This window comes from Topomyia yanbarensis, chromosome 2 (assembly GCF_030247195.1).
Source record: "Topomyia yanbarensis strain Yona2022 chromosome 2, ASM3024719v1, whole genome shotgun sequence".
Classification (NCBI taxonomy): domain Eukaryota; kingdom Metazoa; phylum Arthropoda; class Insecta; order Diptera; family Culicidae; genus Topomyia; species Topomyia yanbarensis.
Window position 1 is genome coordinate 291,738,326 of NC_080671.1, and position 72,089 is coordinate 291,810,414.

Sequence of the window (72,089 nt, forward strand, 5' to 3'; positions counted from 1 at the left end):
AATGTAGGCAAACGAATATCTGGAAGCTTCACTCTGGAAAACCCAACAGCCGTATCTTGCGAGGTCGAACAGTGACCAGCTGTTGGACTACCGAACATATCCGCCTTCCAATGTACGAGTTCACTCTTCAAATGACAATACTGATCCTCAATATCCAACATTATACGCACATTCTCATCTTCTCTAGCTTCTGCCAACGTTTCTAGTCGCTCTGTACGCTCTTCATCCGACTCCTTCGTATCTGCTTCAGACAAGTATGAAACATTATCCGTTAGCAGCTCGATTTTCCTACGGACCACGTGGAACTCACTAAACGTCATATCTAGTCTCTGAAGACGAATATCAAGTTGACTGGCGTGTCTTTCTGCGTCGAAGGTATCCAGAAAGTGTTGAATAGCATCGAATGTCTTTCGAAGGTTCCGCTCCTGCTTCTTCAGATCTCGTAGTTCAGCCATTACAACTTAGAGTTTGGATGCACTGTAGCACAGACAAATTCTAAACAGACACTTTATTTGATTCTTAAATCTGAATAAAATTGCACTAGTTTTTTATACTGCAAAAAACTTTCACTCGACTCGACGTTCCGCACGCGACTTGACTGAGCAGACGACCGATTGTGACAGCAGCGAGAGGAGCCAACCAAGCAGACAACCATCAATGGAAATTATCCGAAATATAATAAACCTTCCAATATTGAAAGACACAGCGACTCAATATGATAAACCACAGTCCCCTGAAGGAAAAATCGCATGCAGAGAAAAACTCGAATTTCTATAATCCACTTTATTGCCACACCGAATACATTTGTGGTCTCATGCAACACCACCCCAAGCATGCAAAATACTTCTCTGCTGATGGCGGCTGGAGCCGCTTGAAAAGTTTATTCCAAACGCCAACTACTTCGTCCCGCTCAGCAAATGCCGCAGATTGAATCCTCTTAGCCGCACACGATTGTTGTCCGCACTGGTAAAGTCTATCCGACGGCGCGAGCTCCAGAGATAGCTTCAGCTGCAACCACACTGTTTGTGCGTCGGGGTCGATGTCCGATAGCCAGAGGTCAGAGAACCTTTCGCTTCTTTCTGCTAATCTGCTCACACAATTTTAGCGAACTTTGCGCACACTTTCACTGGTTCACTTTCTAAGTAAAAGTTCCTCGAAATCCGGTTCGAAGGACCAAAATGTTATACCGAATTTCGGACCACACACGACACTGCGCAAATTTTCACTACTAATTTATTTAATTGCTATTCACAGAAGGAAGGACGCACATTAACACTGATCACGTAGACTGCTTATTTATAACTGGTGCCGATGATAAAGTCGTTGATCATGCAGTGCGATGAGAGCGAGAACAAGTTGAGCGGCGGGTAAAAGGCTGTGCTCACTGTGATCGACGGGTGGGTGATCTCCACTGAGATAAGGGAGTAATTGTACTGTGGGATCGTGCTGTGGGGTAAACGTACCGGTTTCCAACATATTTATTTATTTATTTATTTACTTATTTATTTATTTATTTATTTATTTATTTATTTATTTATTTATTTATTTATTTATTTATTCATTCATTCATATATTTATTTGCTTGTTTATTTATTATTCATTTTGTTATTATATTGTTTGTTTTTTTTATTCATTTCGTTTATTTGATAGGCACAAATGCATTAGCTTGGCGGTGCCAAATTCTTTTGTTTTTACATTTTGGATATTTTAAAACTAGGAGGTTACAATGGTGAAATATTTTTTTTTTTACATTTTGGATATTTTAAAACTAGGAGGTTACAATGGTGAAATATATTTTTTTTTTTAAAAGAAAAATTTTACAGCTATCTTAAGACTAGAAATAAGATTCTATATACAAGAGAGGGAGCAAAAGATTTTTTTTTATGAAAATTTTTAAAAGGAGTTCAACTATTACTTTTTAGGAAATATTTACAGTTATCTTAAAACTAACAATATAGTTTGGTACACAAAAGGGGGAACAAATGTTTATGAGAAAATTCACCGGTGTTTTAAAACTAGGGATACAATTCTATTTACAAGATGGGGGACAACAGTTTTAACAAAGAGGTAAAATTACAACTATCTTAAAACTAGGAATACAGAATACAAATTTGAACTTTTTTAGCGGAGACTTATGCTTGGTCAAGATATTCAGAGGGGGCTGTAGAAGCAGTTGTATCAAGGACAGGGGAGACAAAGCGTAGATGGTGACCGGGAGAGAAGAGCAAAACTTGCAACTTTCGGGCAAACGGGAGATCAGCGAGACAAATTAGCGCCTCAGTCTAGTAGGTCGGATTGGCGGATGGTATTCTTCGGACCCGCGGGGAATCCTTCAAAAGTCATCGGACCTCGAGTCGCTCTCGCTTCAGTTTCCGTAGTGGTAAGTGCGACGGCGGTTACATAGTTGCAGTCTGGAGCTGATCGGTCCCAAAAGGCAGGAGAAAACTTCTAAAACGAGAAATAAAAAGAGAGGGGCTAAATTGGGATATTTATAGTTTTTATGAAAGTATAAATAAGGGACATATAGGGGAAATCACGATTTGCCAGCATATCTCGGACTGGGACATTGGGTAGTCTACCTCGGGCCCGAAGGGAATCCTTTAACTGAGACCTGGCGTCCAAATACCCGGCGCATACCCAGACAACGTGCTCGATGTCGTGATAGCCCTCGTCACAAGCGCACAGACTACTCTCCGCAAGCCCAATACGCCGCAAATGCGCATCCAAGGTGTAGTGGTTGGACATAAGTCGGGACATTACACGAATAAAATCCCGACCCACATCCATCCCCCTGAACCAAGGCTTCGTTGATACCTTTGGGATAATGGAATGTAGCCATCGTCCAAGTTCACCATTGCTCCACGAGGTTTGCCAACTGCTGAGTGTCCTCTGACGACAAATACTAAAAAATTCGTTGAAGCAGATTGGTCTTTCATATATGTCACCATTTAATGCGCCCACCTTTGCTAATGAGTCGGCCTTTTCATTGCCCGGAATAGAGCAATGAGAGGGGACCCAAACAAAGGTAATTTGATAAGATTTTTCAGATAACGTACACAAGGACTCCCGTATCTTCCCCAGGAAATATGGGAATTGCTTTTTGGGCTTCATCGCACGAAGAGCCTCGATGGAGCTGAGGCTGTCCGAAATGATGAAGTAGTGATCTGTGGGCAGAGTGTCGATGATCCCAAGGGTGTACTGAATTGCAGCTAACTCTGCGACGTAAACTGAAGCGGGATCATTGAGCTTGAATGAAGCGGTGATAGTATTGTTGAAGATACCGAAGCCAGTGGACCCATCGAGATTTGATCCGTCAGTGTAGAACATTTTGTCACAGTCGACTTCTCGGAATTTATTATAAAATATATTGGGGATCACTTGCGGGCGTATATGGTCCGGGATTCCACGAATCTCTTCCTTCATGGATGTGTCGAAGAACACAGTAGAATCAGAAGTATCTAGGAAACGAACACGGTTGGGAGTATATGAAGAAGGGTTAATGCTCTGTGCCATGTAGTCGAAGTACAAGGCCATAAATCGGGTTTGAGAATTAAGCTCGACGAGCCTCTCGAAGTTTTCAATCACCAACGGGTTCAGAATGTCGCATCGGATGAGCAATCGATATGAGAGTTCCCAAAATCGATTTTTTAGCGGAAGAACGCCCGCCAGCACTTCGAGACTCATCGTATGGGTCGAGTGCATGCAACCCAAGGCAATGCGCAAGCAACGATACTGGATTCTCTCCAGTTTGATGAAGTGTATGTTCGCAGCGGAGCGGAAACTGAAACACCCGTACTCCATCACCGACAATATCGTTGTTTGGTATAACCTGATCAGGTCTCCTGGGTGGGCACCCCACCATGTTCCAGTTATTGTTCGGAGAAAATTGATCCTTTGTTGGCATTTCTGTTTCAGATACCTAATGTGACATCCCCAGGTACCTTTAGAGTCGAACCATACCCCGAGATATTTAAATGTGAAAACCTGATTGATCGTTACACCCATTAATAGAAGCTGGAGTTGCGCCGGCTCACGCTTCCTAGAAAAAACAACCAACTCAGTTTTCTCCGTGGAGAACTCAATACCCAGCTGAAGAGCCCAAGCAGACAAATGGTCCAAGGTATTTTGTAATGGTCCTTGCAAGTCGGCAACTTTGGGCCCTGTGACAGAGACCACGCCGTCGTCTGCAAATTGCCTTAGCGTGCATGAATTGGCAAGACAATCGTCAATGTCATTCACGTAGAAATTGTAGAGCAGGGGACTTAGACATGAGCCCTGGGGAAGACCCATGTAGCTAAATCGCAATGTTGTTAAATCGCCATGCGAAAAGTGCATGTGCTTTTCAGACAACAGGTTTAGCAAAAAGTTATTTAAAATTGGCGAAAGACCATGCTGGTGCAGCTTCTCTGACAGAATGTTGATAGAAACTGAGTCAAAAGCCCCCTTAATATCCAAGAAGACTGATGCCATCTGCTCTTTGTTAGCATAGGCCATTTGGATTTCTGTAGAAAGCAACGCAAGGCAATCGTTCGTCCCTTTGCCTTTGCGGAAGCCAAATTGTGTATCTGACAGTAAGCCATTTGCTTCAACCCAATTGTCGAGGCGATACAAGATCATTTTCTCGAACAACTTCCGAATACAGGACAGCATTGCAATCGGCCGATACGAGTTGTGGTCGGAGGCTGGTTTTCCTGGTTTTTGGATGGCGATGACCTTCACTTGCCTCCAGTCATGAGGGACAATGTTACCCTCAAGAAACTTGTTAAATAAATTCAACAAGCGTCTTTTTGCAGTGTCAGGCAGATTCTTCAGCAAGTTGAATTTGATTCTGTCTAATGCGTTATTGTTGCATGATAAGAGAGCAAGTGAGAACTCCACCATCGAAAACGGTGTTTCGTTCGCGGTATCGTGAGGAGACGCGGCGCGGCACGTTTTCTGTACCGGGACAGAGTCCGGACAGATCTTCTTGGCGAAAGCGAATATCCAACGGTTTGAATATTCCACATTCTCGTTGGTACTATTACGGTTACGCATACGTCGAGCCGTACCCCAAAGAGTGCTCATCGCTGTTTCTCTCGTTAACCCGTCGACGAACCGGCGCCAATAACTGCGTTTTTTGGCTTTCATTAGACTCTTCATTCGCCTTTCTAACGACGCGTACTGTAGATAGCTAGCGGGTAACCCGTCTTCCCGGAAGGCCTTATATGCAGTGGACTTTTCCGCGTACAGCTCTGAGCACTCTTTATCCCACCACAGGGTGGGAGACCGTCCATGGGTATTCGCGCTGAGTACTGGTTTAGTCTGAGCTTGATTCGCACTGTCGAGAATCAAGCCAGCCAAAAACCTGTACTCTTCCTCCGGAGGAAGTTCTTGAGTGGATTCGATTTTAACGGATATCGCGGTCGCGTAACTCTTCCAATCAATGTTCCGTGTGAGGTCATACGAGACATTGATTGTCTTCGATGGTTTTGAACCGTTAGCAATTGAAATCACGATAGGCAAATGATCGCTACCGTGGGGATCAGGGATCACCTTCCACCTGCAATCTAACTGTAGCGATGTCGAGCATAGCGATAAATCCAACGCGCTTGCGCATGCTGGTGGTGTAGGAATCCGCGTCATTTCTCCCGTGTTTAAGATGGTCATGTTGAAATTGTCGCAAAGATCTTGGATTAATGTTGATCTATTATCATCATGAAGACAGCCCCATACCGTACCGTGCGAGTTAAAGTCTCCCAGAACTAGCCGCGGTGCCGGTAAGGATTCCGTGATATTACAAAGCGTTCGGTGCCCTACCGAGGCTCTAGGAGGAATGTAGATGGAAGCAATGCAAAGGTCTTTACCTTTGATTAGAACTTGACAAGCGACAATTTCAATGCCTGGTGTCGAAGGGAGGTTAATTCGGTTGAAAGAATAGCACTTTTTGATCCCCAAAAGTACTCCTCCATAAGGGTTTTCTCGATCCAGACGGATTATATTAAAGTCGTGGAAGTTGAGATTTATATCGGAAGTTAACCAAGTTTCACATAATGCGAAAACATCACATTTTAAACTGTTTAGTAAGAATTTGAAGGAATCGATTTTCGGGAGGATACTTCTGCAATTCCACTGTAGGACAGTGATCGAATCAGTGACCTCGTTTGATGACTTAGCCATCGAAGGATACGATCGCTGCAAGGAGGGGCCATTTAGCAGTCAACTGTTTCAAAAATGTTTGCGCCATAGGGAGAAAATGTATCAGAATGCTTTTAAGAGGATCAGTAACATTGAAAGCTGTGAAAATTAAGTCCACTATGTCAGAAAATTTCATTAGTCCGCTACTGGACTGAGTATTTGTTTGAAAAAAGGGAACACTTGGGGTTTTTGGTGTCCCTGGAAGTGGTGGATACTCCTTGTTAGAATTAAAATTTCCAAGTCCTGGAGCAAATTGCTTCGGCTTTAGTGCATCACTTCCGTTGGATTTATTGATTGTAGTTGGCGCACTCTGAGTGGACGACACCTTGGCACCCTTACGAGGCAATCTAGGGGAAGCTTGATTTTTCCTCTTCCTGGACTCCCCTGGGTTAACCAAAGATGTTCCCTCTTGTGGGTCGTCAGATTCTTGCTCAACGCCAGCCAAAAGAGCAAAGGAATTTTCGGAAGGGACAGATGGCGAAGCATTTTTAAGAATTTCTGCATAAGAGCGCTTCGAGCGTTCCTTAAGGGAGCGCTTAATTTTATCCCCGCGCTGTTTGTACGCGGGGCATGATTTAAGATCATGCGGAAGGCCCCCGCAGTAAATACACTTCTCAGTTTCTCCACTGCAAGCGTCATCCTCATGTTCTCCCTCGCATTTGCCGCACCTTTTCTTATTGCCACAATAGGTGGCTGTGTGGCCCAGCTGCTTGCAATTGCTGCAGTTCATTACCCGCGGTACAAACAGGCGAACCGGTAGACGAACCTTATCCAGGAGGACATAGTTGGGGAGGGAAGACCCGGAGAAAGTCACCCGAATCGAGTCTGACAATGAATAAGTTGTCTTATTATTCTCAGTTTTTGCTGAATACAATTGCTTGCATTCCAGAATCTTCACATGTTCAAGTGAGGGGTCCTTAAAGCAACCAACTTAATACTTCAACACGTCTTCGCACTTCAAACCCGGTTCGGCAACGACCCCGTCGATCTCCACTGCCAAACAAGGTATATACACCTTAAATTGCTTTGTAAAGCGCTCGCTGCGAGCAATCTGGTTTGCCTGGTCGAGGTCATTCACTAATATGCGTATCTTATTAGCTCTAACACGTGTTATCTGAGCTACGGCCGGGTAGTTAGCAGTCAGCTCCCGTGAGATCTCTAAAATATTAAGCGATTTCGTAATGGGCCGGAAATAGACCACCCAGGGCCCAGTTGAACTGGGTGGGTATGTTTTAATACGAGGAGGACTGGGGGAATCAGGGGAGGGAGTAATTTCGGGTTTATCCGGTATATCCATGGGAATATCATTCCCATCCAATGTTACTTCGCCCTCGGCCATTTAGGCACGAGGATAGCACGTGGTGTAAACGAGAGATGAAACTTATATTCAGGGGAAAGGGATCTAAGAAGTAGCGACAGATCGGGGGAAAGGGAAATGAGACAAAAAAAAGATACTTAGCTTATATAGCGGCTTGTCCGGTTATTGAACTATTCACTTCACCAACCTAGGAACCGGCGAACAAAGCCTGCCGCAAACAATGACTGATATATTGTTTGTTATAATTATTCATTATATTGAATAAAATCAAGGAAACAAGTACCGCACATTAAATATTTTTGATAGCATTCATAGTACTAAAAATATTTCGTGACACCAACCAAAACGATAAAATGTTTGTAAACGTCAACCGTCACCATCCTGTCATCGCATCATCAAATGCGGGGTGGGATGCGAGGAGGCGCGGTGGGTATATTTTGGAAAATGGACAGGGCAAGGATAAAGTCTACCGCGAAAAGGTAATACGGTCTCTAATACTTCATCAGCCCGAAGGAGTGAAGACCAGCAGCAGGGATTGTCACCGACATTAAGGGACCGCGCGTTTCCAAAGTAAGAAAAGTGTTGTGCTATAAGCTGATCCGTAGGATCTTGTTTTTGCCGTTCAGAACCACCACACGAACGTTAAGGTTCTGTCCGGTCAGTCGAGTGGGATCAATGTGGTTACCAGTTTTTTCTGTATAGTGACGACGTCCGACGCGAGTGCACAAGAACGGTCAGTGTTTGGCAAGTAGTGACGCCATTGCAGAAGCCCGTACCCAAGTACCGGAGGGTAATCTCTACTAGACCGAAAAAGTTGAATATCCCACTCGACTTAGTGTTAGACACTCGTATTGAAGAACAAGTGCACGTAGTACCACTCCCCGGGCCCAAAAGTGAAACGCAGGCCTCCGATACAAATGGGCCGAGTTGCTGCAGCATCCGGATTCCCTCGTCACCATCGCTCGACGCAAACTGCGTTTTTGTGTCTACATAACCATCGGAGCCCGCCCCACATCCAGTCTGCTGCATGTCGACCATCGTCATCACGGCCGCAACGTTGTACCAAGAAGAAAGTTTCGGAGAAAATAAGGCGTATGTACAAAAAAGTGTTAAGTGAATATTTTTCATCCAATTAGTAGTAATAAAAATAGTGTATGGTCTGTATATACAAGTTGTGTCGTCCATTTTGTTTATATTGTAATCCTTTCTGGTACTTGTTTCCGCTGAAGATCAATTACGATTTGCTCAGTGACCATAGTATAGGAAGAATAGTCCGCCCAGTGTGAATTTCTCCAGGAGACCACAAGTATAGCGTTACAAAGCATACGTAACAATTGGCGCCCAACATGGGGCTAAAAGAAAAAGTGATTTGTTTCCAAGACCAGAAGCAAATCCCTTTTTCGTTGTGACTCCCGGAGAAATTCAATTCACATTGTTCACTTCATTAATCGCGAAGTCATTGGGTCGATATCCAATCTTGAAGTTAGTCCTGAAATTTAATTGTGATTAGTGCAATTGCGAATTGTTGCGAGTGATGAAAAATTGTATATCTGGCACGCCGTCGTTTGCTAATGCTTGAGTAGAAAAATTGATCGTTTGTTTTGTACATATTTCATACACCGGTAGCATTGATCGGATTGAATTTGACATTTACTAATACCATTACATTTGTTTCTTATCGGGTGTTTGTTTACTTTTGTGGCGGTTGTTAAAATTTTTGTCTGTTAGCGATAATTTTGTTTATTTTTGCCTGTTTTTGTACAGTGATAATGGCACATCTCACGATCAGTACAGCTCCACACAATCCGTATCCTGCATCGTTTCAGAACCGCCATGGCAACAAACTTGAGAGCAAATGGATCATTGCGAAATATAGTGATGATCAACGGCTAAAACGTAATTCATTCTTGGAATTGTGTAGGCTATATAAAAAGCTTAGAAAGTGTCAGGTGGAGCCTTTCGAGTCGGCTGTACATTTATTTGGTGGTTCAGCAATCGATACCACTCAGGCAACCAGTAATAGATTGTTAAACTGACGGTATTTGGTATGCGATTTAAAATGCATCATATGACCCCAGGCTAATCAAAATTAAAAATTTACCTGCCTCATCAGGAAAAATGCGAATATTTTCACTAGTTTTACTTCCAAATCGAGCTTTTTAGAACCCCGACGCTTCAGTTTGTGAAAAGTCACGGTTTCAACAACAGAATATTCGTGTAGACTACAAACGACAAATTATGTTTATTCAGATAGTCACTAAAACACATTTTGCCACTGGGGTGCTATTCAAACACATCCACTAATCCGTCTCCCCAACCAATTAATTTATTCTCTGAGTTGGAGTATCCAAACGAATCAAAATGTGTGTCAATGTTCCGCAAGACCAGATTGGGACACGGGGTACAATTCTCGTTCCCAATTCACATCAAACATTGATAATCACCACCGGCTAACACCTGCCACTATTTCGGGAGGATTGACTATCACGCGATATGCAGATACCCTGTTTTGCAAAACGTACAGTTTTCGCAGTCTTCCGACGAAATACTGTCCGCATTACTCAATAAACAGCCCAAACGCAAACACAAGTCGCCGTTTGCAGGCATAGCAGCATGCGTAATTCCAGTCTATTTTCTTTAATATGGGGAGGCCTACACTACTTACTGCAGAAAAACAACATAAATTTTCAAACACTTAAACATTTAATGGTACCAACATAAGATAATCTGCAAAAACTATATGCACCATCCGCCAGATAAATTCTTTCGCGATTATGCTCCATCCTCTGACGATTTTACAAAATGACGAGCATCGGTAGAAAAATCTGCAAATAAAAACAACAATACATAGTTATGTATACAATAACAATGTAACAATACATACCATGAATTCCAAAATAATTCAAAACTTTTCACAACATCACCACATAAATTGTCTGTAGTCAGCTGAGTATGAGTAGCTGTGCTGTGACAGATCGGATAATAGACAACCTAGACAACCTGACGACAGGTTTGTGCTGGGTTACGACGGGGTTACGTTTGCCCGCCGCCAGTTTTATGTCGACTTTACGTGAATGGGTTAATCCTGTGTAACATTATCTAGTTTTCTCTCGCATGTCGAGAGAGTAAAAGAAGTTCGCATCGAGTTAATCATTTCACAAAAGTAATAGTTTTTCCAACTCTTGAAAAAGAGTCCGGTAAAGCACAAATTTAAATTTAGGGGCCCCTAGCATAATTAAAAGTTAGTGGTTAGTGTTATGAATGGCGTGAATGTGAGTGTAAATGAAGAGTAATGAAAGGCTAGCAAATTGAAAGCTGAGTGAGTGTGTGCAGTATGTAAGCGGTAGTGTTAGATGTTTCGTCCAAGGATAGCTTTTCTGACGGTAACGGTAGCAGAAAGAAATGTCAAATTCCGTCTGATTTCTTTCTGATAATTTTCTGCAATTTGAAGCGTATCCGATCAATAATTCTACTCAGCAAATGAAGCAACAGCTTTTATTCTGACGCATTGTAGGCAATTTCGACAGTGAAACTTTCACAGTTTTGTCGTGACTAACGACTTACCTTTCAATATAGGGGCCCCTTTTCAAAATTTCGGCAGAAAAATGATGTAAGATTTTGAACGCTTATATCTTTTGTTGTACTGAATGGATTTAATCAATTTCTTCGGCATTTTGTCGAAAATATTTGTACCAATGTTGTATTAAATTTTGGAATATGTAGGACATTCATTATCAACGGAAAAATAGTGTTTTGAAAAATCTTTCGAAAACGACTCGGAAAAGTGAAAATTTTCAGCCCATCCCGCACAGAGCCGTCAAAATGGTGCAGCAAATGAACAATAAAATAATGAAAAGTTTATATATAGGTTCACTACATGTTTGTTCCTTTGATTATTCGTATTGGGTTGCTTGACGAGAGCAGTTGGTGGGGGAAAGCCGGCATATTAGTTTTGGTTATGCCGTTAGAAGCCGGACGGAAAGGAAAGGCTCATGCACGCCACGAGAACGAGCGAGAAAGCGATAGTAGTGCATATTAGCGAAAGCGTTACGTACATTTTGAACCTTAATAACTTTTCTTCTACTAAACGAATTGCCAATCTCGTTTCATAAATCGGAAGGAAATCGTTCAACGCTTGCTACCGATACGTTGTTTGCTATATAAAATTTGTTTAAATAGTTCAAAAACTACTTTAAATGAGAATCAACATTAATGATAAAACCTATAAATAGGGGTGTCGCAGCTTTTCTCAAAACCAGACGTGTGTAAGACGCAGTGCATAACAGACGTGCGTGGTCGTGAGAAGCTGCATCGGACGACCAATCAAATCAGCTACCATCGGAGAGAAGCAGAAAAACGTTGGTGGAGGTGGTGGCGGTGAGAAGGCCAAAAAGCCAAAGGCTAAGAAACGCAGTCACTGAAAAAGCGGTAGTAACTGCCACTAAAAATGCCACCAAAACATCGAAGACTGCAAAGCGTACTCATTCGGTGTGAGCTGCGAAAGGGGAAAGATCGTATGGATGTACGCAAAAAAAACAATCGTCGGCAAGGTTTGAATTGTTTTAAAAGATTCCCGTCTTGTATCAACATAGTTATCCACAAACCGTCCTTATTAGGACGAATGCAAAATGGAAAAAGAATTTAATTAGAAAGTTTCTTTTATTAACTAGTATTAAGTTTGCGCTTGGTAATTCTGTACTTTTACCAGTGAATCATAAGAAAATGTTTTTCTAATCTACAAACCCGAAGGTTTTTGCAAATCCTTCCAAGAAAATCAGTGAATGTGGCAACTCTGCCACTAAGCGAAAGCTACACCAAAACGAATGATGAAAATATTTTCATTTATCGAACAAAAGGACGGCCTTCCATCTGCATTGTAAAGTCTATAAATAGGAACACCATGATGAAAACTGTGCTCATTCGGTGTGAGCTGCGAAAGGGGAAAGATGTATGTACGCAGTAAAAACAATCGTCGGCAAGGTTTGAATTGTTTTAAAAGATTCCCGTCTTGTATCAACATAGACAAACCGTCCTTATCAGGACGAAGGCAAAATGGAAAAAGAATTTAATTAGAAAGTTTCTTTTATTAACTAGTATTAAGTTTGCGCTTGGTAATTCTGTACTTTTACCAGTGAATCATGAGAAAATGTTTTTCTAATCTACAAACTCGAAGGTTTTTGCAAATCCTTCCAAGAAAATCAGTGAATGTGGCAACTCTGCTACTAAGCGAAAGCTACACCAAAACGAATGATGAAAATATTTTCATTTATCGAACAAAAGGACGGCCTTCCATCTGCATTGTAAAGTCTATAAATAGGAACACCATGATGAAAACTGTGCTCATTCGGTGTGAGCTGCGAAAGGGGAAAGATGTATGTACGCAGTAAAAACAATCGTCGGCAAGGTTTGAATTGTTTTAAAAGATTCCCGTCTTGTATCAACATAGACAAACCGTCCTTATCAGGACGAAGGCAAAATGGAAAAAGAATTTAATTAGAAAGTTTCTTTTATTAACTAGTATTAAGTTTGCGCTTGGTAATTCTGTACTTTTACCAGTGAATCATAAGAAAATGTTTTTCTAATCTACAAACTCGAAGGTTTTTGCAAATCCTTCCAAGAAAATCAGTGAATGTGGCAACTCTGCTACTAAGCGAAAGCTACACCAAAACGAATGATGAAAATATTTTCATTTATCGAACAAAAGGACGGCCTTCCATCTGCATTGTAAAGTCTATAAATAGGAACACCATGATGAAAACTGTGCTCATTCGGTGTGAGCTGCGAAAGGGGAAAGATGTATGTACGCAGTAAAAACAATCGTCGGCAAGGTTTGAATTGTTTTAAAAGATTCCCGTCTTGTATCAACATAGACAAACCGTCCTTATCAGGACGAAGGCAAAATGGAAAAAGAATTTAATTAGAAAGTTTCTTTTATTAACTAGTATTAAGTTTGCGCTTGGTAATTCTGTACTTTTACCAGTGAATCATGAGAAAATGTTTTTCTAATCTACAAACTCGAAGGTTTTTGCAAATCCTTCCAAGAAAATCAGTGAATGTGGCAACTCTGCTACTAAGCGAAAGCTACACCAAAACGAATGATGAAAATATTTTCATTTATCGAACAAAAGGACGGCCTTCCATCTGCATTGTAAAGTCTATAAATAGGAACACCATGATGAAAACCGTGCTCATTCGATGTGAGCTGCGAAAGGGGAAAGATGGTATGGATGTACGCAGTAAAAACAATCGTCGGCAAGGTTTGAATTGTTTTAAAAGATTCCGTCTTGTATCAACATAGTTATCCACAAACCGTCCTTATCAGGGCGAAGGCAAAATGGAAAAAGAATTTAATTAGAAAGTTTATTTTATTAACTAGTATTAAGTTTGCGCTTGGTAATTCTGTACTTTTACCAGTGAATCATGAGAAAATGTTTTTCTAATCTACAAACTCGAAGGTTTTTGCAAATCCTTCCAAGAAAATCAGTGAATGTGGCAACTCTGCTACTAAGCGAAAGCTACACCAAAACGAATGATGAAAATATTTTCATTTATCGAACAAAAGGACGGCCTTCCATCTGCATTGTAAAGTCTATAAATAGGAACACCATGATGAAAACCGTGCTCATTCGATGTGAGCTGCGAAAGGGGAAAGATGGTATGGATGTACGCAGTAAAAACAATCGTCGGCAAGGTTTGAATTGTTTTAAAAGATTCCGTCTTGTATCAACATAGTTATCCACAAACCGTCCTTATCAGGGCGAAGGCAAAATGGAAAAAGAATTTAATTAGAAAGTTTATTTTATTAACTAGTACTAAGTTTGCACTTGTTAATTCTGTACTTTTCATTTATCTTTTCGTAACTTCAGTAATCACAATCCTATGTTGAAATTCTTTTGACATTAAGACAGTGTTAAATGATAATAACTACCGCCAAACTAAACGGAATAATGGAGTTTTTGCACTATATGATAGACAATTTTAACTAATTATCGCAATTACATTTAAAGTATGCATAATTAGCTAAGATGATGGGAGTAATTGCATTTCATTAAAGCTTTAGAAATCGATGATCTGATTGGTTATTCGCAGCGCGCCAAAATACTCAGTTTGCAACGTAAACCACGCCTTTATTCGGTTGGTTGTAACAGCTTTTCCTATATAATAACGAGCACCAGTCTTATAACTATCCGTTTTTGGAATTGTCTGGCAAAAGTGTTAGAAATGGCACGATCTCGGCATTTGCAGACAAAGTATACCGCGAACCACCGCAAGCGGAAGCGTCAGGAGACTTCTTCAGTGCGTGAAGGAGAACCGAGTCGTCTTTTGAGGCGAAATGGTGATGCAGGCGAATCGAGTGGCCTTTCGAGGCGAGTGTTGGAAGAAGCAGCAGAGAGAGTGACAGAAGAAACAGGAGGAGGATGTCACTTAGCAACAGTTGTAGAGGTGTCAAGCGGCCCCTCGGATCTAGGTGCGATTGACGAACGGGGCTCGGTTGGATGCAATACTGGTATGTTTTATTTAATTTATTAGTAGTTCTATCGTAAATTGACCAAAGCACTCATTTTACTTTAGATTTTTTTTAAATTACAAGGATTTTCAACCACTTGTAAAACAAATTTCATATATTTTGTATTTAAGTAGAAGTGCGTACGGTTTTTCAATATAAGGAATCCGCTTAAATATTTCATCAATTTCAAAAATTCAATGGATATTTTGGTCAATTTTCGATTTATTTGAATTTTTATATGAAGTTGTGATAATATTATATAACAAGGCCTCGAACGGTTCTACAAAAAGCCAAAATATAGATAATGTGCTGTTTATTGGGTCTATAACAGATAAATTGCGCATATATTGTTATAAATCACCACCACTTTTTCAAAAGCACCATTCCACCCAGTCAATTATTTTTCCACCAACTATTTTGTATGATTTGAATTGTCATAATTTAAAAATTGACTGATTTTCTTATTTTAGAGTTTAATAAATGCTTTATGTGGATAAACCAGCGGCAAAGCTGTAAGCAATTTTTCCTGCACATACCACCAAGCGTTCAATTCTTTGACATGCTCAAAGAAAGTTGCTTGAGCCTTAATACAGCTCTACTGGAAGCGCATTTCAGTACTGAATTGTATGATAGAATTCTTTTATGTACACTTTTACTAACTAATCTGGTAAACTTCGTCCTGGCAAAAGAGTATTCATGATTGAAATTATTTCGAGCATTCACGATACCAACACAACAAATAACAAATAGCATAAATTCATCAAGTCGTTCTTAGGTAATGCACGGTCTTATGTACGCCAACTTCGTTTATATATATATATATATATATATATATATATATATATATATATATATATATATATATATATATATATATATATATATATATATATATATATATATATATATATATATATATATATATATATATATATATATATATATATATATATATATATATATATATATATATATATATATATATATATATATATATATATATATATATATATATATATATATATATATATATATATATATATATATATATATATATATATATATATATATATATATATATATATATATATATATATATATATATATATATATATATATATATATATATATATATATATATATATATATATATATATATATATATATATATATATATATATATATATATATATATATATATATATATATATATAGACTCATTACATTCAGATTTTCAAAGTAAAGGGTTGCGCTAGACTGCAGCGATATGGAGATGTTTGAATGTTTGAAAACTTACATTTTGTCTCCTATGATTCACTTCGCTTTTCTTCCATCGCTATCAGGCCGCAGCCTTTGTCAATGCATACTTATATGAGTAAATTTTGTTATAAAAAGTGTTTATTCATGTACATTATTGTTATACCATATGAAATCTCAACATTTTAATACATTATATTGCTTTGTGCACATTTTACATCTACTGGTGCCAGCATGCCGCAACCAACATGCTGTCAGCATAATGTAAACGCTTGTCAGCAGCTGGTACCAGAAGATGGCATGCGTTTACATTATGATGGTAGTTGTTGCCAGCACGATGATTACCATCTGTTGACAACTAGCACAAATGTCATGCTACATTAGATAGAAGGTGTTATAGATTAATTACTCAAATACTAGTTTGACTACTTCAGTGTTCATTTCAATACTATTTCTTTCTCTACTTTTGTTATAGATATGACGCGTAACTATGAAAGGGCTAGTAGAGAGTTTAAAAAGCGATTTACTGGTAATGATTTTGGTGTAGCGTGTAGTGTTTGCGACCGTTTATGGTTTACAAGTGATTTGAAAAATGTCGGCAGAACAGAAGAAAATGTACTTCTAACAATGGGATTATTTGAGTCAGTGGAGGGTTTCAGAGTTTGTCAGACTTGCCGTAGCAGTTTGAATCGAGGGGTAGTACCTAAACTGGCTTCAACGAATGGATTTATATATCCTAATCGTCCTTCGGGTTTACCTTCGCTTGATCCCATAAGTGAAAGATTGATTTCCCCTAGATTACCATTTATGCAGATCCGACGTTTGCGTCATTCTGCAGGTAGTCATTCAATAATGGGACAAGTCATCAATGTACCAGTGGATGTACCTGAAATGATTCGCGTGCTCCCAAGGAACATTGATGATGATTATGCCTTTAATGTTAGCATCAAGAAGCATTCTATTCATAAATCTTCTTATTTGAATGGGTTTATAAAGAAGGATACAGTTTATAAGTGGCTTCAGTATCTCGTTGACACTCCGTTATATCGTAGATACGGCATAGTTATCGATCAAGGTCAGTTGAATGGTCTTGATCAATCATCATCAAGGCTACTTGAAGCTGACAGTGAGTTGGAAACGATCGATTCCACAAACGACTATGAGCTTTTGATAGGGCAACAACAAACTTTGCTTTGGAACGAAGACAAGTGTTTGGAGATTGCACCCGCTCAGAACAGAGTACCTTTGTCCCTAATTTTTGATGAATTTGCAGAAGAACTTTCTTTTCCTGACATTTATTTTGGACATCCACGCTCATTCAATACCGACGTTCATGTTACGCCATTTATGATGGCTACTAGTGAACTTAGACGCCGCGACAGACGAGGCGCAAAGCCACAACATTTGCTTTACATGGCTATGAAAATACTACGGCTACGCGTTTCTGAAGGTTTGCAAAACACATTTAAATGTGTAGGAACTGCAAATATAACCCGTGGAATGTTGAAGGACCGAGAATTCTTGGAATCCTGCATTGAGCGTAACTTGTCGTTCCTCAAGTCTATTCCAAATTCAGTTCAATATTGGCAACAACGCAAACATGACGTTTTTGCAATGATTCGCCAACTCGGAAAGCCAACAATGTTCATAACATTGAGTGCCAACGAAACTCGATGGCCTAATTTGTTGCGAATTTTATATAAACTCCCTAACGAACATACTATCGACTTGAGCGATCCTATAGAGCAATTAACTGCTCTTCAGCGAACTATGCTCGTAAATAATGATCCTGTTACCTGTTGCATTTATTTCAATAGGTTAGTGGAAACTTTATTAAATATACTTTCCTCATCAAGATTTAGCCCATTTGGCAAATACTATGTTGTTGATTATTTCAAACGAATAGAGTTTCAACACCGTGGCAGTCCCCATGCACACATTTTGTTATGGTTGAAAAATGATCCTCGAGAAATACATTCAGAGGACATGCCCGCTACTGTGGAACTTATAAATTTACTTTGTTCCGTTAGTACCAATGGAAATCAAATCCATAAACATACATTCACTTGTTACAAGCGAAATGACAAAGAATGTCGATTCAACATCCCTTATTGGCCAATGGATCGAACTAGAATGTTGTTGCCAATGGAATCGACTAATTCGCGTCGTAGCCAACTAAAAGCGAAAGGTAGGGAAATGCACGAAAGATTGAACATAAAGGTGTATACAACACTGGATGAATATCTTTCTGATTGTAATTGTTCGTACGATAACTACCTGGATGTTATTCGTGCTTCTTTACAAAGACCCACCGTTCTCTTGAAGCGATCCATGGAAGAACTATGGACTAATCCTTACAATCCATGGGTTGCTAACCAACTACTCTCAAACATGGATCTTCAATTTATCATGGACGAATATTCATGTGCTGCGTATGTTGTGGAATATGTAAATAAAACAAACAGAGGCATTAGTAACTTGCATCTCGAATTAATCAAGCTGCAAGAAGAATACCCTGACCAAGATTATTGTTCATTACTGAAGAAAGTCAGTATTATAATGCTGAATTCAGTAGAAATGTGTGCCCAAGAAGCTGCTTGGTATTTACTGCGACAGCCAATGTCAGAAGCCAGCAGAAAAGTTGAATTTATACCAACAATGTGGCCACATGAACGAATAAAATCAAGAAAACACACAAAACGAATGGACGAAGAAGGTATTAATGATGACTCGACCGATGTGTGGACACTTAACATAATACAAAAGTATGAAAAGCGTGAGGGTCTTGACGACATTTGTTTGGCTGATTTTGTATCTTGTTATACTAAGGATAGAAGTAGTATAAACACTTATAAACGGCGAAGTATCCCTCGAATAGTGCGATGGAGAAAATATAAAATGACCGAATTAAACGATTTCAAGCGTGAAATGGTTCTTTTGTTTCAACCATTCCGGAATGAAACTTGCGATATTCTCGATCGCAACAACTTTATTGAATTGTATGACCAAAATGAGGCATTCATATTGAATAAACTGAAAGAATATGATTGCAATATAAATCTCGAGCATATCGTCGAAGAATATCTTCGTATAAACGAAGAAATTGAATCTGACGATCTACAAAATGAAACCAACGATAAACACAACGAATTCGTTCGAGCTATTGTCATGGGGCCGAACGATGATGATATCGAACAGTTGCCCACTGGTGCTCTATCAGCGGTTGTTAAGAAACGTACCAATGTTATGAGCAAGTTAGAGTATTGCGCTATGGTGAGAGCTACAAATGTAGAACAACGTAATTTGATTCTACATTTAATTGATATCTTGCATAGTTTCGACGGGATGAACATACCTTTGCAAATATTTTTCACTGGTCCTGCAGGATGTGGTAAAACCTTCACACTTCGTATTTTGATGGAGACGTATAATCGTTTCAGTCAATCCCATAATTCGCTAAAAAATGCATATGTTGCTTGTGCCTCCACAGGAAAAGCAGCGGTAGCTATTGGCGGCACTACAGTTCATTCCGCTTTTCGTATTACAATGGCGCGTAGACATAATTCGAAACTTGGATTTGAAACTCTTCAACTATATCGTAATGCTTTCGCAGGAATAAAAGCAATCATTATTGATGAAGTGAGTATGATAGGTGCAGATGTACTTAATACCATTCATTCTCGATTGCAAGACATCACTGGTAACTTTGATGATCCGTTTGGAGGAATTCACATTATATTTTGTGGTGATCTTCGGCAATTGCCACCTGTTAATGCTCGACCAGTTTTCAAACCATGTCGAAATTCTTTTCAAGGGCCTGTACTATGGCAATCCTTAAATTTCTTTCCATTAGTGCAAGTTATGCGTCAAACCGATGTTGAATTTTCCACCATACTAACCAAAATTGGTAATGGCGAGGCCCTTACTAGCTCTGAAACTGAGCGGATTGAGAGCCGATTTCGAACAGTCGACTGGTGTAGACAAAATGTACCGAACGCAATACGTCTCTTTCATCGTAATATAGACGTAGAAAAGTATAATACTGAAACATTACGTGATCGGGAGGGGCATGATTTCATTGTGGACGATGTTTTCACAGGTTACAGGAACGCTGAACAGCTAGCAAGCGCTCGTAGTAAACTTCATAAAATGAGCGTTGTGGAAACAGGTGGTTTACCATATTTATTGCGATTGACAATCGGAATGCCCTATATGATCACCACCAACATTGACGTTGAAGATGGAATGGTTAACGGTGCTATAGGGGAACTCAAATTTATCGAGCATGGCGAAGATGATTCCGGTGAACATATTAGCCGACTTTGGATGAAATTCGAAAGTGATGTTATTGGTACCACTTTGAAAATTAAATCTCGTCCTTTAGTGTATTCTAAACCAGGTCAACTGCAGTTTGGTTGGGTTCCTCTTACGAAGCGATCAGCTAGCATTAAGCTTGGTAGCATCACTTGCAAACGTATTCAATTTCCGGTTGTTAGTGCATGTGCACTTACAGTACACAAATCGCAGGGAGGTACCTTCTCTGAAGTTGTATTTGACTACGACAAAAGTCTAGAACAACAATTGGTTTATGTTGGGCTGTCGCGAGTCACATCAATGGATGGTCTTTATTTAACTAACTCGAAAAACAATTTTAAATTTAATCATTGTAAGAGTAGTAATACACCCCGTATTGTTGAGCTGAGAACAGAGCTAGAACGTCTATCAAATCATCAGTTGCCGACGATTAGTGGCGTATTACTGGATTTCATTGAACAGGCAGATCATAGTTGTAGCCTAATAAGTTTCAATGTACAAAGCTTGAATGCTCATTCCTCAGACATATCAACTGATAATTTGCTTACCAAAGTTGACATTTTATCCATCAGTGAAACTTGGTTGAACAATTGTTCTGCTGTGGATATAATCGGTTACAGTTGTATCGCCGAATCCAAGCGTCCCCATTCTAGAGCTGGTGGTGTTGCAATTTATCAACGTACTACTGCATCTACTATGGCTATTGTTCATGAAATTGAACAAGTCAGTGAAGAGCATGACGAGAATTTGTCCTTGGCGGATAATAACGGAGACATTTGTGCAACGGAAGTTATGCTAAAAGGTATTAAAACGTTGCTGGTTGCTGTGTACATTTCGCCAGATACAACATTTAAAGAAAAGCAATTTTTCGTAACGCGTAATTTATTTCCGTATGCTCGGAAAAATATTCCGATTGTTGTTTCAGGAGATTTTAATATAGACATTTCAAAGCAGGAAAACATGAAATTTGTTCATTTCATGATTGAATGCCTCAAGCTTCGTCTTATCTCTGATCCCTCACAAGCTACTACACTTGGAGGTACATGCATTGATTTAGTGTTTGTTAAAAACGTTAATATAGAAAGCCGAAGATATATTTCGTACTTTTCATATCACAGACCAATACTTTGTTTGATTGATCCAGTGATTTAATATGTAATCTGCAATATACAACACAGTAAAATTATAACCGGTTGACGACCTACACCTACACCAATCATATCAGAATCGCATTCATGAACAACAGATGAGCCTGAGCATAGTGAACAGAAGTCAGCAGCATCCAACGATCCAGCGCATCACCATCAACACCAACGCCGAAACCAAAGGTTCTTTTCAGAACCACCATTATTACCATAGAGAATTATTTGAAAATTTCCCATTCAAACGTGATTCCGTTGAATATCATTAGATTTAAATTAACGTCTCGAAGTGAAGTCACGACGCTCCGGTTATGTCACAGACATTACCCACCCATCTTTTTTTTCATAAAACGTTTATTTGACACGGCATTTGCAAAAGCTTTTTTACGCCGGGGTTTTTTTTTACATAAAATGCTACAAAAGTTCTTAAGACTATCACGTTATAATAAAAATTCACTTTCTAATGCTAACACTGAGGATAATCATCATTTTGAATATTTTTTATTTATACTCTATTTTCTTGAATTTCATTGTAAACCTATTGATAGTTTTTTCTGTAATCTTTGTTTATTTTTTTTTCTTTATTTATATCGTTTTATCTAACTTAACTAACTGCGAAGAAATCTAAATTGTGTGTGGGTAGCAAGGGAAAAACCAAGAAACATTGTGGGGATAATTATATTTGAGTATTTAATGTTTTCAGGAAATGATAAATATGGCCCATGTATGTAAGATCTCGTAAAGCGAGGATATCACGAACAGGAACATAGGGTGGTTTTCTTCTGGCTCGTAAGGAGTCTATTAATTGGGATCTGGCTTCACGATATTCAGTGCAAGACCAAACAACATGTTCAATGTCTTCGTAGCCCTCTCCGCAAGCACATTGATTATCTTCTGCGATCCCAATACGGCGGAGATGCGCATTCAACGTATAATGGTTGGACATGAGTCTAGACATTACACGAATGAAGTTTCGACTTACATCCAACCCTTTGAACCATGCCTTCGTTGATACTTTAGGGATAATTGAGTGCAACCACCGTCCCAGATCTCCATTGTCCCATGATGTTTGCCAACTAGTAAGCGACTTCTGACGAGAAGCGCTATAAAATTCATTGAAGGCAATACGTCTTTCATAGATGTCACCGTCCAGTGCCCCTATTTTGGCTAAATTATCCGCTCTCTCATTACCCGGTATGGAGCAATGAGCGGGAATCCACACTAAGGTAATTTGATAAGATTTATTTGTTAATTTAGTTAAGTATTCTCGTATCTTCTTCAAAAAGAACGGAGCGTGATTATCAAGCTTTAATGAGCGTAGTGCCTTAATTGTGCTGAGGCTATCTGTGAGAATGAAATAATGGCTCGGAAGTAAAGTATCACTGATTTCCAGACTATAGTGAACTGCTGCTAGTTCGGCAGGTTCTGCAAGCTTGAAAGAGATCGAGATGTTATTGTTGAAAATACCGAAGCCAGTGGCCTCATTGATTCGTGACCCATCAGTGTAGAACATTTTATGGCTGTCAATGTGTTGGTATTTAATTATGAATATTTTGGGGATCTCCAGAGAGCGCAGGTGATCCGGGATTCCACGAATTTCCTCTTGCATGGACGTGTCGAAAAATAAAGTGGAATCGGGAGTATCTAGTATATTAACACATGTCATAACATAACTAGAAGGCGTTATTTCTTGTGACATGTGATTGAAGTACACTGTCATGAATCTGGTTTGGGATTGAAGCTCGACAAGCATTTCCCAATGGATTCATAACTTCACATCGTATAAGTAAACGAGAAGAGACATACCAGAATCGATCTTTTAAGGGAAGAACTCCCGCTAGTACTTCAAGACTCATCGTATGTGTCGATTGCATGGAACCTAAGGAGATTCGTAAACAACGATACTGTATTCGTTCCAATTTAATAATGTGAATGTTTGCAGCTGAACGGAAACAGAAGCACCCATATTCCATTGCTGAAAGTATCGTTGTTTGATACAATCTTATCACGTCACTTGGATGAGCACCCCACCAAGATCCGGTTATTGTTCGGAGAAAATTTATCCTTTGTTGGCACTTCTTTATCAGATACCTAATGTGGCCTCCCCATGTACCTTTAGAATCATATCAAATTCCGAGATATTTAAAGGTCATGACTTGAGCTATCGTTCTACCAACCAACTGAAGCTGAAGCTGAGCTGGATCACGCTTCCTTAAAAAAACAACCAACTCTGTTTTCTCCGTAGAGAAATCGATGCCTAACTTCAAAGCCCAACTTGCTAAATTATCCAAACTATCTTGCAGTGGTTGTTGTAAATTTATGGCTTTTGGTCCTGTAACAGAAACCACGCCATCATCTGCAAGTTGCCTTAGAGTGCATGGACTGACAATACAATTATCAATGTCATTCACGTAGAAATTGTAGAGCAGGGGGCTTAAACAAGAACCTTGTGGGAGGCCCATGTAACTTATTCTGAATGTTGCCAAATCGCCATATGAAAAATGCATGTGCTTTTCTGACAATAAGTTGTATAAATATAAATAATTATTTAACATTGGTGAAAGACCCCATTGATGTAGTTTCTCTGAGAGAACATCAATGGAAACAGAATCGAATGCTCCTTTTATGTCTAAGAACACAGACGCCATTTGTTCTTTTTTTGCGTAAGCTAGTTGGATTTCTGACGAAAGTAGCGCCAGACAATCATTCGTTCCCTTTCCCCTCCGAAAACCAAACTGGGTATCTGATAGCAAGCCGTTCGCCTCAACCCAATTGTCGAGACGTCGTAGGATAATTTTTTCCAACAATTTCCTGATTCAGGATAGCATTGCAATCGGTCGATACAAGTTATGATCGGAGGCTGGTTTTCCCGGTTTTGGAATAGCGATAACTCTCACTTGTCTCCAGTCGTGCGGGACAATGCTCTGCACAAGAAGCTTATTGAATAAATTCAACAAGCGTCTTTTTGCTAGGTCAGGCAGATTCTTCACCAAGTTGAATTTAATTCTGTCTGGACCCGGAGCATTATTGTTGCATGAGAGGAGTGCAATTGAAAATTCCATCATTGTCAAAGGCGAATCTGTGGAATCGTTACTTGTGGGAACATCGCGAATGATTTTCTGCGCAGGAGCAGAATCTGGACAAACTTTCTTGGCAAAATTAAATATCCAGCGATTCGAAAAATCTTCGCTTTCATTAGTTACGTTTCGATTCCTCATTCTTCTGGCTGTGTTCTAAAGAGTACTCATTGATGTTTCTCTTGACAAGCCATCAACGAAGCGTCTCCAATAACTAAATTTGTTTTGCAAAATCGAATAATTTTCAAAATTCGCACGTGTACACCCTTTCGTTTCATAATTTCTTTGTAAGCTACTTGTTTAGCTTCATATGCATCCGAGCACTCTTTGTCCCACCAGGGATTAGGAGGCCGACTGTTCATTATCATGCCAGGATTGCATTTCGTTTGGGTTTGTTCTGCTGCTTCTATAACCTTCAAACTACCAAGCCCTCTTCGATACACCAAAATCGACGTTCAATTGGCCATAACTTTTTTTCTGTTTAATCGATTTTGATGCAGTTTTTTGCCAAAGAACCGGAAATTATTCCAATTTTCGAAAATGCTTTAAAAATTGTATTCGGAGCTACGACCCCGCAGTAATTCCAGATTGCAGTGGGGTACCAACTTTTGGCCATTTTCAGTTCTTCATAAATATTTTCAAAACAACGCTAGAATTCCACATTTTTCGACAAGAATTTGTTAGAAATGACCTTCGTACATAATAATTGCACTTCATATATGAGTAATACGAATTGGCCAGTTCCTGGGAGCGGTTCCCAAAAGTGGCCATTCATGAGCTTACATTGCATATGCTTTATTATAACAGAAACACTAATTTATTTCAACAAATCTAATCAGATCGTCTACTTAGTATAACAAGCAATTAATTCAATAAAGGTTTAATATAGATTTGCCACTTTCTGACCAGTTCCGGGTATTCCGGAACACGGTTCCCAGGACGAAATTTATTTTTTCTGATAATCCTGGCATGCGGCACATCAAAAAACATCAACTCGAAGATCTATGAAGAATGCAATCACATTCGAAGGCATCCGGACACATGTAGACACTTGATGACCAGTTCCGAGAATTCCGGAACACGGTTCCCGTGCCAAATTTTTTTATGATAATCATGGCATGCGGCGCATCAAAAAACATCAACTCGACGATCAATGAAGAATGCAATCATATACGAAGGCATCCGTACACATGTGGACCATTGATGACCAGTTCCGGGAATTCCGGAATACGGTTCCCAGGACAAATTTTATTTTTATGATAATCATAGCATGCGGCACATCAAAAAACATCAACTCGATAAACTATGAAGAATGTTATCATATACGAAGGTATCCGGACACATGTAGACACTTGATGACCAGTTCCGGGAATTCCGGAACATGGTTCCCAGGTCAAATTTTATTTTTATGATAATCATAGCATGCGGCACATCAAAAAACATCAACTCGATGATCAATGAAGAATGCAATCATATACGAAGGCATCCGTACACATGTGGACAATTTATGACTAGTTCCTGGAATTCCGGAACACGGTTCCCAGGACAAATTTTATTTTTATGATAATCGCGGCATGAGGCACATCAAAATACATCAACTCGATGATCAATGAAGAATGCAATCATATACGAAGGCATCCGTACACTTGTGGACCATTGATGGCCAGTTACGGGAATTCCGGAACACGGTTCCCGGGTCAAATTTTATTTTTATGATAATGATGGCAAGTGGCACATCAAATATCAACTCGATAAAGTATGAAAAGTGCAATCATATACGAAGGCATCCGGATACATACGGACACTTGATGGAGAGTTTCGGGAACTCCGGAACACGGTTCCCAGAACGAATTTTATTTTTATGATAATCATGGAATGATGCACATCAAAAAACATCAACTCGAAGATCTATGAAAAATGCAATCATATTGAAGGCAACCGGACACATACGGATACTTGATGGAGAGTTCCGGGAATTCCGGTACACGGTTCCCAGGATGAATTTTATTTTTATGATAACCGTGACATGCGGCACATCAAAAAACATCAACTCGCTGATCTATGAAGAATGCAATCATATACGAAGGCAACCGGACACATATGGACACTTGATGACCAGCTCCGGGAATTCCGGGATATGGTTCCCAAGACCAATTATATTTTTTATGATAATCATGGCATGCGGCACTTCAAAAAACATCAACTCGAAGAACTATGAAGAATTCAATCATATACGAAGGCATCCGGATACATACGGACACTTGATGGAGAGTAACATAACCAAACAAATCAATTCGATGATTTACGAGGAAAGCAGTCATATATGATGACATCCGGACACATGCGGTCTATTGATGTTGTGGTTCCGTCGATTCCGGAACACGGTTCCTTGGCCGAAATATTTTTCTGTAAGATCTGTAATTTATTTAAAGCAAAGCCTTGATACTACACTCCGTTACGTAACTTATTTTTTTAAGTTTTACCCAAAATAGCGCGGTCGCATTTTTTGATTTTGAGCTAACGCTCTCTTGTCCAAAAGTCATCCTCGTGTACTTGCAGTAATTCGCACACAGTGATTGAGTGCAAATATCAACGAACCACAAAGAGATAAAATAGAATTGGATAGTATTTTTTAACTACCACACCCCTCTCTCAACCCACATTATTGACATTTTGTTTTGCGCCGGCTTTACCCTCTACTCCTTCTACTATAGCATCACCAATACCATACAATGGTAAACTTCATATGCGTGATGAACGATAATTTTTCCCCGTTGGTGTGGTGAAAAAAATTATCGTTCATCACCAGCTTCTCAACCTCATCTTTACCCCATTTTAGTGCCAATTTGATTTGCCTTTTTAGGAAAATATTTCTCAGCGATCATAATCAATGCTGAAATTTGTGGGAAGTCAAATGAGAGACTCATAAGTAAAATGTCGCAGTATAAGTAACCACAAGTCGCCACAATAAAGTTATTTGTCTCCGATTTTCTTATTCATACTAGACATGTTTGTAGACAGGCCCGTAGCTAGGATTTTGTTTCGGGAGGGGCTTAAAATTATTGCATAAATGTATTAATTCTGATGACTTGAGATATTTACTGGAAACTGAACGTAATTATGAAAAGTTCTTAGCGAAAACAATTCCAAGTTAGAAACTTTACACGCATTTGCTAATCAGAAGAACGAAACCAACCTCAAGGTTCTCTCCATGGATAGGAATATATCAGTGTGAAGAATGCAAAGAATGTCCGAACAAAGTGAATGTCGAAATTTGCTTCAAATCTTCTGATAAGGCAGGGGATTTGTAGATGCGGAAAATAGGTTCAACTCCTATTTTCATGATCCGGCATCTTGCTACTGTTACTAGTTCTGTGACTTCATCCGAAGTTTGCGTTAGCTCAACTTTATGAAATTTTCAATTTAAATGATACTAAACATGTCGTAATCATAACAATCCTTAGAAAAACACATGTTGTTTCATTTGACTCTCGTGGGGAATGGGTTAAAGACTATCTTCTGCAATATTATCAGGCAACTGAGAATAACTATCTATTTATCTATTTAAGTAGATTCTTTTTAGGTACTTTTTATATAATTAGACTAACGAATTAAAAATATTGTAGACTGATTTTCCTAGATCCCTGAAACTATAGTAAAAGTCAAAATTTAAAGTGAGTGCAAAAAACTACTGATTTTACTACAAAGCAAGAATAAGAACCTTAGCTCTATTGACTTTCAACAATCTTGCAAAACTGTTGGAACTTGAGAAGACTACCTAGATTAAGTAAATATTATATTTGAACAATTGAAGGTTTTATTTCGGAATACATGGGATTTTGGACAATGTAAAATATATATTTCAATGCTTTACTAATGGAAACTACCCAGAATTTAATCTACTGAGCGAAACTGCTCAGAACTTGTTCACTATTCGAAAGAAAATTGCTTAGCACTGATTAGTGAATGCTTCTAATTTACGTAAAATATGATAAATATAACATTGATGACACGACCAAAATAACTAGAAACTATAAACATAGGTGAGCTTAATAATTTCAGCATCACTTGCTTCCGACACATGGAAGAGAACACATCGCACTTACCGAATTTTCTTTGTTTTAGAGTTATCTGTTTTTGAATTACAGCAAATTATCCGTTTCCTGTGAAAAAATTGCAAAACTTCTTGTCAATTCGTTAAATAAATATGTGGACACTAATCTGATCAATAATAAAACTATTTGGGAAAAAGTTTCAATTAAAATTGTTGCACCTAACGCATCAAAGTTGTACGGATAACGAAGAAGAAATGAGAAGATTAGAGCGCAATTCCGAAAGCACTCGTGTTGAGTGAATAGAAAAGATCGAAGAGTGATCTTGAATCGATTTCGATTGGTTGATTTTTTTTCCTCTCTTTTCTCTCTTATTTAAGATTATCTTTCTCATTTTTTTCCATGACGAGCAAAAACAGAACGCAAGACTGTCACATACTGAAGATATGAAATCGAAACACTTATCCCAATTTATTGGCTTATAGATTCAATCAGTCCCAACATTTTAGTCGCTCTTCGTGATTGCCTATTGTTTTACCACTTTTTGACCCGTTCACTTTTAAAAGAAATTTCTTTTACACGTTGTTGCAGATATCACGGATTTGCGGATAACAGTTTATTAGTACGGAACGAATTCCTCGTAATAGTGAAATGAAGCGTCAATAAAAATGTGTAATTTTTTACATTCATGAAAAAAATCAGGGAAAAAGTTATTAGCAAACAAATGCGGAAAGAAAAATCGGCCAATCAAGCCCATGGTTGGGGTAGGTTGGCCGAGTTTGGTGAAATAAGTTAAACACGTCAAATGTATCAGTGGAAAACTTTTAATTCAAAAAAACATCGTTTTTTTTCGTTTAAATAAAATCCACTCTTTACTTTTTAACCTTTTTGAACGTAGTTTTGGCAGCTTTAGTGAACTTTTTACCAGCTATCGCTGATTTTTTCTTCCACCAGCGTGCGGTTACGTTTGATTTCATTTTTCTGCTCCTCCAACACAGCTGTTATTGGGGAATCGGTTAAAATTTGAGTCAATCGGCGTTTACGACCTTGCCACTTCTTCGAATCAGATCGTGCACTCGCCTTGGGAAGAGGTCTGACGTCTTTAGAGAGGCTTACATCTGCAGCAGATTCTATGCTAATGGACGAGTTTTGCTCGGGGTTGGGTCGATCTGTGACAAATCCTGTCAGAAACTCCTCAGGAGGAAAAATTTCAGGATTGTAGGGCCCCACGCCAAACTCTGAAAGCAGCTTGGCATTTAACTCATAAAATATCGGAATCGACTTTTTTATAAACAATTTCCGACTTTTAGTGATTCTAATCTCTTATTTCTATTTGGTAATCATTTTAAATTATTTTTATTACTTATTTCTCGTGTATATTTTTCCTTATGATCATCAATATTAGCATAATATCAAATTTTGCTTTGAAAAAGGTTGGCATTCTATTCTATTCTAACCCTTACACAGCCAGTATTGAAAAGCATCCTGGAAAACACTGCAGATATTTTTTAGTGTTTTTCTTGTCAACATTAATATTTGAAGCATATTACAATATGTCGCAAATATTAAAACGGCCAGGCCTACTGTGCAGAGTTGGGTTTGAAGATGTTTCAATATTATACGGCAATTGAATTATACAATTAATGACCAATTCAACCAACGAATCGTTTTGAAACTTGAATGAGGAAGAAACGAGGACAACCGTACCGACCGTTTCAGTTTATAGGGGGTTAAGATAAAACGTTGGGAGTGACTTTGCTAAGAAGGTTAATGTCACTCCTTTGGTCCTTCGGGATGGGACAGAGGTATTCACACCTTGCCCTGGCTCAGTAAGCCTAGGTTAAAGCGCCTTTACTCGCTCTTGCTTTGAAAAAGGTTGGCATTTCACAAATATCAAAGTGCACATTACTCTACACTAAATTTACAACTCGGCCAACCAGCCCCGCACAGAACTCGGCCAACTACCCCAATGTATATTTTTGAGAACAATCACGATTTACACAAACAAATATAAGGTTACACTGGTAACCGTTATACCATTTTGTTGGGTTTTGAATACCCTTTCCAGCAGTACAAAGTTATTGGAAATCGGATGTAAATTGATTCGCGTTACACATATTATTTTTCAGAAACAGAAATTTACTCACCAGCGCCGAAAAAAGAATAAACATGCTCCGGTACAAACGACAGCACCAAAACACTTGAAATTACGTCGGTACATTGGTGACCTAATACCTCACAAAAATCACTATAAATGTCGCTACTGCGCATAGTAGCCTTTTCATAAAAGGCACTCGGTCAACCTGCCCCTTCGGCCAACCAGCTCCGGTCACCCCTATTGCGTTAAAATGACGCGAAACAAAAACTGCCTTTTCGGATGAATAGTTCTCAGACAAATTGAAATATTTTTTGTGTAGCATAGTACAAAGTACAGAGTGCACAGTGTGCACTTACCTAATACAGAAGTTCAAAATTTGAGCAATCCAAAAACTTATCATTTAAAAATAACAAACGGGGTCGTGGGTCTTTTATATATTTCCTTATGTAAACAATAGAAATAATATAACGAGTTTAAATGGTTGTCCGACAGATCTCGCGCAAGCGCTTAGCCATTGCACGTGGAAACCTGTTTACGAGGTGAGGAAATATTTTTTTCCTCACCAACTATGTTTTGGGAGGGGGAATGTTCACTTCTATCTCGCTATTGAACATTTGCGTGTCATCATCGCCTTTATGTTCGCGAATATCTGATTTCTTCCTTTCTTCTCGCCCTCAATACTTGCCCTTCCGAATGGATTCCATTTCTCCCAAAAGTGACATTAATCTGCGGGTAAGCGGTATCCGATCTTGTAGCGGAACATTGATTTTCTCATCGTCCGTATATGGGAGGATCATATTTATAGTATTGTCAAACACAACCATGTGTTTTAAGTTGTTCGAAATGAATGGTTTCGTCTGGGCAAATTTGTTGAGCGGTAAATGCCTGACATGGTAGAACTCGATAAAGGTGGCTTCCGGAAGTCTAACCTCCATTTACACCTTCAGGAAATGTTCCACATTATGAACGTTCTGTCCTATGCGAATCATCAATAATTTTGTAATCATCGCATTTGGCTGGAACACCACTTGTTGCTGCTGCTACTCACTGATCTCGGCAGATTACTACAGCAACAATTATAGTAACAGTTTATTTTATTCTTCAGACAAGGTACACCATATAAAAGTTACTATTTTTGTCGTTCGCTTCGCACTGGCTCGAGCAAAAGCATAAATCACACTGAATTTCATGACCATTACCTTTGGTTGTTTCGAAATAGCCTTCTTCAACTTTTTCTCAATAATTTGTTCATGCAAAATGAGCAACAAGTTTTGTTAAAAGTCGCCGGTTTTTAAAATTCATTTTTGAAAAATTTCGGGAGGGGCTTTAGCCCCCTAGCCCCCCCTCTGGCTACGTGCCTGTTTGTAGACATGGTATTCAGAAGTGACATTCAGTTTATACGGGACATGTTGTGATAGGAGCCCAAATTTGGAGCGATGACACACTCACATGCGATTTGCTATAATCCGAACAGCTTAAGAGCAACAAAACAAATGCTTTTCTGGTCCAGAGTATTTGTTTTGTGTACTACGGTTTCACAGACCATTGGCAATCGTTCCTTAAAGAAAGGAAAATAAAGCGTTTTCCGGAATTCACGGAACCGGCCATCAAATGTCCGTATGTGTCTGGATGACTGCTTTCTTCGTAGATCATCAAGTAGATGTTTTTTGATGAACCACATACCTCAACTCAAAAACAAACAAAAAAAACGAATAAAAAATGTCATCCTGTGAACTGTGTTCCGGAATTCTCGGAACTGAGAATCTTGTATCCGGATGTCTTCATATACTATCATGTTCATCTTGGAAAACAAAATTGGACCCGGGAACCGTGTTCCGGAATTCCTGAAACCGGTCATCAAGTGTCCGCTTGTATCGATGCCTTCGTATTCTTCATAGATCATCGAGTTGATGTTTTTTGATGTGCCGTATTTCGGAATTTCCGGAACTGGCCATCAAGTGACCGTATGTGTCAGGATACCGTATATAATTGCATTCTTCATAGATCTTCGACTTGACGTTTTTTGTTGTTCCTCATGCCATAATTATCATAAAAAACAAAATTCGTCCTGGGAGCCGTATTCCGGAATTCTCGGAACCGGACATCATGAGTCCGCATGTGTACGGATGTCTTCATACATGATTGCATTCTTCATAGATCATCGAGTTGATGTTTTTTGATGTGCCGCATGCCACGATTATCATAAAAATAAAATTTGTCCTGTGAACCGTATTCCGGAATTCCCGAAACTGGTCATCAATTGTCCCCATATGTACGGATGCCTTCGTATATGATTGCATCCTTCATAGCTCATCGAGTTGATGTTTTTGATGTGCCGCATGCCATGATCATCATAAAAATAAAATTTGACCTGGGAACCGTATTCCGGAATTTCCGGAACGGGTCATCAATGGTCCACATATGTACGGATGCCTTCGTATATGATTGCATTCTTCATTGATCATCGAGTTGATATTTTTTGATGTGCCGCATGCTATGATTATCATAAAAAAGTTTTGGCACGGGAACCGTGTTCCGGAATTCTCGGAATTGGTGATCAATGGTCCACATGTGTACGGATGCCTTCGTATATGATTGCATTCTTCATAGCTCATTGAGTTGATGTTTTTTGATGTGCCGCATGCTATGATTATCATAAAAATAAAATTTGACCTGGGAACCATGTTCCGGAATTCCCGGAACTGGTCATCAAGTGTCTACATGTGTCCGGATACCTTCGTATATGATTACATTCTTCATAGTTTATCGAGTTTATATTTTTTGATGTGCCGCATGCCAAGATTATCTTAAAAAAAATTTTGGCACGGGAACCGTGTTCCGGAATTCTCGGAACTGGTCATCAAGTGTCTCCATGTGTCCGAATGCCTTCGAATGTGATTGCATTCTTCATAGATCATCGAGTTGATGTTTTTTGATGTGCCGCATGCTAGGATTAACAGAAAAAATAAATTTCGTCCTGGGAACCGTGTTCCGGAATTCCCGGAACTGGTCAGAAAGTGGCAAATCTATATTAAACCTTTATTGAATTAATTGCTTGTTATACTAAGTAGACGATCTGATAAGATTTGTTGAAATAAATTAGTGTTTCTGTTATAATAAAGCATATGCAATGTAAGCTCATGAATGACCACTTTTGGGAACCGCTCCCAGGAACTGGCCAATTCGTATTACTCATATATGAAGTGCAATTATTATGTACGAAGGTCATTTCTAACAAATTCTTGTCGAAAAATGTTGAATTCTAGCGTTGTTTTGAAAATATTTATGAAGAACTGAAAATGGCCAAAAGTTGGTACCCCACTGCAATCTGGATTTACTCCGGGGTCGTAGCTCCGAATACAATTTTTAAAGCATTTTCGAAAATTGGAATAATTTCCGGTTCTTTGGCAAAAAACTGCATCAAAATCGATTAAACATAAAAAAAGTTATGGCCAATTGAACGTCGATTTTGGTGTATCGAAGAGGGCTTGGTAGTTTGAAGGATAATCAAACCCGCTAGAAATTCATATTCTTCGGTAGGTGGTAGCTCTTCCGTCGAAACAAGAGAAGTGGAAATTAAAGATTGGTATTTTTTCCAATCAATATTTCGTGTCAAGTCATAAGGGACATTCATTGAATTCGTGAGGTCTAATTCACTGTTAATTGAAATAACGACTGGCAAATGATCGCTACCGTGAGGATCAGGTACAACCTTCCACGTGCAATCTAACCGAAGTGATGTCGAGCACAGAGATAGATCTAATGCACTTGGACGTGCAGGAGGTCTGGGGATGCGTGTTGTTTCGCCAGTATTTAAAACTGTCATATTAAATTCGTCACAAACATTGTATATCAAAGAGGATCGATTATCATTGTAGAGGGAACCCCACAACACTCCGTGCGAGTTGAAGTCTCCCAGTATCAGACGCGGAGCAGCCATGGATTCCACTACCTCAAAAATTTGACGTTGTCCAATTTGAGCTTTGGGAGGTATATATATATATATATATATATATATATATATATATATATATATATATATATATATATATATATATATATATATATATATATATATATATATATATATATATATATATATATATATATATATATATATATATATATATATATATATATATATATATATATATATATATATATATATATATATATATATATATATATATATATATATATATATATATATATATATATATATATATATATATATATATATATATATATATATATATATATATATATACCTCCCAAAGCTCAAATTGGACAACGTCAAATTTTTGAGGTAGTGGAATCCATGGCTGCTCCGCGTCTGATACTGGGAGACTTCAACTCGCACGGAGTGTTGTGGGGTTCCCTCTACAATGATAATCGATCCTCTTTGATATACAATGTTTGTGACGTATTTAATATGACAGTTTTAAATACTGGCGAAACAACACGCATCCCCAGACCTCCTGCACGTCCAAGTGCATTAGATCTATCTCTGTGCTCGACATCACTTCGGTTAGATTGCACGTGGAAGGTTGTACCTGATCCTCACGGTAGCGATCATTTGCCAGTCGTTATTTCAATTAACAGTGAATTAGGCCTCACGAATTCAATGAATGTCCCTTATGACTTGACACGAAATATTGATTGGAAAAAATACCAATCTTTAATTTCCACTTCTCTTGTTTCGACGGAAGAGCTACCACCTACCGAAGAATATGAATTTCTAGCGGGTTTGATTATAGAAGCAGCAGAACAAACCCAAACGAAATGCAATCCTGGCATGATAATGAACAGTCGGCCTCCTAATCCCTGGTGGGACAAAGAGTGCTCGGATGCATATGAAGCTAAACAAGTAGCCTACAAAGAAATTATGAAACGAAAAGGTGTACACGTGCGAATTTTGAAAATTATTCGATTTTGCAAAACAAATTTAGTTATTGGAGACGCTTCGTTGATGGCTTGTCAAGAGAAACATCAATGAGTACTCTTTAGAACACAGCCAGAAGAATGAGGAATCGAAACGTAACTAATGAAAGCGAAGATTTTTCGAATCGCTGGATATTTAATTTTGCCAAGAAAGTTTGTCCAGATTCTGCTCCTGCGCAGAAAATCATTCGCGATGTTCCCACAAGTAACGATTCCACAGATTCGCCTTTGACAATGATGGAATTTTCAATTGCACTCCTCTCATGCAACAATAATGCTCCGGGTCCAGACAGAATTAAATTCAACTTGGTGAAGAATCTGCCTGACCTAGCAAAAAGACGCTTGTTGAATTTATTCAATAAGCTTCTTGAGCAGAGCATTGTCCCGCACGACTGGAGACAAGTGAGAGTTATCGCTATTCCAAAACCGGGAAAACCAGCCTCCGATCATAACTCGTATCGACCGATTGCAATGCTATCCTGAATCAGGAAATTGTTGGAAAAAATTATCCTACGACGTCTCGACAATTGGGTTGAGGCGAACGGCTTGCTATCAGATACCCAGTTTGGTTTTCGGAGGGGAGAGGGAACGAATGATTGTCTGGCGCTACTTTCGTCAGAAATCCAACTAGCTTACGCAAAAAAAGAACAAATGGCGTCTGTGTTCTTAGACATAAAAGGAGCATTCGATTCTGTTTCCATTGATGTTCTCTCAGAGAAACTACATCAATGTGGTCTTTCACCAATGTTAAATAATTATTTATATTTATACAACTTATTGTCAGAAAAGCACATGCATTTTTCATATGGCGATTTGGCAACATTCAGAATAAGTTACATGGGCCTCCCACAAGGTTCTTGTTTAAGCCCCCTGCTCTACAATTTCTACGTGAATGACATTGATAATTGTATTGTCAGTCCATGCACTCTAAGGCAACTTGCAGATGATGGCGTGGTTTCTGTTACAGGACCAAAAGCCATAAATTTACAACAACCACTGCAAGATAGTTTGGATAATTTAGCAAGTTGGGCTTTGAAGTTAGGCATCGATTTCTCTACGGAGAAAACAGAGTTGGTTGTTTTTTTAAGGAAGCGTGATCCAGCTCAGCTTCAGCTTCAGTTGGTTGGTAGAACGATAGCTCAAGTCGTGACCTTTAAATATCTCGGAATTTGATATGATTCTAAAGGTACATGGGGAGGCCACATTAGGTATCTGATAAAGAAGTGCCAACAAAGGATAAATTTTCTCCGAACAATAACCGGATCTTGGTGGGGTGCTCATCCAAGTGACGTGATAAGATTGTATCAAACAACGATACTTTCAGTAATGGAATATGGGTGCTTCTGTTTCCGTTCAGCTGCAAACATTCACATTATTAAATTGAAACGAATACAGTATCGTTGTTTACGAATCTCCTTAGGTTCCATGCAATCGACACATACGATGAGTCTTGAAGTACTAGCGGGAGTTCTTCCCTTAAAAGATCGATTCTGGTATGTCTCTTCTCGTTTACTTATACGATGTGAAGTTATGAATCCATTGGTAATTGAAAATTTTGAAATGCTTGTCGAGCTTCAATCCCAAACCAGATTCATGACAGTGTACTTCAATCACATGTCACAAGAAATAACGCCTTCTAGTTATGTTATGACATGTGTTAATATACTAGATACTCCCGATTCCACTTTATTTTTCGACACGTCCATGCAAGAGGAAATTCGTGGAATCCCGGATCACCTGCGCTCTCTGGAGATCCCCAAAATATTCATAATTAAATACCAACACATTGACAGCCATAAAATGTTCTACACTGATGGGTCACGAATCAATGAGGCCACTGGCTTCGGTATTTTCAACAATAACATCTCGATCTCTTTCAAGCTTGCAGAACCTGCCGAACTAGCAGCAGTTCACTATAGTCTGGAAATCAGTGATACTTTACTTCCGAGCCATTATTTCATTCTCACAGATAGCCTCAGCACAATTAAGGCACTACGCTCATTAAAGCTTGATAATCACGCTCCGTTCTTTTTGAAGAAGATACGAGAATACTTAACTAAATTAACAAATAAATCTTATCAAATTACCTTAGTGTGGATTCCCGCTCATTGCTCCATACCGGGTAATGAGAGAGCGGATAATTTAGCCAAAATAGGGGCACTGGACGGTGACATCTATGAAAGACGTATTGCCTTCAATGAATTTTATAGCGCTTCTCGTCAGAAGTCGCTTACTAGTTGGCAAACATCATGGGACAATGGAGATCTGGGACGGTGGTTGCACTCAATTATCCCTAAAGTATCAACGAAGGCATGGTTCAAAGGGTTGGATGTAAGTCGAAACTTCATTCGTGTAATGTCTAGACTCATGTCCAACCATTATACGTTGAATGCGCATCTCCACCGTATTGGGATCGCAGAAGATAATCAATGTGCTTGCGGAGAGGGCTACGAAGACATTGAACATGTTGTTTGGTCTTGCACTGAATATCGTGAAGCCAGATCCCAATTAATAGACTCCTTACGAGCCACAATTTAGATTTCTTCGCAGTTAGTTAAGTTAGATAAAACGATATAAATAAAGAAAAAAAATAAACAAAGATTACAGAAAAAACTATCAATAGGTTTACAATGAAATTCAAGAAAATAGAGTATAAATAAAAAAATATTCAAAATGATGATTATCCTCAGTGTTAGCATTAGAAAGTGAATTTTTATTATAACGTGATAGTCTTAAGAACTTTTGTAGCATTTTATGTAAAAAAACCCCGGCGTAAAAAAGCTTTTGCAAATGCCGTGTCAAATAAACGTTTTATGAAAAAAAAAAACTGTGAAAGTTTCACTGTCTAAATTGCCTACAATGCGTCAGAATAAAAGCTGTTGCTTCATTTGCTGAGTAGAATTATTGATCGGATACGCTTCAAATTGCAGAAAATTATCAGAAAGAAATCAGACGGAATTTGACATTTCTTTCTGCTACCGTTACCGTCAGAAAAGCTATCCTTGGACGAAACATCTAACACTACCGCTTACATACTGCACACACTCACTCAGCTTTCAATTTGCTAGCCTTTCATTACTCTTCATTTACACTCACATTCACGCCATTCATAACACTAACCACTAACTTTTAATTATGCTAGGGGCCCCTAAATTTAAATTTGTGCTTTACCGGACTCTTTTTCAAGAGTTGGAAAAACTATTACTTTTGTGAAATGGTTAACTCGATGCGAACTTCTTTTACTCTCTCGACATGCGAGAGAAAACTAGATAATGTTACACAGAATTAACCCATTCACGTAAAGTCGACATAAAACTGGCGGCGGGCAAACGTAACCCCGTCGTAACCCAGCACAAACCTGTCGTCAGGTTGTCTAGGTTGTCTATTATCCGATCTGTCACAGCACAGCTACTCATACTCAGCTGACTACAGACAATTTATGTGGTGATGTTGTGAAAAGTTTTGAATTATTTTGGAATTCATGGTATGTATTGTTACATTGTTGTTGTATACATAACTATGTATTGTTGTTTTTATTTGCAGATTTTTCTACCGATGCTCGTCATTTTGTAAAATCGTCAGAGGATGGAGCATAATCGCGAAAGAATTTATCTGGCGGATGGTGCATATAGTTTTTGCAGATTATCTTATGTTGGTACCATTAAATGTTTAAGTGTTTGAAAATTTATGTTGTTTTTCTGCAGTAAGTAGTGTAGGCCTCCCCATATTAAAGAAAATAGACTGGAATTACGCATGCTGCTATGCCTGCAAACGGCGACTTGTGTTTGCGTTTGGGCTGTTTATTGAGTAATGCGGACAGTATTTCGTCGGAAGACTGCGAAAACTGTACGTTTTGCAAAACAGGGTATCTGCATATCGCGTGATAGTCAATCCTCCCGAAATAGTGGCAGGTGTTAGCCGGTGGTGATTATCAATGTTTGATGTGAATTGGGAACGAGAATTGTACCCCGTGTCCCAATCTGGTCTTGCGGAACATTGACACACATTTTGATTCGTTTGGATACTCCAACTCAGAGAATAAATTAATTGGTTGGGGAGACGGATTAGTGGATGTGTTTGAATAGCCCCTTAGTGGCAAAATGTGTTTTAGTGACTATCTGAATAAACATAATTCTTGAGCGTTTTTTCAAAACGTCATATCTGCAATGAGTTACTCTCTGTTTATACTTTCTCTTTCGATTTTTACGGCGTCACTATAACACTTTTCACTTATTTTACAGTACAGATCGAAAGACGGTGGTTTTAGCTAGCATATTATGCAAAGAGCTGAGGGATAAATGTTAAAGTGACCGAATTATTAACAGAAGAGAAAGTAAACAAAGAGAGTAACTCATTGCAGATATGACGTTTTGAAAAAACGCTCAAGAATTTGTCGTTTGTAGTCTACACGAATATTCTGTTGTTGAAACCGTGACTTTTCACAAACTGAAGCGTCGGGGTTCTAAAAAGCTCGATTTGGAAGTAAAACTAGTGAAAATATTGAATATATATTTAATGTTCGTTTGGACAGCTACAGCCTCAATTCCCGCAAATAAGGGGATGTTAATTCTATAGAAAGAATAGCGCTTTTTAATTCCCAGAAGCACTCCTCCATACGGGGTGTCTCGGTCTAGGCGAACAATGTTGAAATCATTCAAGTTGAAATTAATGTTTGAGGTAAGCCATGTTTCACATAAAGCAAAAGCGTCGCATTTCAAATTATGTAGCAAAATTTTTAAGGAATCAATTTTAGGTATGATACTTCTGCAATTCCACTGTAAAACAGTGATGGGATCTTTCACTGGAGGAGGTGAATTATCCATCGAAAGATACAATCGCTGCGAGCAATCAGCTGCTCTAAAATGTTCTAATTGTTGGGAGGAACGCTGAAAGTATACTTTTTAGTGGTTCAGAAATATTGAATGCTTTGAAAATCCAATCAACAATTTCAGAAAATTTCAATAAACCTATCCCCGGTTGAGGCTCGGAGGAAGTTGAAGTTTTATTATTTCCAGTAATTGTGTTCTGTTTGGATTGTACATTACCAAAACCGGGAGGGACTGGCTTCGGTATTGCATCGGAATTCTTTAGCTTTGGCCGCAATTTATTTGTTGGAGGAGAAATTTTAAGGCCCTTGCTTGGCAGTTTGGGAAAAGAGGATTTTTTTTCTTTTCCTGGATCCTCTAGGTAAAAAAATGATGTACCTTCGGACGCTTCGTCAGAGTCAGACTCTTTCGGCAATAGAATAGCGTATCTGTTTTCTGGGACCGTGGGTTCAGGAGTAGCATTTTTTCAGTATTTCTGCATAAGAGCGCTTTTCTCCGCAATGTAAACATTTTTCCAAGTTTTTATTGCATGTATCCTCTTGATGAGGCCCCCCACATTTTCCACACCGTACCTTATTGGAACAGTAAGTGGCTGTGTGGCCAAGCTGTTTACAATTGAGGCAATTCATCACACGAGGGATGAAAAGGCGAACGGGGAGACGAATTTTATTAATAAGAACATGGCTAGGCAAAGCAGACCCAGCGAAAGTTACACGAAATGAATAGGATGGTCGGTAAACTTTTTTCTCTTCTTCAAGTGATACTGAGTACAATTGCTTACAATCGAGTATTTTAACTGTATTAAGCAGGGTGTTCTTGAAACAACCAACACCATGTTTAAGTATATCCTCGGCAGTGAGGCTGGGTTCGGAGATGACTCCATCGCATTCTATATCGCGCGAAAGTATATAAACTTTATATTCACGCGTGAAGAGTTCGCAGGCTACTATCTCGTTAGCTTGTCTAATGTTATCAATGCTAACTCGAAGTTTATCTTTATTTACTTTCACGATCTCTGTTACAGCAGAAAATCGTGAAGTTAGATCCCGTGCAATTTGCACAAGGTTTAAGGCTCAAGTTACCTCAATGCTTGGTAGTATGCGTAAGAAAAATTGTGTTGAGCTTTGCCACCAGATTATCCATTCAAACCTTTTCAAAACTCTAAAAGAAGAATATCAGTCGATTTATTAGATCATCACGATTCAATTCATGCAAAATACCTGCTGGAAAAACCATCGGCTTAGCTGGATGGTGCTTTTGAAAAAGTGGCTGTGATTTTTTGTCACACTACCACACCGAGCTGGAGTACGCAACACAACTGCGCAAAGAAAAAACCACAGCCACTTTTTCAAAAGCACCATCCAGTTAAGCCGATGGTTTTTCCAGCAGGTATTTTGCATGATTTGAATCGTGGTGATCTAAAAAATCGACTGATATTCTTCTTTTAGAGTTTTAAAAAGGTTTAAATGGATAATCCGGTGGCAAAGCTGAACACAAATTTTCCTACGCACACTACCAAGCGTTCAATTCTAACACATGGTTAAAAAAGGTAACTTGAACCTTAATGGCTTTCCCTTCCGCCTGAAGAAAACTTGCCAAGGTCCGGACGACCCTTGGGGGTATAATTTTATTCTAGGGGGAGTTGAGGGAGGGGGGTCAGAAGAATTTTGCTCTTGTGAAATGGAGGATTCCATCTCACTATCCTCCATCTCGCCTACCATACACAGTAAGTTAAATACTAACACTAGCACAATTATACTAAAATCTACCTGTCCTTCGAAGAGTTGCAGCTTCACGCGGTCTCCCTCTGTCACACGCTCGGGTTGAACACAGCGCAACCACCACTACCAAGATGGAGCCGCTGCTTACCTGTAGGTCCAAGGGTATTTCCTTGCTACGCAGCGTGGCTAGGTACACAAATACACAAAAGCCCGTATCTGAACTAGTACAGATGAATAAGTGATGATGATGCGAGACGCTTCACCAACAAGATGCTGCTCAGTCTCACTTCGTCACAAGCGCCGACTGTATGCAGCGCAACCACTACCACCACCAAGGTGGGGCCGCCGCTTACCTGTGGGTCCAGAGGTATTCCCCGAAAATCGTGAAGTTAGATCCCGGGCAATTTGCACAAGGTTTAATGGCTTTCCTTTCCGCCTGAAGAAAACTTGCCAAGGTCCGGACGACCCTTGGGGGTATAATTTTATTCTAGGGGGAGTTGAGGGAGGGGGGTCAGAAGAATTTTGCTCTTGTGAAATGCAAACAGTTGCGCAGATGGCAATAGTGAAACACGGATTTCCAACGTTTATCAATTTGAAAGTCTACACAGGTTTTTGAAGAAATTCTGTGCTAGCCTAAACGTCTGTTATCTGTGGTAATAGTGTCTGTTCAGCTCGGAAGTTGAGCGCCAAATGAAATTTCGGTCGTACTTCGAAACTTGCAAACGTCTGCCCGAACACATGTGTGGCAAAATTCAACTGCTAGGTTTGTTCCTATGTTACCAGTGGGTAATTTTTTTCAAGTGGATAGTACTACCTTTACTACTCACATTATTGAATATTTCATTACACAAAAATCAATCAAAAGGCATTCGTCTAGCTGCTTTATTTTAGAAATAGGCCACTTTAACGCATGACATGCACAAATGAAATAAATTTATTTATTTATTTATTTATTTAATATAATTATATCCATCGGACTTTGCAGTCTAAATGGACAGATAGAGTTATAAATAGTTATAAATAACAATACATCTGATAACTAAAGTAAAACAATATCACATCAAATAAAAACATTAAAGCACAGTAGAGCGGCTAATCTTATTGATGAAGCGACTGGACAACTCATTAAACTCAAAAAACTCTTCCACTGCGGTGAATGTCCGAGTGCATGCGGTAATCGGTTCGTTGGATCCAAACAAGGTACGATGAAATCTTTGCTGAAGCGATGTTGTATTACGTAATGTTCTATTTGGAATCCGAAAGTTTACTTCCGAACGAAGCTCTGGAGCATCCATCTCCCCGTAATCAGTTTTGCGATTACCAGCGCTTGCTGTATTTTTCGCCGGCGTTGCAACGTATCGATTCCCAGAAGTTGACACCTATCCGGATATGCTGGCTAATTAGCTGGATCATTCCACGGTAGATTTCTTAAAGCCATGCGCACAAATCGTTTCTGCACACGTTCGATTCTAATGCACCACGTTACTTGATGCGGACACCAGATCACTGATGCGTTTTCGAGAATAGGGCGGATGAGTGAACAGTACAGTGCCTTCAGACAATGTGGGTCGTTGAAGTCCTTAGCAATCTTGGAAATAAATCCCAACTGACATGTTGCTTTTGAAATAATCTGTGAGCGTTGCAAATCGAATGTCAGTTTCGCGTCCAATTGCACTCCTAAATCACACACCTGCTCAACTCTTGTCAGAATTGTACCGTTAATCCTATAATCGAACTGTACCGGGAATAAAATACGATGGAATGTAATCACTTTACATTTCGCCACGTTAATGACAAGCTTATTTCTGCCACACCAATCTACGAAAAGTTGTAGTAAACCTTGTAGGCGCCAATAGTCTTCTATAGAACGAACAACAAGGTACAACTTCAAGTCGTCAGCATAAACTAGTTTGCAGCCGGCTCCCAGCAGCAATGCGATGTCGTTGAAATATAGGACGAACAGCAGAGGTCCCAAGTTACTCCCTTGTGGAACACCAGACTTGTTGAAAAATTGTGACGATGTGCAGTTATCTAATTTTACTCGCAGAAATCTTCCGGAAAGATATGAATCTAACCAAGACACCAATTGTGTAGAAATGCCGAGACGAGACAGCTTGCATAAAAGTATTCTATGATCAATTTTGTCGAATGCTGCTTTCAAATCAGTGTAAATGACGTCCATCTGCGCTTTTTCCTCCATGCTAGCGACACACTTGGACGTGAAACTCAACAAATTTGTCGTCACTGATCTCCCTGGCATGAATCCGTGCTGATCAAACGATATGTAGTTCTTCGCGCAGTCTAAAATAGCACCACTCACAATAATCTCAAATAGCTTCGAGGAGGCTGAGAGACTAGTAATTCCACGATAGTTCGCAACATTCCGCCGATCGCCATTCTTGAATATGGGGCATATGAGCGATTGCTTCCAAATGCGCGGGAATTTAACTTGCTCAAACGAACGATTAAAAATTAAACTCAGCGGTCCAGCCAAAGCATTGATACAACGAAGAATGACAACTGCGGGAAAACCATCTGGCCCGGGAGCAAACGAGCATTTCAGTTTCTTCGATGCCTGCTTAACCAATTCTGGAGTAATGACGAAAGTTCCCAAATCAATCATACCGCTGGGAACATCGGAAGCAGCATCTTCCGCCTCTTGTCTCGATGTAAAACTGCTCGAAAAGACACTAGTAAAATACCGCGCAAACAGTTCACATGACTCAGACACTGATGTGGCAACCGCATCTTCATGAAACACATTTGATGGTACCGATGAGTTCTTTCTTTTCGAATTAACAAACCGCCAAAAACTTCGAGGGTTGCGTCGCAGGTTAGTTTGCATTCGGAGTACTTATGATTTGTACAAACTTGCGTTTAAAGAACGGTATGCATTGACAGATCGATGGAAATTGCAACGATTTGTAAAGGTCCGCTGTCGTCGGAGTTTACGTTGAAAGGCATTCCGCTCGCGTTTTAATTTACGCAATTGATATGTACTCCAAGCAGGGGAAAGGGGAGGTCTGACACGAGGAACATTCAATTCAAGCCAGCGATTGATTTCGCCGCAAAAGTCTACAGCCATATCATCAACATCTTCGGATGCGAACAATGAAACCCAATCGATATTGTTCAGATGATCAGAAAGAGCAGAAAAATCCACTAACCGATAATTCAAAGGGCGCACGGTACTACTATCGTCGTTCGTTGACGATTGGGCGCTACCAGCACTGTTATATAGTGAAATGGTAAGCGGCGGATGATGGGTGTCTACGGGTAAGGGCGGCGTAGGGCAACTATCAACTCTGGCGTCACAATCAAATCGGCAGAAAATAAGATCAAGTGTACGACCGAGCAAATTATACACTAGATTTTTCTGCCCAAGGCCCAAAAAGTCCATACCATCCAGCAGAGTGTGGCTGGCCGGTGGAAGTTGTGTACCGTTACAAACAATATCAGTATCGCTTATGGCCCAGTGCATACGTGGCTGATTATAATCACCACACACAAAAACTACGTCGTCAGTTAAACTTTTTTCACACAGTTCCTGTACAGAAGCAATGTGCTCATTAATCACATTCAAGTCCTGACTTCGATCTGGTGGTATATAAACGACGCATATTGTTACATTTATATTTTTTATCCTCGTCGAGACAGAAACTTGCTCCAAATTTTGTCCGTTCGTCATGTGTATGAGTGTACTGGTATACTGTTGGGCCACCGCAACCAGTACCCCCCCAAACCGAGATTTTCTGCTATTGCGTGCGCAATTATCGCAGCGAAACACGTTGTAAGCTGTACCAAATAGCTGCAGTGAGGTAATGCAGTCATCAAGTCCAGTCTCGGTCATGACAACCACGTCAAAATCGCAATCTGCAGAGTTCAGGAACAGCTCATCTACTTTCGTCCTCAGCCCTCTCACGCTCTGATAGAAGATGGAAATACTGCTATCGCTATCGGGTATTTGCTGTGAAAGACAACGGTTGAATACAGGTGAAGGGGGAAAAGAAACGGTCGAATACTCGCCTCTGATGGGAGCCCTAGACCTAGGGCTCCCACCGTCTGCAGAAAATCGCATTGCGTTCAATTTATTGTCATAGGAAACGGTTGTTCCTGTGTTGGAGTTGCTGCTGGTTGTTCTCGGGCGAAAATAAACGGTCGTCTCATCGTGTTTTTTGGAAGCTCCACAAACTCTCTAAACATCAAACCGGCGGGCCAACACGCAGCGTTTAGGGCCTGCTGCTTGAGAGCTGGATCAAGGCCAATTTTAAATGAGACGTAGTTCATGTTCGTGACGTCTTTTCCCTTAGGTACAAGACGAGTGACATCAAACGGGTCAGCTAAATCTAGGCAGCGAGAAACAATTTTTTGCACATCATCATTACTGATCAGTGGCTGGAAGCCCGATAAATAAAGCCAAAATCTGGGTGGCGGCGCAACTGGTGTGATGAAAGCGACAGAGAGATCACCAAAATCGATTGAATTAGTGCCGCGATCGACAGCTGGGCGAGCCGATTGGCTATTTTCAATGCGACGACGCTTTGTACTCGATCCTGGCCACATTGGTGTTCTCATTTCACGGGAAACGGAGGGTTTTGGTGTTTGATTTGAGTTTGCAATACAGTCCACTTTTATGCCTAGCACTTCGACAATTCCAGACAGTTGTTGTATCTGTTTACTGATATCGTCGGTGCTTGCACTTGGAGATATATTGTTTCGATTTAGATCAGTAATGTACTCACGAATGCTTCTGCCATTTAGCTCGCCCCTGCATCTTATACAAATAAATACGGCCTTGCCTTGGGCAAAAACATCCTTACAAGAGCGAGGATTGAAACCACAGCAATTTTGGCTGACGTGGAAAGGGATTTCACATAGGCCACAGCGCACTGGTTCCAAATCATTGATTTCGTGATGACACTCACCACATTGTTTTTTATCCATATTTGTTTTGTATTGCGTTCGCAAACCAGAAGATATGACAGTTACGCACTTCACAGAACGACGAAACAAGTGGCAGTGGCTGGTGCTAGCGGTCGATGTGGCACCAAAAACAATCCAAACTGACCGGATAAAACAGCGATAAATCGCAGAAAACGATCACAAATTCGGTACAAACTCCAATGCCTTGCAGGAATACGGGTATTTCCGGGTACGATTAATGTTGAACGGAAACAGTATGTCGAGAATAACACTTTAAAAAACGTAAAATAAGCTAACAAAAAAACTAACACGATGCTCCAGTTTGACACTGTAAAAAATAAAGGCCAAATCGGATAACAAATACTATTTGGACTCACTGGAAGTTAAACTCACTCCACAGCTAAAAGCCAGTAAAATTGCATTTGCTCGTGGAATGTCAACATTAGAGAGTTCAGGCGAATGTCCTATATAAATAATATATTCAAAACTTAACCAACCAAGTTTCTTCGCAATAACCCTGCAATTGTCACGTATCAATAACCGACAACAAACGGAGATATTCATTTGTAGAGCAGTGAAATTCTCAAACAAAATAAGTAAAGTGAAAATCCCGTTTCACGTTTCCCAGTTTGCCCTCAGAATCAAACCATCAACAGAAACTTATATCAGTATTCAACAAACCAACATAATCTCCTTCAAATCGTCAATCGCAGTTACAATACCGTTTGCTAGAAGAAAACTAATAAACGAGCACACTCCTTCGCAGTGCACGCTGGAGCGCGCGTCGTGGTGAATGTATTTGAGAACGCCACACATAATTAAAAGAGCAAGAGAGCGGGGTCTTTCTCACCCAACTACCCCACCACCAGCGAACACGTTTATTTAGCTCCGAAAGAAAGAGCGTGTTGTTTTTCATGTAGTCTGTGATCATTGTATGCAGTGATGCCACAAGTACAGATTTATCTAGAAAGATTTAACAACAGATTTAATTGTGGCAACACTGATTGTATGCATAAACAGCCGCTCCCGTACATCATTGAAATGATGTCTGGCAGCAGTCATGGAATACATTGCTTCGAGCTGACGGAACGTAGCAACTACTACGAGGTCAGAAAGCAAACTGACGATTTTTTTTCTTATGTGCTAATTTTATATGTGAGTCGCGGTTCATTGGATGCAAGGAGGCGGTCGCTCGCTACTTGGTTGAATTGTTCGAACCAATCAGCGCTGATAATTACCATTTTCACAAAATACTTTTTAGCGATTTCGATCAGTACAACGGAAGTAGGGTTGCCACCCCTCCAGGTTGGACCCGGAGACTCCGATTTTCGGAAGGGTGGGAAGCTGAAATTTTTTCACAAAGCAATGAAAATGAAAAACAATTAAAATTTATTACAAATTAAGGAAAGTAATATTTCGCTATACGCTACAACTGAAATGTTGCATTCCACTAGGTCGCTAAAAATAATGTGAAAAATTTAAATTTAGCAATTTTACCAAATCAATTCGCTGTTAGTGGTGCTTATCACAAGCGGCACCAATGTATGACAGATATTTGTTCTAATCCAAGTGACTAGGTCAACATCGAACGAGTTCTTCCGGTGTTATTGCGACTCCTTCAGCGACCCTTAACTGTTGGTTAGGGCCTTTTTTGCGACCTCTGGTGACCTCTGCCTCCTTTGCTCTCCTTTTCCTGTTAGCTATGGAGGAGAGCAATGTTCATTCGACTTATCCTCCACAGCGAGACTATCTGGTGCTTTTATATTTTTGACACTTAGTCTGGGAAGTTAAATACTACACCAGATAAAACTGACAAAACCGTTCTCGAGCGTGAAAAATTTACAGCTTTACTTTCACGTAGTAAAAGTGATTAAAGTGTTCTAAAAGGCCGAGCAATCGCTTTGATTCCAATTTCTGTCTAGTTCCACTCAAATTCCACCACCTCCCAGGTCAGTGAAAATGTCCGGGTCAAAGCCTCTCCAGAGGTGGCAACCTTAAACGGAAGTTGTTCGCATTTGAAAACTGGGAAAATATCTCAGTAGAAACTTTGAAACGGGACCCCTATATTGAAACGTTAGAAGTATTCTACTTCAAAAGAAATTAATCACATCGCAATTTGAATGTTTTAATCAGTTAGTACCAATACTTGTTTTCAGAATACAGAAACAGCAGCTACTCGATTTCATAAAATTTATTCGCAAAGCTATTCAAAAAGGGAACAATGTATCCCGTTTAACGGTAATAAATGTAACTATCGTGTGCCTACCCACTGAGACGTCCAAAAAATTGTTTCAAAATCGTTCAACACGAGTCCAACGATGGACGTTTGTTGAACGGTTATTTGGACGTTGTCCAGATTGGTCCAACGAACGTCCTTCATTGGACAATTTTGAAACCAACCGTTCTTAGAGGGTATGTGTAGTGATTTTACGATGCTCGGTTTCCGACAAGAACAAATATTAGGGGGAACTGAGCCAATTCGGACCTAGTAAGGGTATATGAGCTATAGAACTGGAAAGTGTTAACCGATTCACAAATAAATAGCCTGAAAGCCTGATCAATTGCGCACATTTTTTCTTAGGCGACTTTTTTTTTTATCTTTTACCGTATTGTGTATAAAGGGCTCTGCGAAAAAGTACATAAAAGCTCCAAATTACCTCAACCCTATTCCAATTCGAACCACCCATTTCTTATCAATTTTTTGCAATGGAAATTAATTCCTATATTGGCCTAAGTAATTGTAATTGTTTATTGACGACTTTAACTAAATGGTCATTCGCCCGTAATTGGCCTAAGTTATTCCTATTTGATTTTCACTAAATATCGAATAGCGAAATGGAAAGTTCTCTTTAATAAATATAACTTTGTTGTAAATATACAATAAAAAGAATGAGCCAGGCCAAATTACCTGAAAATAGGTTATGAGCTATAACGTTGAAACCTGTTAACCGATTTACAAAAACTTATCTTTTCCTGAAAGCTCGACCGACTGCGCCCACTTTCCTTTCAAACGGATTTTCGCGATCGCGTGTCAGATCGTATATACGGCAAAAGGTCCGGATTGGACCAACCCATATTCTAATATTCACAAACCGATTAAACGAAAACAGTTGATAGTCTCGCCTAAAACAAGATATTAAATAAAAGATATTATCCGGCTGATCCTAAATCACGATAATCACCTTTATTTAATTGCCAGTAAAAATCTTGTTTTTCGGCTTACATATTTTTCAAAAAAAGCGCTACGAAACAACATTTGTTCCTAGCACACACACACGAAAACTGAATACCGCAAAATTTTGTGAGATAGAACAGAGCTACATTAAGGCACTCTAGTTAGACGTATTTCTATTGTGAATATGTCAAATTACATGCTCGTTTGGATGCGTCATGTGTCTTCTTCCTCGTGGCCACACTTTAACTAGAGTGCTCTAACCTACATGACAGCCATGAAAACGATATATACGCTTTTCATCGTATTACCATAGCTGAGAAACAGCTGGAGGTCCGAATTGGCCAGCGGTCAGAATTGGCCCACTTCCCACTATAGCAAATATTTTAGTAAATCTATATGACAGTTTATAGGTAAACCACGAATCTGATGTTGAATTTGTCAAAATAAATTGCTCAAGATTTCACTTTAGTTTGCAATGCTCTGATTATATAGCTAATAATTCGGTAAATATCGCTCATTTGAACAAATAGACTTATTAACCCTCTTGTGCCCAATTTTTTTGGCTTGGAAAAACTTTGGTAGATAGGCTTCGTAATGATAAAGAAGAAAATAATGTTGATAATTCTTGTAGGTATTGGATTTTTGATTTAAGTAAGCCGCCTAGAGGGGGTGTTGGGCAGCTGAGCGAATAAAAAACTAATGTAGGGTTGACATTAGTGCTGGTTGCCATCTGCTGGTGCCATAATGCTGGCAACCATTACGCTACCAGCATAATGTAAACGTATGTCATCTGCTGGTACCAGCTGCTGAGAAGCGTTGACAGTATGCTGGTAGCATGCTGGTTGCCAGCATGCTGGCACCAGCAGATGGCAACCAGCACTAATGTAAACTGGGCATAAAACTTTTTTCTCTTCCAGTTACTTCAATATTAGCTAATATAGATGGTTAGTTATATTTTAGACTCCATCAGATCGCAAATTTCCGAAACTGTAAGGAGTATTTCTCTAATACTTTGGTTGTTTAGTTTTAGACTTATAATTTATAGTAGGGGAGTTCAGGGCATGCTGGTGATGGTTTCACTTATCATTCTTTTTGCCTTTCTCAATAGAAAGGTATTGCAATTGCTCTGAAAACCGACTTTTTAACGGAGGCCCGGAGGGCCGAGTGACATATACCATTCGATTCAGTTCGTCGAGTTCGGCAAATGTCTGTGTGTGTGTATGTATGTATGTGTGTGTGTATGTGTGTGTGTATGTGACCAAAAATGTCACTCATTTTTCTCAGAGATGGCTGAACCGATTTTGACAAACTTAGTCTCAAATGAAAGGTGCAACGTTCCCATAGGCTGCTATTGAATTTCTAATGGATCCGACTTCCGGTTCCGGAATTACAGGGTGATAAGTACGAACACGCAGAAAATGTCGATTTTAAGAAATTCTGCAATGAATGTATAAAGGTGAAAATTTTTCCAAAATATGACCACAACTGCTTCGATTTGTAGTATTAGGTCACTAACATCCATTCAAAGTCTATTTGGCCACATTGGCCACCATCCTCGGTTCCGGAAGCCCCGGCGGAAGTATCTAAATTCAGAATAACAGTCACATCGGTTTCTCGGAGATGGCTAGACCGATTCGACTAAACTTGGCCTCAAATGAAAGGTATTGCGTCCCCGTAAATGGCTATTCAATTTCATCCCGATCCGACTTCCGGTTCCGGAGTTACAGGTTGTGGCGTGCGATCACATAGCAAATTGTGATTCAAACCGATACTTCGATGAAAGCAAAAAAGGTAAAAATTTCGCTAAAATGTCTCTCAAACAACTTAAATTTGCTGTTCTAGGTCACCGACGGCCAACCAAACTTTCGTTGACTACATTGACCACCATAGACGGTTCCGGAAGTGCCCGGGAAAAGCGGCCATCTTTCAAAATTTACGAACTCACATCAGTTTCCCGGAAATGGTTGGACCGATTTTCACAAACTTAGTCCCAAATGATAGCTATATTATCCCCACAGATGTATGTAAAATTTCGCACGGATCGCTTGTATGGTTCCGGAAATATAGACTAAATCGTCCGGTCACATATGAAATTCCCATATAAGCCGGAACTCAAACATTTTTTTCAAAGGGGGGACCCCATGAAATTTCAGAAATCGAATTCGTATTTTTGATGCCAAACATCTTTAAAATGCATGAAACGTCGAGATTTTATGTTATCTCGAAAAAAATTTTTTTTATAAAAATCGACTTTTTGGGACTTTGCCGATTTTGCACCTTTTTTCAGATCAATATTACCGTGGCTGTTTTTTCTTTTTCAAAATTTTAGAACTCGAATAATGATTTATTTTCCTGTATATAGTTGTCATGTGATGTATAATAATAAAATGTAATATATGCATTTAAAAGCTTTTAATGAATATAAACAACGCACACATTCTCGTGATTCATGATTGAGAAAGGCACAATTGCACCGCTAGGTGGATTAAAATAGGTTTTTTAATTTATGAAGATCGTGTAAAAGAGCGTACGTAGCATAAAAGAGAGTACGTTGCATAAAAGAGCAGATTGTTAGCTGTATCTCAGAATTTTAAATGTGTTCCGCAGAGATCTCACCATTTTACGACTGCACGCACTATTATGTCACCTGGTCACTTTTGATAATAAAGTATGGATCGCGTGAGATATCTTTTCAATAAAACTGCAAATTAATAGATACTTGTTATTATTTCTCGGCCTCAATGTTCTATCATTTTAAATTCGGCGCATACTTTGTTTTCAAAAGCGAAATGGTTCAGGTGAAATTCCGGTGAAATGGTTCAGGTGAAATTCCGAGGTAAACAATTTACATATACGGAAAGTTCTTTTCGCGCGCTATCGAAAAATCTAATCATTCGTGGAATAGCTTTACACACTCAACAGCATCTTCCTAACTCGGCAAATAATTTAGCTGAAATATATCGGTAATACCAAAAATAGCTGACATTTCAGAATTTTTTGAACATTTTGAAAGTCGTTATTTGACTTTACTGAACGATCATCATCTAAAGTGTTTTAACGAGAATTCGGTAACTAAAATACCGAGAGCAACAGCAATTTTATCGAGAACCGAGGTCAGCATGCCTCATTGCCGTAAAACGGTATACTGGTTGTCATTCTGAACATCAACATCATTAGGATCCGCCATATTCTTTTTTCGTTTCACACGCGACGTAAGTGTTCTTGGTAGTGTTTTTGTAAATTAACGTTTCAAAGATGTCCTGTGTTATATAGTATTTGGAAATCGACGAGGAGTCGGTAAAGAGTTGCATACTCCTGTTATTGAGTAAGTAAACAAATCACTTTCCTAATTTTTAGACATCCCGGGAAACTGACGATTGCAAAGGTAGCATAACCCCGTCATTAAAGGAGGAGAGAGACCCGAGAGTAGCGGAAAGTGCTTCATATCGTGGTCTCAGTTCAACGTCGATGTTAGCGATGATTTGATAGAGGTCTATTTCAAATATTTGTAAGTTTTTAATAAAAAATAATTAACAATGGAAATAAAAAGTGCTCGATGTTATTGTTTAAATTCCGAAAGTCGAAAGATTTTATAGAAAAACAATCAATAGCCGAATGTTCGGTAAACATTTTCTTTTTAGATTTACCGTAAATATCAGTTAAAATCAAACTGAGCCTTCGGCAAAGTTTGACAGTTCTGAGTAAAATCAAATTACCGAGATTTCAGTTATTTTTAAGTGAGTTTTCATTTACCGAGACTATTGCTGAACAGTCGGCTGTTCGATTCTCGGCATTTTGTTTCGCTGACTTCGGCAAAAAAATTAAGTGTGTATTCTCGCCCTAAATAACAAAAATGTTCATCACACATCATACCGGCTTGAACCTTCGTTCGAACCGGTCACAAATCTTGATAGCTCCTGGTTTACCTAGAGTTTTTCAACAGCAACAGTCTTTTTCAAAGCTACCTATATTTTCGCTCGATCAGTCTTTCTCAAGACTACCTATTTTTTTTCGACAATTAGTCTTTCTCAAGACTACCTACTTTTTCTACTGAGCTTTCGACGTTCCTTCCGGACGTGAATATCTCTTTTCAGATTGGCCGAAGAGGAGAATGTTGAGTTACAGCGGAGGAACTGATTGGTCACAAACGACTACTCCAGTGTAAGATACTGAGAAGTTGTATAAATTTTATTCACATGATTTTAAGACAGATCCATTCAAGGTTGTCTTGAAAGGGCTACCACAAGATTAAAGTTTAGATAAAATATCCAACGAATTGAAAAATTTACTTGGCTTTTCTCCTTCACAAGTTATTCTTATGAAGAGAAAGGCTAGCGGCGATAACACGCCAGTACGCTCTGTCATTATCCAGGAGCTTTATTTAATTCATTTTAACCGTAATGAGGTTAATAATTTGAAAGTATTTGAAAAAGCACGTTTTATGTTCCACGTGCGAGCAAAGAGGGAACATTATAGACGACATGGGGGCATAATTCAAAATCTGACCCAGTGTTGTAGATGACAAGGCTTTGGGCACGGCACAAAAAATTGTCATTTGGATTCCAAATGTATGTGGTGATAAATCGCACACGAAAGATACTTGTCCGGTGAAAAAAACACAAAAAGTTTCAAATGCGCTAATTGTAGCGAAAATCATAAATCGAATTTCTGGGGTTGGCCTGTTCGAGAAAAAATTATAAATTCTCGTTCTAGACAACAAAAACAACAAATAAAAAATGTAGCTACTTCTTCAGGTACACTTCAAGAAAACACGTATAAACATGTTAATCCGATTCAAAATAGATTAAAAACTTCTTCTACCTCCGTCACACCATCCTACAATGGTGTGTCATCTTATGCTTCAGTGGCAGGTAACAAGGCCAAAATAACGGCTACCGTTACCACGCCTACAAACTCGATTGCACCCAATGCTTCATTTAATTCAATGGATCTAGGTAGCGTAACGGAAGAAAAATTAAAATACCTGCAAGATTCTATGTTATCTATGATGATTGCTATGTTAAATTCTACCTCCATGTTTGAAGCTTTTCAAGCGGGGTTGGAATTTGCTAACAAAATTGTAATGAAATTAAAGTTTAACAATGATTTTAAATAATCATTTGAATATATTAAATTGGAATGCTCTTTTATTAAAAACGTGCGAAGACGAATTTTTCAACTTCTTGAAGATACATAATGTGCATATAGCCGTTGTGACCGAAACTTTTTTAAAACCAAATATTACATTGAAAAGTAACTCTAATTTTGTTATTCATCGATTTGATCGAATTGTTGAATTCGGCGGAGGAATCTCAATAGCGGTTAATCGCAGGATCAAACATTCCGTTACGCCGTATCTTGACACCAAGGTGATCGAGAGTTTGGGTAACGAAGTTGAAACTGATCAAGGTATCATTTTTATTGCTGCAGTCTATTTGCCTTTTCAGTGCACTGGCGAGCAAATTAATTTCTTGAAAGGAGACCTACAAAAACTTACAAGAAATCGGTCGAAATTCTTCATAATCGGTGATTTTAACGCCAAACACCGAGCCTGGAATAATGCTCAAAACAATTCCAACAGTAAACTACTTTTTAATGATTGCTCTGCTGGTTATTATTTAATTTTTTTCCCGAAAGGACCTACATGCTATTCGTCTGTAAGGAATCTATCAACAATTGATTTGGTTTTGACAAATCAAAGTCACCTTTGAAGCGAATTGATTACACATGCTGACTTTTATTCTGATCATCTTCCAGTAACTTTTTCACTTGCTCAAGAAGCTGTTTCCAATCCCATTAGCTCAGTGTTCAATTATCACAATGCGAATTGAGAAAGGTACAAAACTTATATTGAGAATAATTTTAATCATGACCTTGATTTATAAAATAATTTAAATAATAAAATTGATACGGCATTACAAAATTTAAGTAATTCTATAGTTGATGCTAGAAATTTATCAGTACCAACAAAACAGAAAAAAATTTAATACTCCTATTGTTGACGACGATCTTCAACTTGAAAAAGAAATTAAGTATAGAATCATACTCTTAAGAAATAGAAATTTCGCGAAAGAGGTTGAACAAATCAAGCCAAATTCTAAACCTTTCTGGAAACTTTCAAAGGTTCTTAAGAAACCTCAGAAACCAATTCCAGCTTTGAAGGAAAGTGACCACATACTTCTTACAAACGAAGAAAAAGCTCAAAAATTTGCTCAGCACTTTGAAAGCGTCTAAAATTTTAATCTCAACGTTGTGAGTCCTATTGAAACCGAAGTCATACAAAAATTTGAAAACGTTTCAAATCAAGTATTGTCTCTAGGTGATATTGTTGAAACAAACTATGATGAGATCAAATCCATCACGAAAAAGTTAAAAAATATGAAAGCTCCAGGTTATGATGGAATTTTTAACATAAAGCTTTTGTGAAAGTGAATATGGTAACTTGTGTGAAAGAGTGCGTAAACATCAATCGGTTAAATCGTGTGAAATACTTTACTTTTCGTTGAAAACTTTGTGGGCGCCTATTGCTAATCGAAATATCATTCAGATAAGTATAGTGTGTAGTCATACAGACTATTATTGTTCTGTGATTTTCAGATTTCATTTCGCTGCGGCTGGCTTTATAAGCTTGCCCGCAGTGGAAGACGCAGTGTTATATTGTTCTTTGGTATTGTCCCGCTTCTCCAGCTGTAGTTTAATTTGCCTATAATGAGCGGCCTGTGTGCAAAGTGTACGAGCACGGTCAGTCTCGCCGAAGGTTGTGTCTTTTTTGCGGTGATAAATATCATCAAAAATGTTCCGGGCTAACAAAGGCCATGGTAAATTGGGTGGCAGATAATGCAAGTCTTTGCTACAAGTGTGCGAACTGTTTATCAGATCAGTCTTCTGGTGTGCAGGATGTTAGTTCGATATCCATTGAGTTGAATAAGAAGATGGAACAATTCGCTTCCATTTTTGAGTCTCTCACTGATGCCCGAAAAAAACATCGATGCACAGATAAACATCGCAGTAGAAAACGGAATAGAAAAACTGATCAGGTCTTTCAACAACTCTCTCGAGAGTAAATTGGCTAGCTTGGAAAACAGTGTTGCCAAAAAGTTGGAAGATTTTAAAAGTTGTTTTAATGAAAATGTTAAGCGTGAAATTGAATTAGTTGGAATGAACAGAAAGAGGAATTTTAGTAATACGAAGGTTCATTCTGAATCTGACGGGAATCCCAGTAGAAAACGAAAAATTTTGACGAATAAAGAAGATGAACCGATGTTAATTGAAATAGACGATGATGGAAATAATGACGAGGTTTTTGATAAAAATAGTAGAATTACTTACGCGAATGTTTTGTCGGGAGCTACTGGGACGAATAAAATTAGAACTAGAAGTCAAACGAAACGTAAGGCTCGCCCGGTCATTGTGATTAAACCAATCGAGCCGTTGCAATCGAGTGACGACACGAGGAATGAATTAAAAAATAAATTAGATCCAAAGGTGCACAAAATTAGCAACTTTAAAAACGGTAAAGATGGCTCGATTATTGTGGAGTGTGCAACTCGGGATAATATTGAATCGGTGAAAGAAAACATTGTAAGCAATCTGGGTGAAAAGTATAATGCTGTTATACCGATACCCGGTAAACCGAAGTTGAAAATAATGGGGATGAGTGATCGATACTCTGAGGAAGTTTTCGTTGACTTATTAAAGAATCAGAATGAGGGTATTCCGGTCGATTATGTTAAAGTTGTTGCCAATTTTGAAAATCCACGCTTCAAGTATAACAAATACAATGTTATAATTGAAGTTGATAAGAACACTTATAGCGGCCTGATGTCAGCCCGTACGGTGAACATTGGTTGGGATAGGTGTTCTGTTTTAGAGGCCTTTAACGTGCTGCGCTGCTTCAACTGTGGAGAATTTGGTCATAAGAGTACGGGATGCGTTAATAAAGAAACAATGTAATGGAGCACATAGAACATCTGAATGCTCGTCAACTGATTTTAAATGTGTAAATTGTATAAAAAAGAATAGTGAACGCAAAATGAATTTGGACGTAAACCATGCGGCATTTAGTAAGCAGTGTTCAGTATATCGGAGACTGCTAGAATCGAAAAAAAGCAACGTTTTGTTGAGTGAATAGCAACTAACAAACGGGAGGCTGTCTGAAATATTATGTTTAAATATAGCTGGGTTGTCTACAAACTTTGTTGCAATGCGACATCTTGTAGAAAACAAACGTCCATTGTTGGTTTTTCTATCAGAAACACATATTGTTAATGCTGATGCATTTGATCAGTATAGCATTCCGGGTTATAAAGTTGCTTTTTGCCTATCTCATTCCAGACATACCGGTGGAGTTGCTATTTACGCCAAAGAATCGATTAAAATCAACGTTCGGTTAAACGAAGCAGTTGATAATAATTGGTTCTTGGGTATATCAGTTGAAAGAGGCATGCAGATGGGAAACTTTGCAGTAGTATACCATTCTCCTAGTTCTAGCGATCGACGATTTTTAGAAATTTTAGAAAACTGGTGGGAGAATTTCGTTGATTTAAGCAACTTAATGTAATTTCGGGCGATTTCAATATTGATTGGCTCAACGATCAAAATTCGAATCAGTTGAAGCAGTTGGCTGAGTTTTTCAATTTCAAGCAAACGGTTAGTGAGTTTACAAGAATTTCCAGACACAGTAGAACATTGATAGATCACGTGTATTCCAATTTTGATGGGGTTCATTCGTATGTAGAGGCCGATTGTAAAATTTCAGATCATGAGACAATTTCAATTTTGCTGGAGAGTGAACCAAACCGTGAGGAGGATAAAGTTAAAATTAAGTGCTGGAAAAGATATTCGAAACAAGCCATGTCTCAACTGGTTTCGAGAAGCCTGGATTTTACGGAATTGAATGGAAATTTGGATAACAAGGCAGCTGTTCTAACTAATGTGTTAAAAGAGTGTACAAATAGTTTAGTTTCTCAAAAGTATATTAATTTAAATAACTCGAACAGCTGGTACTCTTTAGATCTTTTGCGCCTGAAACGTAAAAGGGATAAAAAGTACAAGAAATTTTGCAGAACTAATAGTGAACGTCTTTGGAATGGGTACACACACGCGCGAAATATTTATTCACGAGCTTTGAAAAAGACCAAATGTGAGTACATTCAAAGGAAGATCGATCAACATCAAAACAACAGCAAAGAGCAGGGATGCCAAAGGTACTGGTAAACTACATTTTTTTCGGTATATTTACATTTGCACAAGCCGTACAGTCCGCTACAGCGACGCATCACTACAGCTCATGCCAGAACGGTAGCCATACCGAGTACATTTTCCCGAAGAGCAGTAGAATACATTTTTGTTTTGCTGCTGTACTCCGACTGCTCGGTGAGAGTGTGGCGTAGTAAAGTTTGTTCTCTCGCTTTGTACATTTTTCTCTACATAGTCAAAGGGAGAGGCCCACACACGAAAGGGATGATGCCGATCGTGGCGTAAACGAACCGCATTTATTGTAGTCGTTTTTGATTGAAAATATTGAATAGATTAAAAATATTAAAAAAGTGTAAAATAAGGAAAGAGAAGCTGTACCGCCCGCGTCTGGTGGCTGTACTGGGGGCAGTATTTCTTTGTCATGTTACTGTTTTGCTTACAGACTGCCGTACAGCGCTGGGCGTCCTGCAATAGCGAACGACAGCAGCGTCAAAAGAGAAATGAGAATGTAGGCAGAAAAAATACAGCCGCAGAAAAGGTAGGCATTTTGCATTCTTGGCAAAGAGTTATGGAAAATCCTAAAGAATTTAATTAAACCTAAACCTAGCGCATTACAATGGCTCTCTGTGAAGCAAAGAATTTATTACTTAACAATGGTGTTCATTTTTAAAATTATTAATGGAATGCTGCCTCGATATTTGTGTGATCGAATTGAAAGAGGAAGTGATGTGCATAGGTACAACACTAGAAACGCGTCGGATCCAAGAACACCAAACTTTTTATTTAGTAGATCACAGAACTCCTTGTTGTACAAAGGAATAAGTTTTTTCAATTCGATGCCTAGGCATATTAAACGTGCAGCAACATTAGCGGAGTTCAAAACACTATGTATTTCACACGTAAAATCTGCTTTGTAGACAGATTTTTTGAATTTTTATATTTTGGAGTTATTTGAATAACTATGTAATACCACGAAGATTGTATTTTTTTTTCTCTTCTATTATTTGCATTTAGTCACACTAAGTTATTATATTCGCTATGATGATGATGGATTTTTGTTACTTGTTTATCAAAGTTATTAAAAAATAATGAGATGTCTACAAAAGTCTGAGCCACGCGCGCGCTAAGCAGATAGAGACCAACTTGAAATCGAACATGGTGACCAGCACTAAAAGCTCATCGGGTTGAATCGAAGCTTTTAGACTTTTGTTGTGATCAGGGTCTGATTTGATGATGGAGTTGTGTTGACTTTGCTCGACAATAGAGTTAAGTTCGGTTATTGCTGCGATAGTGGTAATAACGGAGTTAGCTCGTTGAGTATGGGGCTTTATGACTCCTTCTGATAACTACTAGATATCGGGTTCAATTCCTGATCAATCAAGGATGTTCTCGGATAGGAGTATCCCTTGATTGCCTTGGGTTAATGGTAGGAACCTTTCAATAAAGGGGTCTGATGTGGATGATGTAACTCGACCGGACTCTGCACTGCCACTAGGCTCGTCACAGCACACCTTAGCAGGTGGTAGTACCGATATCTTGGTCAGGCGGGAGGAGTCTTACAGAGAATTATCGGAAATGGAAGCTATTGGGTTCAATTCCCGATTCTATCAAGTATCTTCCCGGAATGGAAATTTTCTTGATGGACCCTGGTTGTTGGCGGAATATTCGAAATGTATCTGGTTACGTTCTTTTGAAGGAAAGCTATGTCTGCAAATTAAACCAGTCCGTTTCTTTTTGTTAACTGGTTTTGTTATGGATCAAAATATTAATTATCTTTTAGATAAATCGTTCAGCTCACACCTTTGTGGGGGTAGGAGGTGGGACCATCATCAAATATTCTTCATAAAAACCTTCCCGAAATCACCATGAGATACTTGGTCAAAATATTCAACAAATGTTTTGAATTAGCATACTTCCCTGAAAGATGGAAAAATGCCAAGGTTATTCCTATTTAGAAGCCAGTTAAAAACCCAGCAGAAACATCTTGCTTTCGACCAATTAGTTTACTCTCTTCTATTAGTAAATTCTTTGGAAAAATCATCCTAACTAGAATGATGTCACATATTAATTCTATTTTTCTTCCTGAGCAGTTTGGATTTCGTATTGGACATTCAACTACTCATCAACTTGTGAGAGTAACTAACATGATAAAGGCAAATATTTCAGAGGGCTATTCCACTGGAGCTGCTCTTCTATACATCGAAAAAGCTTTCGACAAAACAACCAGTATTGAAACTGGTATTGTCACGAATCACATTTCCACTGACAGCACGAAATCTGACGAAACATTAACGGCAACCGTACACTGGGGTACAAATGTACCCCACGCCAACTTTGACACCTGCTTCCACAAAGGCTATAAGCAAACCACCTTTTTCTACTCTTACTATGAACTCTAAATTGAATTATGGTGAGGGTTCCAGGTCGGTAAATGCTGAATTCTCGTTTTCACACGGCTCCAAAGAAGGCGTGGGGTACCTTTGTACCCCAGTGCAACGTTCTAGGGTAAATACGCTTTGCACCTACACACGTTCGCCGGACCTGATGTCCTCCTTACTTCCCTAGCTACGCTCCTGTAAAATCCATAAAACCTATATCAGTCGAAAGAAAATTAGGTTGACGATTTTCAGAGTGATTGCATAACCTTTCTATATGAGAAAAGTAAAGACAAACATTTGCCAAAATACAAAAAAAGTCAATCTTGGTCGACTTTTTTTCGAGATTTCATCAAATTTCGACGTTTCATGTATTTTAAAGACATTTGACATCAACAATATAAATTCGATTTTAAAATTTTCTTATTCAGTTCCTACTTCTGTGAACTCAGGAACCGTTGTAGATGCATACCAAAAAATATAAATTTTATCGTTGACGTAATTGCAAGCATGATAGAATTTAACAAACCGTAATTCACGAAATGACGAAATATAACCGTGCTCCGTTTAATTTTACATGAAACATATATATTACATGCGTAATGACATAAAGTTACACTTAATACCATTCAGAACAAACGCTATATGTGGAGTAAAATTACATGATTTACGAAATAAAACGTCATGTAAAATTAAAATGAAACTTAAAAGTAACTCATTTTTGATGCTCGTATACACAGAAAAAATATATTGTGTTTCTAAATTTATTTTCATGCACATATTTGGAGCATGAATAAAAATGTAAAATTAAGTTCCACCACGAATACACACAACTAGTTGTGCTTTCTTCAACGAATCTTATTATAATTTTACACGTTGATTGAAGATTACAGTTTAATTAAACGGGATACCAATGCACTTTAGTTTATTTTTAATTCAATGTTGCTGTAAAATACATAACATATAATATTACACGGAAGAACGTGTATAATCAAATGCTTTTTGATGCTCCCATTTAGTGCAACGAATTCAACTTAATTTTCAATCAAATTTTTGATTCAAGCTCTGTATGTTTACATTCGTATTGATATACATGTCGTTTAAATTTAATTATTTTTAGATGTGTATGCCGGGGTCAGGATACGTAAATTTACACGATTTTTGCCTTCCTCAATAGAAAGGCATTGCAATTGCTCTGAAAACCGACTTTTTAACGGAGGCCCGGAGGGCCGAGTGACATCTACCATTCGATTCAGTTCGTCGAGTTCGGCAAATGTCTGTGTGTATGTGCGTCTGTGTGTGTACGCGAACACAATCTCACTCACTTTTCTCAGAGATGGCTGTTATTGTTAGAAAAACTTTTTCACTGAAAAGTTCTCCATCATGCAATCACATTCAAAATGTTTCTTTTCTCTTTAAACCTATTTGTTGACAAAATATAAATTTTTTTTTTTGCATTTTAAATTTTTAATATAATTTTCTGGTTTTGTGAAAAATGAAAACTTTTATTTCAGCGAAAATTGTTTCGTGACACAAGCGCAATTTTTTAAAAGGACGTAGATGTTTCAACATGCATTAATTTCAAAACTTTTTTGTTCGGTTACTCCATTTTATACAGCAAAACGAGTTACAGGGAATGAATACTCCATTCCCTGTAACTCGTTTTGCTGAATAAAGTAGAGTAACCTAACAAAATTTTCTTGAAATTAATGCACGAAGAAACATCAACGCCCTTTTAAAAAATTGCGCTTGAGTCAAAATAACCTTTGGCCGTGGAAAATGTTTAGACTTCCATAGTTGTGAAACCTGTAAAGTTTCATCGGAATATAAAATAGTCGTCATGATTTTGGAGATTTTCGGACGGATCTTCGTGGAAGTCCTCACATACGAATTCTCGCATCATACTTTTATATCTGTGAGGGCAACACATCAGAAACAAAATCAAAAACCTGTTTTAATCCACCTAGAGGTGCAATTGTGCCTTTTTCATTTCTCCAAACTATGATTTAATAGCTGGTTCGTACAATATAACATTATGGAAATGTCTTTCATTCTTATTACACTTGGTAAATATATATAAGAGCACCTTTTTGCATTCATCGCGGTATCGGTTTGAATCGGAGTTTTCTATGTGATCGCACTCCACAACCCGTAACTCCGGAGCTGGAAGTCGGATGGAGATGGAATTTAATATCAGTTTGCGGGGACGAAACACCTTTCATTTGAGACTAAGTTGATCAAATCGGTCTAGCCATTTTCGAGAAACCAATATAATCGTTATTCTGAATTTGTATGCTTCCGGATCCGTCGATGCACAGTGGTCCGAATTCACAATTTAGGAAGACAAAAATGTTTGTGGCTAAACCTTATGTTTTAGAGCTATGATGTCTTCAGGACAAATAATCAGTATTGATTAGGCCATCTCCAGATGTAGATGGTATTAGGGTGGCTCTTATTGTTAGGGTGCTTCAAAAATTATTTTCTGATTGTGAGGAGATAGAATATTGCAGTCTTCAGCAACATTGTAGAGGAACTTACACCAAGCAACTTTGCCGAAGACGTCATAGTTGTATCTCCAAAGGTTTTTATTTTATAGCTATTTTAATTGAGCAACTTAGGGTGTTCCTAACATAAACAGTTTTTTGCTCTAACTTTTTTATTTTTTATTTCTCATAAACGACGTCTTCAGACAACTTATAAAGCTTATGAAGACATTTTTTTTGAAAAAAGAAGAATTCAGCTATAACTTTCAGAACCGAAGTTATGAGTAATATTGTATGAAAAAATAAGTCCTTTTAAAATATTTATATCAAAAATTGGGGCAAACTAAAATAATTTCTTCTTCTTGCATTTCAAAGAGCATACTTTCAGGCATGTTTAGAAAAAAAATTGCGAAGGTGATATTTCGGAAAAAAATTTAAATGGAGTTTGAATATTGTGATTTTACTGCCGAAAATTCCTCATATGGAGTCAAAATTTCTCGAATGGCCCACCCAAATTGTCACATTTTCGATGAAAGATCCAATTTTTGGTAGTATGTGGCATTGCAAAACCAAATCAAGATGGGCACCTAAAAAAATATTGTTTTTACCGTAATATCATAGGTTAACAGACATAACACTTTGAGGAAATTCGTTAAAAAATATCGATCCGCGAATTTTACTAGAACACTAGCTCCACCTTTTATACACGGTCCCAACCATTAATTTACAAACGGGTTATCCCTCAGGCTCAGACACAATTTTTCACTAGTGGTCTATCCCCCGTATACTTGCGCATATCGTCGCTGTTGTCCTATCTTATGACAAGAGCCATTTAGCACATTTCGAGAAAAATGATTTTTAATGTTTGAGATTGAATATATTGAAACTTATAAATGGTAAAAACAATTCAAAGAAGATAATTGATGCATCTATCTACTCTGCATTAACATCTCAAATATTACGAAGACCGGTTGACTATGTTGTTTTTACAATAAATGTAAACAAAAGTCGCACTCACACTTGTCATAGGTGTGTATTGATGACAAAATTCGTATGGCGTGTCATAATCGTGCATGGAAAATTTTCCATAGAAAAAAAAATCATTAATTTATTAACTTTTATTCATATCTTTGACTATATTTGGTCTATAAACAATCGATGAGGTACATTTTGAAGGAAATGGGCCAGGGAATCTAGAATAAATACTTATTTTTAGTTACAGTGCTACATTTTTGGTTTAAAACTTCAACTGCATTTTTCTCAGAAATTGTGTATTTTTGTTTCAAAAATGATTATGCCATTGTGTTTCTCAGATACTTTTACACATAAAAATATCTCATCATACATACATCAAGATAAATAGAGCCAATGCACAGAAACAGTCATTTGAAGCAAAAATTTAAAAATTTCTCAGCACGTTTCTCACTATATCTCAGTAACCAAGCAGAATGTTAACATTCTGAAAACGCGACTTTGTAGAGATTTTTTAGACAAGTTATATGGCATATCTAACTAAGTTTACCCTAAAATGGCGTTTGTTATAAGATAGCACAACATTGACGATATATAAGTGGTGCCATAATCTCAAATGCGACCACAGTCCCAACTAAAAATGACCGTTAAAGCGGGCGAAGAATTGTTTTCCAGTTTTATGTGTGTTAGTCTGTGAAAATATTGACATTTGAAGTTTTTAGCCTGCTTATTTTTAAAATGTTACTACGGGCGACCTAATTAAATTTTAACGAACTAATCAGCAAAAAAAAATTGTCACAGATTGTTCGTAATTTTTTCCAATCCGAATTTTTGTAGATTTTATAAACAATTGTCTGTAAAAAATGGAATAAATCTTTTTAACATTTTTAACAACATGCCGTCGAGAAAAAAGATGGTCCGCCATTTACATTATTCTAAATTAAATGTGGGGACAAGCATAGCGTATTTGGAAATCGATTACCTTGTACACAGCTTAAAACATTTTTTTCGCGGAACCCATCTGGATTTGGTTTTGCAATGCCATATACTACCAAAAATGGATCTTCCATCGAAATTGCGATATCACCTAATTTGGGTGACCAATTCGAGAAATTTTGACTCTACATGGGGCATTTTTCAGTAGTAAAATCACAATATTCAAACTTCATTTAAATTTTTATCAGAAATATCATCTTCGCAATTTTTTTTCTAAACTGCCTGAAAGTATGCTCTTTGAAATGCAAGAAGAAGAAATTATTTTTGTTTGCCCCAATTTTTGATATAAATATTTTAAAAGGACTTATTTTTTATACAATATTACTCATAACTTCGGTTCTGAAAGTTATAGCTGAATTCTTCTTTTATGAAAAAAATTGCCTCCATAAGCTTTACAAGTTGCCTGAAGACATCCTTTATGAGAAATAAAAAATAAAAAAGTTAGAGCACAAAAACTGTTTATGTTAGGAACACCCTAAGTTGCTCAATTAAAATTGCTATAAAATAAAAACCTTTGGAGATACAACTATGACGTCTTCGGCAAAGTTGCTTGGTGTAAGTTCCTCTACAATGTTGCTGAAGACTGCAATATTCTATCTCCTCACAATCAGAAAATAATTTTTGAAGCACCCTAACAATAAGAGCCACCCTAATACCATCTACATCTGGAGATGGCCTAATCAATACTGATTATTTGTCCTGAAGACATCATAGCTCTAAAACATAAGGTTTAGCCACAAACATTTTTGTCTTTCTAAATTGTGAATTCGGACCACTATGCGATGGTGGCCAGTGTGGCCAAAGAGACTTTTCATGACTGTTGGTGACCTAGATCTACAAATTCAACAGTTGTGTTTACATTATGGAAAAAATCATCTTTTTACATTCATCGCAGAATTCGTTTAATCGGGATTTGCTGCGTGATCGTACGTATCACCCTGTAATTCAGGAACCAGAACTCGGATCCACACAAAATTCAACAGCAGCTGATGGACCTTTCATTTAAAATCAAGTTTGTCAAAATCGGTTCAGAAAATTCCGAGAAACCGATGTGGACAAATCAGCAAATTTTGTTTTGTAACCATACTCTTCAACTCGTAATCCGGAACAAGATGTCGGTTGAAAATGAAATTCAATAGCAACCTATGGGAATATGATACCTTTCATTTGAATCTTACTTTGTAAAAATCGGTTCGGCCATCTCCGAGAAACCGATATGGACATTTTGTTAACAAATCCTCACATACACACACATACATACATACATACACATATATACACACATACATACACACAGATATTTTGCGATCTCGGCGAACTGAGTCGAATGTTATATGAAACTCGGCCCTTCAGACCTCGGTTAGAAAGTCGGTTTTTGGAGTAATTGCATAACCTTTCTATATGAGAAAGGCAAAAGAATAATATTTAATTAGCTTAATCAGCATGAGTTCAATGTTATCTTCATGTGATAATATTTTGAAATGTTAGTGGCATGGGTTTGAAAGTGGAGGGAATGGGGGGTTAGTAGAGTGGGAGTGGAGGATGCATCAGAAATCCTTCATCTTATTTCGGTATACGGGGTGGATGAAGGAAATGCGGGCGTGAGGGTGGTCCAAGGGGAGAGGAGTGATGAAGGAGGGAGGTGTAAGGGCCAGGCAAGGGGGGAGGGGCGGCGACGCAATACTCAACTGCATATTTTGCCTTCCATTTGAGACTTGGTTTGAGAAAATCGGTTCAGTCATCACCGAAGAACCGATGTGACTTTAATTGTGGAATATGCCCGGAATTCCGGACTTCCGGAATCTTCGATAGTGGACAATATATTCAAAGAATGTTTGATTGGCAATCAGTGATCTAGATCTGCGATTAGAAGTAATTTGGTGAACATTTCAATAGTTTTTAGCCTCTGAGGTATTACGATTGTACCGATTTATATGGGAAATTCCAGTGTATTCTTACTAACACCCTGTAACTCAGGAAGTAAGAGTCAGAACCGAATGAAATTCAGCAGCAGTCAACGGTATTGCTGTATCTTTCATTTGAAATCAAGTTTGTAAAAATCGGTAGAGAATTCGTTGGGAAATGGGTGCGATATTAGCTTAGGAACTTGGCGGGTTCCCCGGGGGCGTCATGAACCGTCATAGGTGGCCAATGTGCTCAAAGCTGCTTTAATTGATCATTAGTGATCCAGACCCGCAAACTAGAGTAATGTTACATCAATTTTAATATGTTTTACATCATTTGAACATCATGGTGGTACCAGTTTATATGGGAATTTGCTGTGTGACCGCACTCTTCAACCCGTAACTCCGGAACCGGAAGTCGGATCAACTAAAAATTCAATAGCAGCTTATGGGAGCGTTATACCTTTCAGATGAAACTAAGTTTGCGAAAATCGGTTCAGTCATCTCTGAGAAAATTGTGTGAGTTTAAATGACACACACACACATACACACACATACATACACACACACAGACATTTGCCGATCTCGACGAACTGAATCGAATGGTGAATGACACTCGGCCCTCCGGGCCTCCGTTAAAAAGTCGATTTTTACAGTGATTGCATAGCCTTTCTTTATATGAGAAAGGCAAAACCTGTTTTAATCCACCTAGAGGTGCAATTGTGCCTTTCTCATTTCTACAAACTAAGATTTAATAGCTGGTTCGTACAATATAACATTATGGAAATGTCTTTCATTTTTATTACACTTGGTAAGTATATATAAGAGCACGTTTTTGCATTCATCGCGGTATCGGTTTGAATCGGAGTTTTCTATGTGATCGCACTCCACAACCTGTAACTCCGGAGCCGGAAGTCGGATGGAGATGGAATTTAATATCAGTTTCCCACCTTTCATTTGAGACTAAGTTGATCAAATCGGTCTAGCCATTTTCGAGAAACCAATATAATCGTTATTCTGAATTTGGATGCTTCCGGATCCGTCGATGGTGGCCAGTGTGGCCAAAGAGACTTTGAATGACTGTTGGTGACCTAGATCTACAAATTCAACAGTTGTGTTTACATTTTGGAAAAAAATTCACCTTTTTACATTCATCGCAGAATTCGTTAGAATCGGGATTTGGTGCGTGATCGTACGTATCACCGAAACCGATGTGGACAAATCAACAAATTTTGTTTTGTAACCATACTCTTCAACTCGTAATCCGGAACAAGATGTCGGTTGAAAATGAAATTCAATAGCAACCTATGAGAATATTATACCATTCATTTGAATCTTAGTTTGTAAAAATCGGTTCAGCCATCTCCGAGAAACCGATGTGGACATTTTGTTAACAAATTTGCACATACACACACATACATACATACATACATACATACATACATACATACATACATACATACATACATACATACATACATACATACATACATACATACATACATACATGCATACATACATATATACATACATACATACATACATACACACATACATACACACAGATATTTTGCGATCTCGGCGAACTGACGCGAATGTTATATGAGACTCGGCCCTCCGGGCCTTGGTTAGAAAGTCGGTTTTTGGAGCAATTGCATAACCTTTCTATATAAGAAAGGCAAAAGAATAATATTTAATTAGCTTAATAAGCATGAGTTCAATGTTATCTTCATGTGATTATAATTTGGAAAGGTTGGTGGAATGGGTTTGAACGTGTTGGGAATGGGGGTTAGTAGAGTGGGAGTGGAGGATGCATCAGAAATCCTTCATCTTATTTCGGTATACGGGGTGGATGAAGGAAATGCGGGCGTGAGGGTGGGCCAAGAGGAGGGAAGTGATGAAGGAGGGAGGTGTAAGGGCAAGCCGGGGGGGGGGTGGCGACGCAATACTCAACTGCATATTTTGCCTTCCATTTGAGACTTGGTTTGAGAAAATCGGTTCAGTCATCACCGATGAACCGATGTGACTTTAATTGTGGAATATGCCCGGAATTCCGGAACTTCCGTAATCGTCGATAGTGGACAATATATTCAAAGAATGTTTGATTGGCAATCAGTGATCCAGATCTGCGATTAGAAGTAATTTTGTCGCCATTTCAATAGCTTTTAGCCTCTGAGGTATTACGATTGTACCGATTTATATGGGAAATTTCAGTGTATCCTTACTAACACCCCTGTAACTCCGGAAGCAAGAGTCAGAACCGAATGAAATTCAGCAGCAGTCAATGGCATTACTGTATCTTTCATTTGAAATCAAGTGTTAAAAATCGGTAGAGAATTCGTTGTGGAATGGGTGTGATATTAGCTTAGGAACTTGGCGGGTTCCCCGGGGGCGTCATGAACCGTCATAGGTGGCCAATGTGGTCAAAGCTGCTTTAATTGATCATTAGTGATCTAGACCCGCAAACTAGAGTAATGTTACATCAATTTTAATATGTTTTACATCATTTGAACATCATGGTGGTACCAGTTTATATGGGAATTTGCTGTGTGACCGCACTCTTCAACCCGTAACTCCGGAACCGGAAGTCGGATCAACTAAAAATTCAATAGCAGCTTATGAGAGCGTTATACCTTTCAGATGAAACTATGTTTACGAAAATCGGTTCAGCCATCTCTGAGAAAATTGTGTGAGTTTAAATGACATACACACACACATACACACACACATACACACACATACATTTGCCGATCTCGACGAACTGAATCGAATGGTGTATGACACTCGGCCCTCCGGGCCTCGGTTAAAAAGTCGATTTTTACAGTGATTGCAAAGCCTTTCGTTATAAGAGAAAGGCAAAACCTGTTTTAATCCACCTAGAGGTGCAATTGTACCTTTCTCATTTCTCCTAACTATGATTTGATAGCTGGTTCATACAATATAACATTATGGAAATGTCTTTTATTCTTATTACACTTGGTAAGTATATATAAGAGCACCTTTTTGCATTCATCGCGGTATCGGTTTGAATCGGAGTTTTCTATGTGATCGCACTCCACAACCCGTAACTCCGGAGCCGGAAGTCGGATGGAGATGGAATTTAATATCAGTTTCCAACGACGCAACACCTTTCATTTGAGACTAAGTTGATCAAATCGGTCTAGCTATTTTCGTGAAACCAATATAACCGTTATTCTGAATTTGGATGCTTCCGGATCCGTCGATGGTGGCCAGTGTGGCCAAAGAGACTTTGATGACTGTGACCTAGATCTACAAATTCAACAGTTGTGATTACGTTTTGAAAAAAAATCACCTTTTTACATTCATCGCAGAATTCGTTAGAATCGGGATTTGCTGCGTGATCGTACGTATCACCCTGTAATTCAGGAACCAGAACTCGGATCCACACAAAATTCAACAGCAGCTGATGGACCTTTCATTTAAAATCAAGTTTGTCAAAATCGGTTCAGAAAATTCCGAGAAACCGATGTGGACAAATCAACAAATTTTGCTTTGTAACCATACTCTTCAACTCGTAAACCGGAACAAGATGTCGATTGAAAATGAAATTCAATAGCAACCTATGGGAATATTATACCTTTCATTTGAATCTTAGTTTGTAAAAATCGGTTCAGC

General features: G+C 38.5%; 1 protein-coding gene across 1 annotated transcript in view; it reads right to left on the reverse strand.

Annotated features, from left to right (window-relative positions):
• The window catches only part of LOC131680431 (uncharacterized), a 5,107-nt gene extending 4,652 nt beyond the window's left edge, over positions 1 to 455 (reverse strand). The window contains exon 1 of the mRNA XM_058961146.1: positions 1 to 455. This exon is cut by the window's left edge and continues 986 nt beyond it. Within this exon, the coding sequence (XP_058817129.1) occupies positions 1 to 455 (455 nt within the window).
• Positions 456 to 72,089: the final 71,634 nt, after the last annotated feature.